This window comes from Anas acuta, chromosome 12 (genome assembly GCF_963932015.1).
Source record: "Anas acuta chromosome 12, bAnaAcu1.1, whole genome shotgun sequence".
NCBI classification, from domain to species: domain Eukaryota; kingdom Metazoa; phylum Chordata; class Aves; order Anseriformes; family Anatidae; genus Anas; species Anas acuta.
Genome location: NC_088990.1, coordinates 10,267,814 through 10,325,296, shown reverse-complemented (window position 1 = coordinate 10,325,296; position 57,483 = coordinate 10,267,814). Strand labels below are relative to the sequence as shown.

At 44.1% G+C, this 57,483-nt stretch overlaps 1 protein-coding gene and 1 long non-coding RNA gene across 3 annotated transcripts; one reads left to right on the top strand and one right to left on the bottom strand.

Annotated features, from left to right (window-relative positions):
• Positions 1-991: 991 nt before the first annotated feature.
• Positions 992-54,879, bottom strand: HOMER2 (homer scaffold protein 2). Its single transcript, XM_068695168.1, has 9 exons — positions 54,677-54,879; positions 33,543-33,699; positions 17,356-17,487; positions 11,583-11,675; positions 10,039-10,178; positions 8,364-8,520; positions 5,720-5,830; positions 2,610-2,690; positions 992-1,276 (listed from the first exon to the last, which is right to left on the bottom strand). Exons 1-9 carry the CDS (start codon positions 54,769-54,771, stop codon positions 1,088-1,090), a joined length of 1,155 nt encoding a protein of 384 aa, XP_068551269.1. The 5' UTR covers positions 54,772-54,879; the 3' UTR covers positions 992-1,087.
• On the top strand, positions 54,250-57,271 carry LOC137862791 (uncharacterized). Of its 2 annotated transcripts, none has more exons than XR_011100525.1 (2): positions 54,250-54,500; positions 56,786-57,271. It is a non-coding gene; the product is annotated as an uncharacterized lncRNA (long non-coding RNA). The 2 variants fall into 2 exon arrangements; XR_011100526.1 differs by lacking the exon at positions 54,250-54,500 and adding an exon at positions 54,926-55,136.
• Positions 57,272-57,483: the final 212 nt, after the last annotated feature.

Sequence of the window (57,483 nt, the reverse complement as noted above, 5' to 3'; positions counted from 1 at the left end):
CCCTATCCCCTGAGGGGAGAATGCAGAAATCATGGGAAAGAAAGACTTTGGGTTTCATGCAGTCATTACCTGCAAATCTCCTGGGCAGGAAGCTGTTTCTGAATAACACCCTTCCTACCAACTTTGTGACGCTTTTCACATCAATGTCTCCTGATCTGCCACTGTGGAAACTGAACAGCAGTGATCGAGGTGCACAGAGGTGCATGTGCCCTGCATACAAAGCAGCAGTACGACTCCTTCCAAAATAAATATCTGGTCCCAAGACACAGGTGTACATTTTTCAGATACACACAGTGACTGAACTATACAGGTTCAAAACTGAGGGCCAAAGAGAGATGCTATCTTGCTAAGCAAGGGAAGCTGTCCTCTCCTACTGGTTAAGATGCTTGCCTTGAAGTAAGAGCTGGAACTCATTTCTACACTGCCGACTTTGCATGGACCCAGGCAAGCACATGCTACCTGAATCGAAGGATACATGAAACCCTCCGGATTTTTTCTGCAAATCAGGCCTGACTGACATGGTCCCTAAAGATACTGGTATGTGTGTGAAGTGATTCACTTGACTGCAGCTCATCACAGGCACATTTTACCAGGTTGATTTACAAACTGCAGGAGCTCCATCTAATCTTCTCTCCGCTCCGCCAAGGAATAAAAGTGTATGTTGCTAGGAGCGCTGATAGTCCGGACAAGAAAAAGACTTGTTTTCTGTTTCTATGGTTGCAACAGCCCTTAAGAAAGATATAAATTTCCCTGCAACAACTAACTGCATATTCATTTTAAGGTAGATCTAGTTCCAGATTCCTGAGACAGAACCCTCTACCTGTTCCCAACCCCACAAAGCCGGAGCAGCAATATAGAAAGTTTCTATTCTCAACAGAATTCAGTGAGCAGCACGATTGGTTTGGAAAACAAATAAACAAACAAACAAAAAACAAAAACCCAAAATAACCCACAGCAAATTTTCAGCCTCTATGTACAAAAACAATGCAAACAGGTGGAACATTCTAGTTATATTTTGTAAAACACATGTTTGAGATCAACAAAACATCAAACATCCAGACGCTAGATTACAAAAATCTATTGCCATCTAGTTGTCAACCCCAAGTTTAGACAGTCCTTGTCGGAAATCGTGTAATTCATCTATTTTCCCGTCTAGTACATCTAAAAAATTCTTTAATTCAGTTTTAAGGTTGGTCTGCCTATGTTTGCTCTCTTCAACTTCTGTCCTTAGTGTTCTGACTTTCTCTTCAAGATCTTTGTTCTTATTCTCAGCATCCTTAAAGACAAAAAAGACAGTAAGATGAATCATAGAGAAGAATAATGAATAGCATTTAACAGAGTAAAGCAACAAATGGCACCAGATCAGAAAAGTTTGCTTCAACTTCTGCAAACTGATTAACACAAGCACCTCTGAAGCAACTGACAAGTGCTAGTCAGATTAAAGGGAAAAAAAGCCCACGCAGGAAAGGACACATTAAGTGGAAAAGATGCTTTGCATCAGATTTTGTCATTTGGTTGATATCTTAAAATTCAGCTGGATTTAAATCACACACTGTGCATATATTTCTGTCATTGCTACACTTGCAGAATTAGACACTGTGCCAGCAATTACATAGGGAATTATCTATGGTGGTTTAGCCTTCAAAGACAAGCTTTAGAAAACACTGCCCAAGGAATAATATTGCTTTATTCAGTATTTTGGGATTTAGTGGTACTTTTTTAAAGTTCTGCATCGCCTCTGTGTGAGCGCTCAGGCATGCTGTGGGGCAGCCCGGTAACACTTCCCTTGCTGCATTTTGCTCCTGCTCCTGAGCTGTCCTGCCTGTTCTCCATTTCACGAGTGTAGGCACATGCCTACTCTCCCCAAAAGCCAGAGGCATCATACTTTACCATGTTGAATCAAACCATCTGCAGCACCAGCCACCCCTCAGCAGCCTTCTGACTGACTTTATATCACTTGGATTGTTAGAGCGGTGGCATGATTGATTGGATGTGATTTCGTTCATGAGCCTGCTTATATGTGCCCTCCTTCCATGTATTAATTTATTGCACTTAAGCAAGCCCTGATTAATGAGCATAGGCCATGGCAAGCCCTGAGCCCTGCTGGGTGAGACCACCTCCAGCAGAGCAGCACTGATGGGACGGAGCCATGCAGCAGGCAAATGTGGCCTCCCAGGAACTTTGTCCCTGGTGGTACACAGATATGCTCATCTATGCTTCTTTCCTAAAAGCCTTCCCTGGTGCCACCAGGACGATTAGCTGCAGGTCTTGGTGTGCTGCTCAGCACAGGCAGCTGCTGGCAGCTTTGCCAGTGTGGATCAGTGGAAATATGGGATGGAGAATAGCCTAGAATCATCAGGAGAGAGATGTAACAAGAACCTGGGTGAACCAATCTGTGCAAACAGCAAGGCAAAGAAAGAGAGTTATTTATTTATTCCTTTGCTGGGAAAGGCATGGTGAATTTTGCAAGGAATTAGCATTTTTTGGTTTTGCAAAATGGAGCTCTTTGCCTTCAAATCTTGAAGTCTGAGCAGAGAAAAGCATGTAGCTATAAGGAAGAAAATAGATGAATCAAGTATATGATAATTAATTTCATTGCTAAACTGTACCTGTAATTGTTGAGATACAGATTCACATTCTGACATTAGCTGTGGTATAATTTCACCCTGCTTTCGGAGCTCTTCCAGTTCCTTTGAAAACATGAAAGAAAAATAATTAATGCAAGCTTCAATTTAAAACATAATGAAAATTTGAGAATATGAAAGGACTTTGCATATTTTATTGTACTCTGCACAGTATTTGGATGTAAAATAATCAAAATAGCATGTCTGCATTCAAAAACACATGCTAATTTTTTGCTAGAATACATTTTTTGCTGTATTTTTGACTTTGTTCTTCTACAACAGACAATGTAATCCAATATCTAGCATGAATGCCATTAATTATATTAATGAAATCTTAACCTAAAACACATATCCATGCAAAAGATACATTCAATAGGAGGGAAATCTGAAGTGCTGTAATGCTACAAGCAATTTATAGATGGTAGCAAAGAGCAAATTAGACATGAATTTTCAATGATATGTGGCAGCAAAAAAGACCAGCAAAATTATGAGCTGCATGTAGAGAGGCATCATTACAGAGCACAGCTGTGATGGGCTCTTCTCTGTCGCACAGAACTGAGTAACACCTCCCCAAATTTGTGTTCTGTTTGGGCATTGCTATCAAAATGGAGAGGACTAGCTGAAAGGGGTTCACGAAAAGAGCAACGTGACTTGAGAGGAGACTGTGTCTCTGGTGGAGTGCTGACTATGTTAACACCACAAATGAACACCACCGAAGTGAGTAGTAGGGAAAGACTAAGAAAGCCTGTGTATTTTGCAGGATTGTCAGAGTGAAAAGCACATTTGCAGGCTCAAGAGAAACTCTGTGCCTTGAAGAAAATGCAAGATTCTCCTGCAAAAACTCTGCCCACATGGGTCATGGTCTCAAGAGCAAATGCGGGTGTGTTGACACAGCACAGCAAAACCATTCCCCTCCTAAAGGCAGACTACTTGGCTATGAAATGTAATTTCTTTCCCAACAGGTGAACTTACAGCATGATACGAGTGTAACGATACAAAATTCATGCTCTTCCTCAGAGCCAGACAGTAATACTCTCGATACTTAGAGTGGTGTTATTAAAAGGATAGAGAAGGGCTATTTACTTGGGTAGGTAATGATAGAAGGGAGAATGATCTTAAACTAAAAGAGGAGAGATTTAGATTAGACATTAGGAAGAAATTCTTCACTGTAAGTCCAGGGAGGTCATTGGATCAGGTTTCCCAGAGAAGCTGAGGATGCCCCATCCCTAGAGGTGTTCAAGGCCAGGCTGGACGGGGCCTTGGCCAACCTGATCTAGTGGGTGGCATCCCTGCCTATTGTGGGGGGGGGGGTTGGAACTTGATGAGCTTTAACATCCCTTCCAACTCAAGCCATTCTATGATTGTATGTTTTGCCAAAAGCTGAATAAATTAGTTTCTTTTTGAGAAACTCTCTAATTCCAACTCTAAATGTTTTTATTTTTTCCTCCCAATTTTCCAGCATTAGTTTACATTCACATAAAAAGACACATCACTTAATACAATAGATTTTTTGTAAACTGCACTGAATAATTTGTTTAACTGATCTAAGAGTAATTATATCCAGGCAATATCCCAGCCACTGATATGGGGAAGGAAAATGTAATTTACTTTTTATTTTGAGATATATGTTCCCATGTGCATATATGTATGTGTGTGTGTATATATACACATAATACCTGGGAGCTCACGTTAAAATATAAATATACCATACTACATATACTATCATACTGTATATGTACTACATATAGTATGCATTTGCATATATATATATTATATATATGGTATATGGTATATAATATATATGTCTATACAAATATTTCAATAGATAGTTTTGCCCTGGCTCTCATGTCTTTACATCTCTCTCCTCATTTCCTACATGAAGAGAATATCAGCAGTTCTTCCCACACGGCAACATCCGTGAGCGGACTTCATGCTGGTTTGAATTGCAAACCATGAAAAGGTCACTTATGGGTGGTTTAGAACTAATCAAGAACCTGCTAATGTAAGTATGCAGTTGGAAAACAAGTTAATATATTGCCAGTGTAAATGGATGATAGGCTGTGATATTCACAAGTCAATTGATTTTCTGGTTCATTTGGTACCACATAAATGTGAATCTTGAGGAAAATGCTAGCAAATAAGGGTTATTATACATGCTATTACCACAGGAAGGCTGAGAAGAAAGCATGACATTTTCCTTTGAAATATGGTGCTGAAAACCATATTATATTTATAACAGTGCATCAAAATCCATCTCCCTAAACTATTTCCTTGTGCCATCTTAAAGCCCCTTAACAGTACTGCTTTTAAGAGCACCAGCTGAGATGCTGTAATGGCACATGGCAAACTTTACTGCACCTGCTGACAGCTTTTTCTCTTCAGCCAGCACAGAGCATTTGGTCACTGTAATGAAGGAAAAGACAAGGATCCCATTATTTTCCCCACTGTTCAGGGGCTCCAAGCCATCAACATCATTCTCCTTAGAAAAATGACCACCCTGTACATCAAAAATGACAAACTGAGGTACTCAAAATGAATCTGAATTTCTCACTCCTGGCATTAGTCTTGAGATCAGAGGGAGACCATAAAATGGCAAAGCTGAAGCATACGAGCCATCCGGGAAAAAAAATAAAATAAAAAGAAAAAGAAAAAGAAACGAGGATCTGTTACGCAAATGTCCAGTTGCTTTGTATAGGATGTCTTTTTAATAACAAGTCCCCCTGCTCCTGATGTCTGAGGGAACACAGTACACAGGCACCGGCAACCAAGACTGTTCTCAGTGGACATGTGTCTGGCTTGGGGCAACTCGTTTCACCACTCCAGCTCTTCTATTAGGAGTAACACACTGCATACAGCAACCACCAAAATAGTGTGCTGTCGCAGCACATAATGCATCATGAAACGAAGACCTGAGGAACTCCACCAAACTATTGCTGAAGAGTTCTCCCAGAAAATCTAGAAACCGGCAACACCCCAGACTTTGGGCTTTTTCTGGCTGTAGGTGGGTCAGTTCATAAATCCACATCCATAGTGAGAAGCAGACAGACCAACTCAAACTTTGAAATATATGCCCGCTCTGTTATCATGGCACTTACCAGCTCTTTGTCTTGAAGCTCTGTTTCCAGCTCCTGGAGACGTCTGCTCAGCTGTGCATTTCTCTCCTTCTCTTTATTTATTTCATTGCACTGCTCCTCCAGTTCTTCAATCTTTAAGAAATGTCAGACAACAGGTGAAATATTCAGTTTTCTGAAAGTCTGGGGCAGATCATGGCTGACATGAACAAGCATTGCTCCACTGAGCATAGGGAAGTGCAGACAAATTTAGCTGTCATGGATCTGTTTCCTAGATCATAGCACTTGATTACTGCAACAAAATCATCACTTCTTGCCTTAGAAAGAGTCCATGTACACATCCACGAGGGAGCCCTGGGGCTGTGTTTACTCTCTTGCACACAGTATCTCATATAATTACCCGAGGATGTGCAAAACACTGAGCTGCTAATGTAAGTGGGGCTGAGGATAAAATCTACACTTCATTTCTGTGAAACCAGCACAGGATGGTAACGGTGGGCTTTCTTAACGCAGCAAGGAGAAGAAATCTCTCCTGCACTCCCAGTTTTGCCTCCTATGGGGTTGCTTGTCATTCTGGCTGCAGTAAGAGGGACAGGGCATCCAACCCTCGCTGGCAGAACCAGCTGGGAGCAGTGTTTGTCCTGCTGCTCCCTCAGCCAGGGACCTGCTTTGCTCCTCCTGTGCTTCCCTTTCCCTCTCTCCAGACATCGCTCCTGGGAGCTGCACTTCCCACAGGCTGATGGACCAGCTCATTAAAGTGTGTATTTTAATTCTCAGCTTCACGCTGCTTTGGGATTATAACTTCACTCATTTGAAGGTAGAGCAATATGCAAAAAATGCTGACCCAGTTAATGAAGGGGAAGGAGCTTCCCAGGGCACTGCGGCGGGGCCGTGTGAGTGCCTGGTGAGGAGGAACCTATGTGGGGAAAGGCTGAGAAAAACCTCTCTGCATGCAGAAAGACAGTGTGTTGTACAAACAGTGCTGCTGCACAGTCTGGCTAGTCACCAGCGTGGTGACTTTGCATGAGTAGCAAGGTGGTGCTTTGATAATCTCTTCATATCTAGGCTACAGCTACTGAGAAGTGGCATATTTCCTTGGGTAATGTTGGTGAGGACAACTCTCTGCAACCATACAGAAAAATAAAAAGCTACACTGCAACATATGCTGTTTTCTTACAACATGCTGTTCCAGGCTTTCACTCCTTCCCTCCCAAAAAACAGCTGGACAGAGGAACCCAAATCTTCTAACAATTAATATTGTTTGTGTTACATCAGCTAACATAGCTCTGATTTGATCTCTGAATTACAAACTGTGCACACCTAAAACACACACTAATAGGCAGAGAACATATGCCTGAGGAAAAGGTTGCTTCGTGGGGAATTTCAGTGCTGACAGACAGCCCAGGTCACTGCTGAAATACTATTTGCAGCCTACTGACATACAAAAAGATACGAAATTCCTTCCTTGAAAGCAAACGCTAAGCAAACAAAAATCCTCAGCAGACTGATACAACCTGATCTCTACACCACGTCCCAGAGAGCCACATAAGCAGACAGGGAAAGGATGCAGCTTTTTCAAAGAAGTCAGAGATGGATAGCATGAAGTGATCCCTGCAAGTGATGCTCAAGGAAACCAAGCCCCCACCCGTGCTCAGGCTGGTGCCTTCACTATGTGGGGCTGACACCAGCTCCTGGCAGACAGCACGGTGTTATTGAGGAGCAGTGCCAGGGAATACTCTAAACTGCAGCTTTAGAAATCTAAACTTAAACTTCTCAGCTGTTCTCTGTTTCAGTTGATGCTCTCTCCTATTGTTACACTACTCAGAAATGTGCTCTATAATGGAGGGGAGCAGGCTTTTGCTGATGTCCTCTTGCAGGTTTCTGGACAAGATGTGCCCAGCATTAGCACCAAAGCACCAGGCTCTCAGCCCAGCCCTGGCTGCAACCTGATGCAGCAGCTCCTGTCCCTGCTGCCCACTGCCAGGCCTGGTGTTATTGCTGCGTGGTTCTCAGCTTGGCCTCACATGGGTAACCATGCCATGACCATGCCTTCTGCTCACTCACCCTGTGGCAGTATTGAAGCGAGCTTTGAAAGACACATGCAGCTGTAATCCTGCTTTTACCACGTCTATCACCCTGGCCAGCAACCCAGCTGACACCGAGTTGCCCAAGCCAAGAGGCTGGGAGCTCCATGTGACACAGCAGCACGTGTCCTCCTGCTGATCCCAGCCCCTTGAACTCCCCTGCCTGCTGCCTTAGCTCCCCCAGACCGCTTTCCTTTCAAAGACAGGGTCTGTCCCCCTCCCACATGAATAGACAAAGCAGCAGAAATGCTAGAGAAAGAGTAATGAAGGGAGTAACTAACCCAGAGAGATGTGCGTGCTCTGCCCCAGGTGAGACAAGGGGAGCACATAACAGTGTTCAAAGTGCCCTGGAGACAACTTTCCCAATTTCCTTTAAGGCTCTAACTACAGACACCTTCTCTCCAGAACAGACATCTGTATCCATGTCTTAAAACCCACACATTTGAACTTGATGGCTGCATCTAAGTGTTGGCACTATTTTTGGCTACTCCCATCAAACTGCTGCGCCTTGGCTTGCTGGCGCTGACAAAGAGCAGAGCACAAGGATGCCCTGGCACCCCTCGCAGCAGCCAGCACGGGGCTACCTTGCTCCTGAGCTGGTCGTTCTCCTCCTTGCAGGCTGAGAACTGCTTCTTCCAGTGCTCTATGCTGGCGGCCGACTCCTGCAGCGCCGTGGTCAGCCTGGCGTTGCTCTCCCTCAGCGTCTGCAGCTCCGTCTCCCACTTCTTTACGTTGGAGGAACTGGGAAGGACAGGACATCATTAGGTGCACTGAGCATTAATCCTGTGTTATTACTCTCTGCCTGTCTACAAACTCATCCACTGGTGGTGGTGCATGTTTGCTGACATAACATCAAAGCATCCTCAGATGTACGTAACTGCCTCTAGTATTACCCACGTAAGGAGAACATAAGCCTTGATTTGACTCCTGGCAATACAGAGGGATCCACCAACCTCAGCAGCAGAGACCTGTGCATCTGGAACAACAGTGCTGCAGCCCAAGCAGGCTGTCAGGCTCAGCCACCACCTGGGATCTCTACTGTCTGCAAGCAAGGGCTTTACCCTGGCTTTGAGCACGTTCCCTGCTGCCCTGTGGAGGTGAGAGCTGGGTCTTGTGGTGCTTCGACCACACTTGAGGCCTGGGTGTGTGGCAGCTCACAGCAGGGCATCACTACCTCTTGTCAAGCAGTGCTGGGATCCTTCAGCATGGGCCACGTCAGGGGGTGGACACCACATATAACTGCTTTGTTTATGCTCAGCCTTAAATAGAAAAGCGTTACACAATGCTGGAGAATGAAACTACTCATTCCCCACAGCTTCAAGCTACTGTGCAGAGCCAGAGATCCAGGAGTGAATGGAGGCTCTGAAAGTCCTCCCACACCAGCTGCTGCGTGTCTGTGGAGGCGTCTTCAGCAGGAAGAACGAGCAAGCCTTACGATTTCAAACAGGTTTGGTTGTTGAAATGTCCATAAAGCGATGATGTATTTTAAGTGTAATATGTGCAACCTTAGAGCAGGTCACTCTGTAAAGCTGCTCATGCCACTGCTGCCTTAGTTTTTAAAAGGCTTTATAAGAGTAACTCGATCCTGATGTATTTTCTTTCCATTCACACACAAGAGGCAGGCAAGGCAATAGGATCCCAGAAGAGCATTGCAATATTTTAATGTTACAGCTTTGCATATTCTGCCCCCTGTGCTTTCACTGTGGCAGCAAATTACTCTTCTCAGTATTTCCAATAATTTATCAAAGTAAATAGCAAAATATGTGACTTCAAGAGGCATTGTCTGCAGCTTCAGAAACATCCCCCTAAGACTGCTAAGCAGCCCAGTGAAACTATATTTTTCACTTCAACTTTTTAAGGTGGACCTCTTTCCCTTTAACAATTTTCCTGATCTACTTTCACTGAAGCAGACATAGCAAACTCAAAGAGGAAGAGCAGACTGTTTTCCCATGTTACCAGTAGTAATTGCTCGTAGGTGTCATTTCTGTAGCTCTAAAACTCTGCAAACAAAGGTGGAGTATGAGTTGGCATCACCAGAGTGGAAGAGATCTTATCTCATCATGAACCAGATCAGGAAAAATGTAAATATCTCCCAATCAGACACCAGGAGGTACTTACTAAAATCTGCTCATTCATTCTTTCTGCTGCATCATTTTAAATTAATGCAATTACATTTGAATAATTTCTGTTAATACCCTTAGCCATCAGATAATTACAGCATGCTATTTCGATGCAATTAAGGTATTAAAGGAACCTCACCTTTGGGCTAGAGCAATTTTTAGTTTATCATTCTCAGACTTGAGATGTGTCTCAGCAGGACCACCATGTGATGCCTTCTCATCATCTGTCCCATTCACACTAGATGCTCGAGTGGAAGATGGTGTTTCACGTCCAGATTCCTGCAGCACAACACCCAGATTAACAGGGGGCTTCTTTCTGCCTCCCACATCACCTAGGTTGCCTGGAGGCAGCACAACTTGCATACAATGGCTACATGCAACAGGAGGATGGTGTGCTTTCCTTTGTGTCAGCTAAAAAAGGGTCCTGCAGGTCAATGTGTCAGTGCAAGTAGGTATGAGTGCGCAGGACAGATAATGACCTCTGTAAGAACTGCAAAACTGTTCTCTTTAAACAGAATGAAAGAATGATAATGATGCAAAAAATAGAAGTTTCAAATGTTCAATAATAATAATAATAATACAAAATCTTGTATGTTTTAACTGAAATGTCTTGTGTTTTTTAAAGGGTTTTTGTTTGTTTGTGTTTTTTAAGATAATGAAACAATATGGTACCCCTGAAAGCACACAAAGACCAAACAAATATATACAAGATACTGCTACTCCAAATATTTTACTTTCACATACTGCTTGGTGCTGACCATGAATGCAGAACCAGCAGAGAACCATAAAGACCATGACCAAAGTCTGTAAAAAACACCAGTATCCAAAGTCAGCCTCTTAGAGCTGTACTTGGGGACCCCAGCAAGCAGGCTGGTTGCAGGAGTGAATATTCAACTTTTTTTTTTTTTTTCTAAACACACAGCTGAATTTCCTGAACAAAATTAATCTAACCTTTCTCCAAATACCAGCACAGGCCAAGTGCTCCCACTGAACCAGGGCTCATTCTTGGCTAATGCAGTGCTCATGAAATTACAGTAAATTGATTACAGAGAGACTAGGACAACACTCAATTTCCTCAGTTTGTAAGAAACCCAGCTCTCACTGGACACAGAGGCACTTGGCTTTATTGAGGTGGGCTGCCTAAAAATGTATATTATACAGATTGCAACATAAGCTTCTTCCAGCTACTCACTAAAGCACGGCCTGTTTCTGCACCACAGCTTTCAATTAATCACATCTAGGCAATGAAACACACAATGGCCATGAACAAGCCTCCGCACTGGCAAACTGAACTCCTACAAAAGTAGATTAGACATGACAAAAAGGAATGCCTCAATAAATCTTATTTATTGTCTGTTGCAGAACTATGCTGATGAGCTTTCTAGTGACCCAAACTACATGTATCAGTACAAATCGAAGGATGTACAGCTTCTGTTATTAAAAAAGTTATAACAGTTCAAGAACTGCAGGAAAAAAAATTACATTTAAATGAAGACAAAGAGCATGGATGGATGAAAAATATTCCTCTGACAATGTTAATGTCCAGCAGCTGACAATTACCTTTGGCAATCTTCATTTGATATACTCTCAGCTTGCTGCCAGAGGCTGGTACAGTCCATTAGAAAATTTAGCTTTAAATTATTTATCCTGTATCCATACAGGTATTAAAGATAAATTACAAACCTGGGAATGATTGCTTGAGGTCTCAATTTTCTCTTGAGATCTGTCTCTTGCTAGTTTGGCAGCCTCTTTCACTTCTTGGAATTTTTCTGCAAACTGGAAAAAGCATAAAAGATACTTATTAAAATGATTTACCATCTATTAAACTGTTCAGATTACTATCTTGATATGGTTCATAGCTCTCCAGAAGTGAACAACTAATTTTGATAATTTAAAATTTTTGGCAAGAAAAAGCATTTTAGTTCTTTGGCATGGAGGTACTTCCAAAAGGAACGGTAAAATTGTTTCTAAAAGAGGGACATCTCTGCAGCTCTGGGTGACCACAGTAAAATCCCACAGAGAAAAAGGAGCTATTGGTGCCCCTTGGTATGATGGGGTTTTTATTTCTTCCCCCTTGTTTGTTTCAGTCAGTTGATAGTTGAAAGGACATATGATTCCATACTTTCAAGTTTAGTATACAAGATCATGGAATCATATTTGGATAAAAAATTATTATCAGTCTTCTGTTCCTAAGAGCAAGTCAATTAAATTAAAGAATGCAAATGAGCTCACTCAGACTTACATTATATCCTTGAATAATTTGGGACACTTATAACAAGATTGTAAATAAAAGCCTGACAAATATCGCATTACATAGTCAAGGAATGGGAAGAATCATCCACTTACTATTCTCATTTTCTAACTTTTAGATTTACAGCTGGTATTTAGCATGCTCTCTCCCAGTAAAATACTGGGACTATAAAGACCGATAAAATCAATCTTCTCCAACTGATCTAAGAGAAATCATACATGCATGTGGAGGTACCTGTATTTTGTGCAGCACACAGAGAATGGAAATTTCCAACAAACACATATCATCCTTAAATCACACAAACAAGCACATCCTTAAAGCCAAGTGAAATTTCAGGTGTCACTTATGAAGAATTGTGGAGTACAGTCTGTAATGATGCTTATAAACGAAGGTGGAGCTCTTGAATCCAGCTGTCTTCTATACAACAGCTGGAATTGCATATGCAAGGTATTTAGTTGCTATCTGATGGCATGTGCAGTCCCTACACACACAAATGACTTGACTACATCTGTAGCTCCATAAAGATCATTAGGAACATCTACTTTACATTTTGGCTTTCCATGATTTAATTCCAACTTTACATAAAATATCTCCTACTGTGACAAAACAGCTATAGTGTACTGATTATTTCTAAAATACGGTGCCAACAGTAAGTTCTACACTTGGGTTTCTTGCAAATAGTAAAGAGCTGTTTTGAGTCTCTCCTTCACAATAAATCTTTATGGGCAAGTATGAAAAAATTATGAAGGTTCTTCATGGACTATATGAACTATGAAAAACAAACAAAAAGAATTGGAAGTGATCTATCAAAAAATTTTATTTGCAACTATCTTCATAAAGCACATGGGAGACTGCTGTGAAAAACAATGTGAGCCACGAAGACGAGGACAGTTTTACACAGTTCCATAATAAAAATTGTATATGGCTAAACAAAGCCAATCTTCAATATAAAACTGATGAAGTTCTCTTTGCACAATAGATTTCGGTCATGTCTCCAGTTTACCAACACGTGTCATTTAACACATCTGCTTTTAGAAACAAGCACCAGTAGGTGGGTTTTTCACCAACTCAAGAGACAGATCTTTGGCTTTAAGAGACAAAATATTACCCTTAATTCTTATCATTGTCATAACGTAAAGACTTCTGTAGCAGAATCTGCAGTGAAAGATGTCTCTGGTTTTTGTTTATCCCATATATTTGGAAGCAGTCCATAAAGAGTTCTGCTGCTGCTCCTTTTTTATTCCTAGCTAATTAATAACTGCTAGATTTTACTCACAGTTTATTTTTGAAAGCTACAGAGGATCACTTGGCTTGCTATGAAATTAAAGGCCTTCGCTTGATTATTCTGCTGAGCGCGGAAACACGATGGTGACAGCCCAAACTTGTGCAGCGTTACCAACACTAATTGCTACACTGACAGAGCAGATGTTCCGGAAACCACCAAGATCCTGAGGCTGTCTGTAAGGGGGATGGCAGGACCATGGTATCTGATCACTGGCAGAAATCAGAAAGATGCCATCCCTCCAGTAACTGACTTACTCTGCTGCAAATGCAAATAACTGGCAAGTAATTGATAGGAAAAAAAAAACGTGTCATTTGGCTTTGAGCTATCAAACCACTGCAACAACAGAGAGTGCTTTTAAAATGGGAAATCCTAGTTTAAAAAGAGAAATAGTCTTCTATTTTGTAAATGAAAACTTGATAAATGTGGTCTAAAGAGGCAACAGCATGTGTAAATACCCCAAACCAACTCCAGAAATCATCACTCTCCTCCTTTACATCTCTGCTCCCTTCACCTTCCCTTTCCTCCATCCTGTCCTTGGGCAGACAAAGACAGACCAGAGTAGGAGAAGCATCAGCCAAACACCACTTCAGTGGTCCATCGTGGCTACTGATGCATTTCCCATTGCCCTAGGAAGCTGAGGCCAAGCTGCAGAACGGATTTGCAGCTCCCAACACTTGCAAAGCCCTTCAGTCCAAGGACATGGCAGCACACGAGTGCTGGGTGATTAGGAGTCTTGGCCAAGGAAATTTAGTGGGGACTCAAAGATGCTACTGTGCATTGCACAGATTATTTAAAAGCTGTTCAAATCTGCAGCCAGCCTGTCACCTGGAGAAATATATATATAGAGAGAGACCTTCTTAGCATTTTATGCATTAAGAAGCATTATTTACGTGCGTGTAAATTTTAAGCTCCTGATCTGGCATTTATGTCTCCTCCTGACAAATCGTGGTGGTGTTGGACACGTGGAGCAGCTGCTCCCGCCCGCAGCAGTCCCATGCATATCTCAGTGCCAGGCAGACTGGCAGGGGACGAGAGCATTTGCTGCAGAAAGCAGCCGGGAGCTTGCTGCAGCACAGCAAGAGCACTGCCAGCATGGTTGGGTGGGGGGCGAGGGTGGGCTGCCTGTGTCCTGCTGGGCAAATACCGCACGCCACACGCATAAAACCCGCATGCATCAATCAAAATTTAAGGTCTGGTGCTTCCCAGAAGCCGTCTGCTGTTACTTTACGATGTGCAAAGTCCAAGTTTGCTGGGCTTCTCACCTGTATAAATCTCTGTCCCCATGCCCTTGGCCACCTCCAGCTCCTCAGATTATCATGTCTGTGCCAAAGCACCTTGACTGATAGCAGAAATTTTGCTTAACAGCTTGGTGTGCAAAACACATCGCTACTTTTACAGCATCAGCCCTGCCTCTTCATCACGGCCAGCCGCACCATTAATTCTGTTTTGATTCCTGCTTCAATTTTGGTGTAGCAACGTTTGAGTAATGTCCTGAGACCTTTTTGAGGCATGGGGCAGGAAGGGGGAAAGGTGCTGGAGGGAGGGAAAAGGACCCGGAGCAGGACATTAACTAAAAACACTGGGACTCTCCCGGTCAATGTGAATGGCAATTAGGTTACTAGGTCACTGAAAGCAGTTTTCATTAATGGCTCATGTTTAATTTGAGCTGCTCGTCCCTATAGGTATGGATTAATGCTTAAGTGTCTCCAGGGAGGCAAGGCATTAGAAAGAGGCATTATCTTTTATTAGGCCAGCCAATATGCTTGAAAGTGTAGAAGTTTTTAGGCATGCTAACCTCTTCTCATGTCTCATTACTATTCATTGTTTTCAGCAGATATCCTTCAGTTTTATTTACTTATTTATTTATTTTAAGCTAGGGATATTGATCTCTGGTTTAGAGGAGCTTCAGCATGTCCTCCTATCTCCTGGCTAAAAGCTTCAGTTATTTCCAGTAAAGCTGGCAAGCTTTTATTTGTATCTTTTATGAGTGTAATGACATCAGAATAAAATGAAACTTGATTTTACTATTCCCAATACACTTATACTTCTCTAATCTCTTCACCATCTCTGATCTTCTGTACTAATGGTTTAATAATTTAACTGAGGAGCACGATGATAAGGGATATCTTTGTCCCATTGCTTTGCATGGCAGTAATAAGACAGATTTTCTAACATTTTCCAGACAGACAACTGTCAGATTTTTTTTTTTTAATAGATCATTTTAAGCCATTTTCAGAAGTGCCCCTTAAGCCATCTCTCTTCAGTATTCTGGCCAGAAACAGTCTTTCTGCTGGTTTTGAAAGCTTTTCCTGCAAGTAGAAGGCTGTAGTATTGGCAATGGGTCCTTCAGCAGGTCACACTGTGCAAATAGAAGTGCAAATGGATCTGGAGGGGATCACAGATGCTCCTGAGGCCCCTGTGCCCACACAGTATGTTATTTGGATCTGCTCCTGTTTGCCCACATCGTACTGGCCAGTATCATGGCTGGTATTTCTAGCACCAGCATTAAACTTATTCTCAATGTGTCTTTGGACAGCGTTGGAGAATATGGCAAAATCTCGCATTAGCGTGCAAGGACCTCCAAAAGTGTTAATTCTTTCATTTGGATTGTATCATTGTATCACGCTTCTCTGTTACTCAAAACCAACTATTGGCCTACATCTACTTTAACCCTCCCATATTCCCATGCTGCTTATTCAGCTATTATAAATGCCTCTTTGTCATGGGAATGAAGAATATCCACAGGTGAACTGAGCACTACTCTACATTTGATTAAGTCTAAGAATCATAAATCATAACTGTCACCAACATCTCCTTTTTTATAAAGTTTTGCATGTGATTGATAGGCTGGCCTTAGCATCCCAGGATAGCAGATTATTGCCATGCCACCTTTATGGATGTCTCAAGTCCAAAATTAAAATAACATGTAAAGTAAACTATGCTTTGCATTTAAGAAACACTTGCAAAAAATAAATTAAAAAACATCCATTTATTTGGAAATTGCAAGAACTTGGTAAGATATTTTTAGAATAATAAAATCCTGTAGCAATTCAATTGATTAAAAGTCTTCCTTCAATTCCAGTGGCTTGCCTCTGTTATTTTAGACACTACAAAGTTCTCAGGCTTCCTTTTGAATCAAAGCACGCAAGAGGACAGCAGCATGAGAGACTGTGTACCATGCCCAAGGACACGATGTTTAGTTAACTGTTAAAACCTGGTGCCAAGTAGCCATGCTTCAAGTGTCAGCTATGTGCTAGATAAGTAATGCTTTTTTGTTGCACGAACAAAAAAACATCTCAGCCATTTGATGAGCACTTGGCAAGACCACTAATCTAATGACAGAGAGTGTATTTTGAACTGCTGGTTATTCATTACAAGAGGCAGCCCTACGCTTTCCAAGCCTGCTGCTGCAGCCAGTCCCTGCCCCAGAGCAGCACTGTGTTCATACCAAGGTCTGGGTGCAGCTCTGGGGGATGCAGCCACACTTGGGACCAACTCCCTGGCTGCTCATCCCCCAGCTCTGCCCACACGCAGGTGGTTCACTTTGCTTTTAGTGCCACTCTCTGCAGAAATGAGCAAATAGGCCAGGGAGATGGCACAAAATCCTTCAGAGCCAGATTGTTTCTGCAAACATCTGGAAACACAAATGCTTTCAGCCACGCTGAGCGAGAGATCAAGATCACCACAGCAGTACTGTTGTCAGTGATCCAATTTAATTTATGGTTTTGACCATGAAGTTTGCTTATGTACAGCCTGCTTCTGTACATACAGACACTAGAAAAATATAGGAAATAGTCAACTTCCATGAAGGAAAAGGACATGCAGAAACATCCAGTCTGGAAGAGGTGAGATGGATGCATGCAATTCTTCACTCTCAGCAAACAAGACAGCCTGTGCGGAAATTCCCCGTGCCCCGTTACCTTGGTCAGCTGCTGCTCGGAGGGAAAGCCCAAACCAAACACAGTATTTGCTCTGCTGTCCGCCCACTGGCCGAACTTCTGTGATGTTTTAGTAAAGGTCATGTTGGGTGTGATTGTGCTGTTTATGATCACCTGTTTAGAAACAGATCAAAAAAGGATTAAAAAGCAGAAGCCACATCGGAAATGTATATCCTAGCAACAACATCATTCACAGCAATTAGCAGGCTGACTTGGGAAATTGCTGCATTCCAAAGAATTTTTACCAAAACAGTTTCATATATTGTCTTACTGGATGTAAGAATTTGGATATTTTCTTGTCTTCTTTTTCCAGAGTACCATCGTGGTCCTGCAGTTGAACACCACTGAACACAAAGTAATAGCAGGGGCAGGAGGTATAAAACCACCCTGGTAGAAATGCAGATTCAAAATCCACTTTTTTTCAGCATTTCAAAGCTGGAGTCTCAGTGTGGAAGCGCACAGCCACTGCCACTGCCTGGCCAGGCACCAAGCCTGGTGTCCACCAGCAGCGCCTGCCTCAGAACTGGAGATATTTCTGCATTTCCCCATCTGGCCTCAGGCCGCCACATGTAGGATGCCAGACACATGTGGGAAACAGAAAAAAAAAAAATCAAGACAAGGAGAAACTGATAGCTTAACAATGAGCTTAACTTGGGAGGGTTGTAAAGTGCGTCACCAACAATGCATATACAGTTTCAAATGTGGGCGTCTTCAAGATAAATATTCTGTCACTTTTACCCAGGTTAACTAATATCTGGTTCAGCAGCCTTGAAAGCAGCACTGGATCTTGTAATTAAAGAAATAGCCAACAGGAGGGAGGCCACTGGGACAAGGTCTCTCAGGAACTGAGCAGAAAAAGCATAAAATGTAATCGTACAAAAAGGAATGAGATATATGCCAATTCATTAACAAAAATCTTAACTTTATTTTCCAGATACATCATTAGATGAGTCTAGAGACTCCTTCCCTTGGAAATGAATTCCTGTGCAATGTTCTTCCTCCTAGCAGAACACAAGCTTTCTTTGGTACTGCACACCATCATTTCCAATATGCAAATTATGCAGTAATTAAGCCAAAACTGTGGGACAGTTTAATTAACATGATCAGGAAGTATCCTGGCAACATCATTTACTATGTATTCTGAGCATTTTTTTTTCTTAAGCTGTCTCTTACATTTAGCAAAAAGTGTGAATTAAATTTATCAGAGAAAGAGCATTCCTTGCCTCCATCCCCTCCTTAACTCTGACCCCTGTGCAGATGCTTTTATTTTCTCCCTTAGAACTTGCTCACCTTCAGTGGTTCCCCCTGCTTTGCACCACCGCTTTCCCACAAACATCCTGCCACGAGCACAGGTAATGCCTTTCATGCAAAACGAGTCGCTTCAGACCAAGTTCAAAAGCAGTGTGAAAACATTGTTGCTGAAAGCTTTACCACGAAGATCAAAGCAGAGCAGGGCCAGGTGGCTGATGCTCCTGAAGTAGTAGGGTGGTGGGTTTTTTTGTTTTGTTTTGTTTTTTTTATGGGAAGAATCAGGATGAGAAGGGAGAGAGATGATACTTCAACCAGCGCTGGTTGACACATACTGTATAAAAATGAGCTTTTGGAGACAAAACCTGTTTTTGGGTGGCTGTCTCATAGGTGGAGGCATAAAGAAAGCTGCCCAGATGTGCTCTGTTCTAGCTGAGTCACACAGCAGAAATGCAGCCAATATAAAATCTAAGCGCAATTGCAGAGATTTAAATTAAAAGAAAATCAAAGCTGTCAAAGACTTTATGTATGGTTTTGACAATTCAAAGGAAGGATGATGATAGGAGGACTGTATGATACAATGAGTCACAAGAAAGGGAGGGAAAGCTACCACCAACCCAGAAAAATCAGGATGTTTTCCCAAAACTTTAAACAAAATGCAATATGTATACTCAAAAATCTAACGTCAGAGAGGTGAACTACTTAAACATGCTTGGTTTCTTCAGTTACTGAATTTATTTTAGAAGCTCTAAAATACCCAGAAAATTCAAGTGATAAAAGGTATTATTTCAGTCCTTCTGTGCCTATCAAATTAGCCATCTTTGTGAAAAAAAGTAATAAAATAACCCCTCTTATTGAAAGGCAAGAGTGTCCTCCATGAGAAACAGCCTCTGAGAACAGCATCATCCTTCCATGCCTCCTAAAATAATAATTCAGTAAATTCAAATAGAAAAAACACACCGAAGAGATCACTTAGACCACAGTCCAATATTATTGATAATTATGATAAGAAGAATAAAGAAGCCTGCAAATTGTAAATGGTAAAACATCTTATTGAGCACAGAGATGAAGCACATTAGCTTAGTACCTTAGAGGTTAATTTTTTTCTGCAGCCAGCGCAGAATCCAGGAAAAGGTTGTGGTGATCACACACCTTCAAGAAACTGACAGTTCATCTGTTAAATTTATAATAAGCTGCAATTAGCGAAACTGCTTGGAAGCCAGCTCTACCTTTTTTTCAAACCCTCTCTGTCAGTCAGGCACTCCAGACATCCTGCGCTCCCACAGACAAGTGAAAACCTAAGGAAAAGTTTAAGGAGATTAACTCAGAGCTACATGGGAACAGTCCAGAGAAGGGGGACACTGCACTTGGCCACCTGGTCCTCCTCCCCGTCCTCACCCTGTCACCCTTGCAGGAAGATGCTGTCACACTGGACTCAGTTCCTCACCTGTAAACCTGCTAATCTCTCAAGAGCAGAGGCTACGTTTGCTAGCAAGCAATCACCATGGTTGGGCTAAGAAGAAAGAAAGGTGGCAACCAGTGTTGGTATTTCAAAGAAAAAGGGTTGCTTGTGATCCTGCCAGGTATTGCAGCCTGTCCCCTGCCCCACAGCTGGCTCAACCCTAGCTACATGAAATCTGAAAGAAAACGCTCCTGACCACTCCTCCCTATACCCAGGACAACGTTTCCAGTCTGGGGAGGAGGTGGGGAGGTGTCTGTGGCCATCACACCAAGGGTGCTCAACAACAGCAGGAAAGTCTCCTTTTTGGATGGAAGGATGGGCCAGAGTTTTTGACTTTCAAAGGAAGAAGGAGCTGAGAGGAATAGCAGAGGAGGGCAAGGGCACTGTCTGAAAGCTGCTCCTGGCAGAAGCCCCCAGGCTCCTGTCCACCCCTACCTGCAATCCATTACCATAATCCACTCATCAGTTCAAATGTGCTCTTATGAGACAGGTTTGTGGTTGGTCCTCATTCCTATAACATATGACGGAATTCCAGCTGTATCAGAAAACTGCATGAACTTGTGGACTTTCATCCAGGGCAATGGATGCAAAAGCCAAGCAGCTCTCTAATCAACTGCAGTGCAGTCCCTGAAGTGGTTAAAGAGTTCTCCCTACAGACAAAGGCAAAGGGGAGCATAATATAATAAGCACCTCACAGAATAATAAACTCATTCATCACACTGACTGCGTTGTCTACATGTGGTTAAAAAAAAATCTGCCTATGCTCTCATCTAGATGCCAGCGTATCAGATGGCAAACACTCCTGATATGTCTGCACGAGCCAAATAAAATCTCATACTAATTTCACTTCCTTTGGGAGAAAAACAATCCTGACAGATCTAAATTTTTATTTGAAGATGACACTGAAGAATTTTCACAGTACAAGGTAGTGCTACATCAACCAGCAATGACTCCAGACGTTTAGGAACACACTGGGCATATTCATCAGATAACAGCCATGCAAATAAGCTGGCGGAGAGCAGAACCCTCAGAGGCTGTAACAGACCCATCTTGCTGCCTTCCCACAGAGAGAAACTGCCAAATAAATCAAGCAGAGAGGTCACATGATGACCTGTGCAGAAGAAAAATTGTTATTGGCAGCTCACACCGCTCATACCCTATGAGCAGTGTACGTATACACAGCCGCCTTTTATTTTACGGGAAGCCTCGAGTAATTAAAGGGTCCCTTCCTATACTCCCCGTGTCACGACACCTCACTCATGATTATTCTGGGGCAACAGTGCCAGGTTAGGAATTATTCTGGAATTTCCCCTTTAAAATCACATCACCAGTTATTCTGAAGTAACCTCACCTCCAGAAAAGCCCTGAGGCTCAAGATCATAGTATCTACTCATTAAGAAGTCACTACATTAAAACCTCCCCGTTTCATTTTCACACCTCTCAATGTATGCTTTCCAGTTTGCAGCCCTTGTGAAATTTAATTTCCCCAACCCACCAGGTTGCTAATCTTCAGTAAAGATGTATCTCAGTCTAAAAACAGAATTAAGAGGGAAGGAAACTGCCAGTCCTCTGGCTACAGCGATCACAGGCTCAGCAGGTTCTTCCAGCTCACCAAGTTCACAGGAATCAGAAGTGCTCCTGACCCCGGATTTGAAGACGAGACGGGGTGGATTTGCTGAGAAATTCTCCCTCTATCCCAAACATTTAGCAACTCCTTTGTAGAATGTATCCACCTACATTTCCATGATTTGCACTATCCTTCGCTATCGACCGTGCTTTGTGTCTCTGCCAACAGACTTACATGCAATGCCTTTTCACCAACGTATTACTGGCCTATGGAGGCAGAAACTGCACATTACACATGAGTGAAATCACACCATGAGGAAGGTGCTAACCTGTGTGGCGTTTAGAGCTCTTTGTCTCCTTCCAAATTAAAAAATAAATAAAAGTAACCTGCAGTCTGTAGCAGCACCTGCACATTGGATTGCATAAGTAAAGTGCTTAGCTGTGACCCTGTGATGTCAGATCGTCTCCAGTCCCACAAAGCTAGCACACACATATGCACTGTTAACTGAGACAGCTCCACTAAAAGGAAAATAGCGTCCCCAGCTCGGTCTACCAGAGGGGATCGGGAGAGGCACAAAGACACACTCATAGCAAGAACTTGGGACGGAAGAAAGAACAGCCTTTGGCCAAAACAGTGAACCTGTAACACAGGAGGATTAAGTATGGTTGTTTTACAAATCAGGGCCAGCAGATATGATGAAATGTCTCTCCCCACCCTATTTGCTAAGTCTTTGTAGAAGGTCCTTAAACAAAAAAAAAAAGCATGGGAAAACAGAAAGCAGCATCTTAAGTAGATTGGAAGCAATCATAAGCATGTTAAAAAGACCACTGAAATTCTCAGTGTTTCTGTTCCTCCTGCTCCACTGCATCACTTGGACATGACTGGGGGGCCTGGAGCTGCCAGGATATCCACTGCCAGCCTCGCCAGCCTCTTGCTCCAGCCACTGAGCACTGTACCCCCACAGTGCTGGCAAGCCAGGCCAGCTGCTGCTTTTCAAGAATTTCTGTTCTACCCGGTTAACCAGGATGCAAGTATTTCACCCACCCATGGCTTTCAAGCTTCCATAACTGTGCAGTGCTAAGGGGGCAGGAGTGGAAGGGGAAGTGCAGTGATCCCCACACACCATGCGAGCAGAAGGATGCCAGGGCTCCTCAGAAGCCAAAGAGGACTTGCTGCAGTCCAAAGCATTTCCTTTTCAGCCCAAGCTCCCTCTACAGAGAGGAGATTCACATTTTGTGAGTAACACCTCTCACGTGCTGCTGCTGCTGCTTGCTCTGCATGGAAAAGGGCCATTTCTACAGCTGAATTTAGATTTTTTTTCCCCCTAGAGATCCACCTTCCATCCCCAGCATAATCCATTTTTAACCCCAGAAGGCAACAAATCAAACAAAAAACATGCATGACTTGGATGTGGAAGTAGCTTTTGGCCTCTTTTATGAAAAGAGATGTAAAAATACCTTCCCCCCCAGATAAAAAGACTAATAACTGTTTTTCCTCTATTAAAATATTTCTGTTGTAAAGTCCTCACCAAGAACCTGTCTAAATGCAACAAAAGTGGGTTCACAGTGATGTGAATTCTATTAAGCAAATCTCCTGCTACACCTACTCCATTGTGCTCTTTTTCTTCCTGAGGTAATTAACATCTCTGCAGAGTTGGTTTCCCACCTCCTCCACCCAGTCTAAATCTCTAAAATCTCCTATTTTTGCTTTGACATCTGACTAGAATTTCTCTTCCTTTTCGGCACAGCACACACATCCACCCACCCGGCTCAGAGCACCAGCAGCTGTTTCATGAAGCAAAGCTACAGCGAGGCTTTTCAGACCCTCTGCTCTGGAACAAATTGTTACCCAGGAATTTCATGCAATGCTTAATAAAATGTACAGACAAATATGCTTGTGTGTTATTTTCACATGAGAAAAAAGATTTCTAACCTATCAGAGATTGGAGAAGAACACAGTGGAGATCTTTTTTTTTTTTTTTTCCTGGTGACTACAAATAGGGTAGGGGAGAAGGCTGCATTATCTACAGTTAGGTACAACAAAAAATACATAGTTATATCATGTTCATGCTTTTGAGGATTTAATAAAGCATCTAGCCTTTGTGCAGAGTATAACCGAATGCCTACATGAAGCATTTAAGCACACATCCTTATCTGCATCCTTGAAACTGCCTCACAACATCCTCCTGTGATTCTCTTCAGCCTGAAGGCCCCTGTGCAGAGGTCAGAAATGTCTTGTCCCAGGATCCCAAATTGTCCTAGTGCTTATGTGTCACAACAGCACTTGCAAAAGGTAGGAGTAGTTAAAGATGCAGAAACTGAATGAGTCAGACAAAGAAAAGATGACCAATGCTACTTAAAGACGGGGCTGAGGTGATGTTTGGGAAGGAGAAGCCAGCAGCCTGGAGCAGGGACGTAGGACATGAGCAGTATGACACAGGAAGAATGACAAGTCCATGGCCAAGTGGAATCCTTAAAAATGCCTCTGTTCTGATTAGTAACCTACACACCCCAACGAGCAGTCAGCAATGACGTAGTTTACTACTGCCTTGTGTCCCTTGGCACAATGAATGACCAAGAAGAACAGGTACATTGTTCTTGGGAGAGGACAGGGTCTACTTGGCATCTTCTAAAGCACACAAAAGCGGTCACAGTTAGATGACAGTCTGACACGGGCAATCAGGCCTGGCAACACTTAGGAACAACACGCTAACCTAACTAACATATGCAGTAGCCATGAGACAATGTAAAATAAAAACCCTTCTGCATCCTCAGAGATGGCTCATCGCTTATTTTGCTGTTAGAAAATAAAGGTAGGTGGAGGTTATCTGGGGCTTGTGAGATCATTTTGTTCACTCCTCAGGGAGAACCAGCTTTGGATGTCATTTAGTTTTTAGTGGCTGACAGTCTTTTACACAATTCCTTGTTTTCCATCTAACAACTGTGTTGCCATTGGATGCAACCCCACAATCCAGAATCAAGGAAGAAGCAGTATGTGTTTTGGTTGCTGTTGTTGTTTGCTTCATTGTCATTTATTTATTTATTTATATTTTTGGAGCTAGGAAAATATTACATTGAATTATGTTTGATGCTTAAATTTTAAGAATACACAATGCAGTGTAGTTTATTTATAAACTCCATCTGGCATGACTTGATTAGCACGTCTGATACGTTAACTCTCAGAGTGGGGATTTCCAAGCATTATATACCTCTGGCACTACAGCAGGGGGTAGAAGGGAACAAATAATTGATGCAGCTGCTTCATTGGACAAGCAATCCTCAGAGCTTCATAAAGCACAGCTTATAGAAATCATCCTTTATTACTTTCAGTAGCTGAACTTAAAAAAATAATAATAAGAGGGAGTAAAAGTCTCATATTAGTCAACCAACAGCTAACAAGTGCTGCATTAATTGCAATTCTTGACAGAAGTCCCTAATATAACGCAGAGGAGGCAGAGCTTCTTGTAACAAATCAAGCAAGGTCCTTCTGGGATGAAGCTGAGGAAAGCTCAAGGGGACAGAACATGTGCTCAGCTCACCCCCAGGCACCAACCCCCTCAGCATTGCTTCTGGAGGAGAAAAGCAGCACACTGCAAAGCCTGCACCCAAGGTGAGCACTACCATGCTCCCTGAGTTTTGGTGAGCAAGTATGAAAGGTTTTATGAGGTAAAAACTCACATTTCCCCAAGGTTTTGCTCCGTATATCTAATGAAACCAAAAAGGTAAGGGAAAGCTTCTGCAAACCCTACGATGTTGTGCCTGTGTTGACGATCTCGCTAAAAATCTTGATTTTTTTTTCCGTCAATTTTCACCTAATTACAGTCATGGATTATTTTCTCCAAAAACTTGTTACAGATTCTTCAAAAGCTCTATGAAGGACTGTGACCTGAAACAGAGCTTTTCCAAGAAATTTTATGGAGAGGTTATAAAAAGGGAAAAACAGCCCAGTCAGAAGTTTCCCCGTTTGCTGGTGCAGCAAGAAATCCGCTAGCATGGATTTTTAACTTTTACTTTTTAAAGAGTAATAAATTGTGTTTATGAGAAGGTTTCCACAGCACTGATGCTGCGATTCAGTTGTGTGTGCTCTCTCCACAGGGCTGGTGGCACATGCATGCACTGTAGAGGCAAGGAGGAAAATCAGCCAGATAGGATCAAGCAGCGGCAGATGTGCTTCCATTCTTATGTCAAAGGTACAGCTGTTGCCAGCACTGTGTTATCTGTTCTCCTCAGCTTACTAACTGGCTTCTGAAGGATTTCCTTCCAGAAATAATCCAGACAATGAGCAGAGGATTTTTCACATTTCAAATGTAATAACTTGGAAAGAGATTAATAGAGAAACATCGAAGCGATACAAGTTGCACAGCTCCAACCAAAACACACCTTCAGCAGGCGCTCAGGACTTGTGGCTGATGCAGTCTCAGGGGACCCACCACATTTCCTGGTATTTACTTTGCTCCATTTCCCAGCTTCTGACAAGCTCTCTTTCACTCACAGCCCCAGGTCTTGTTTGCACAAACATTTTTAATGCTTCCCTCCGTTCCCAGCTCATCTCCACTGGTATTAGCAATTCGGAAATAACTGCTGCAGTTAAGCCTTAACAGCACTTTCTTTTTTTTTTTTTTCCCCTCACTCAAGGACCTGTCTGCACAAGCGCACCCAACGTTACCAGCTCTACCTATCCAAACCAGTCCTGGCAACCGCTAAAAATTCTTCTGCAGACACAACTGCAGGCAAAGTACTGTCTTACCAGTTATGAAACCCTGCACCTCCCCTCAGCCTGAATTTCTGAATATTTGATATCACCTTAAGCAAATAAAGGATGATGCAAGTGGGTAGCCCCATGCTTGGCTGACAGCTCTGCTTCTCCCTTATGCTGTATTTCCTCACCACCAAACTTCAAAGAAAATATTCTCAAGTTACTTTAACGTCTAGAGAGAAACACAAACATAAGTAGCTTAGTCAAGAGGGGTACACTACAAACACAGACAACACAAATATTTAAAGATCGCTGGGGGCTGTCATTTTACCTTCATTTCATTCACTCTTATTTCAAAGAAGTCTTTAAGAAGAATATGAGCTCTTGGTTTATACAACAGAAGGACCCACTGCACACCTCCGTGTGCTGGCTGCACATAGCTATTTATCTTCAGTTTTAAATGTGCATTTTGTTTTCTATTCACACGCTGCATCTACCAGCTTAGTGACTCACTGCCTGACTGATTATCAGAGGCATTTTCCTGGTGTCACCCCAAAATTCACATTTCTCTCGGATACTCCACAGGCTGAGCAAGTTGTGCCTCGTGTTTGGTGGCAAGTTTCCCTTAAACTCAGAGTCCCTCCTGAAGCCCTTCACTGCGATGCTACAAATCTGGAAGTTATGCTCACCACAACTCTACAACATCTTTAAATGAAATTGGGAAATAGATGTTAAAACCAGCACAGCAAAATACAAATTATTTACTGTGAATAGTTTCGCTGAGTGAAAGAGACCACAGCTGGGGTTAGACTGGTGCGTTATGACCCAGGGTGGGACAGATGCTCTCCTGCTCTTAATCTGCTCATCACACAAAACCAAAGAAAACTTTGCTACAAAACCAGCAGCTGCCTCTCAGAGAGCAGCCCCATCCAGCCTCATTATTTACAGCAACAACAAGCCCAAAAGGGATGGTGAGAAGCAGCTAGAGACTGTTCAGGCATCTCTTCCAAAGTACTTTGTGTGGTGCAGTTGGTGCTGGGAGGTGTCTGGGAGACAAATATTAACCTCCAGCTTCTGCTCGGAAATCTGAAGTGGGAAAAGCCCCACGGCAGCTGCCCTACCAGGCAAACTGATCGGATGGCAGTGGATTAAATGGCATCAAATCATTTTAAAGGCTCTACTCTGGATTTGCAGAAGTTTAATATGTACACACAGGTATGATTATAGTTGTAGTCTCAATGGTAAAGTACTTGTCTGTATTATATTTACATATTTATAAAGATCATAAAGCCACAACTGATGTTTTCACTTACTCGTCATCTCACTAGCAGAAAAGCAGTGAGATGTTTATTATAATATACAAACTGTGCACACTGGAAGACAGAATTATGCATTACAATTGTTTGTGTTTTCATATTTCAAAAGATGTTATTCTCTTTTATGTGGGGGTTAATTAGTTCCATTGTTGGAAGTACTCTGTTATGGCTCCAGGATCATCTCCAGCACTAATAATCATGTTGAAATTAGTTGCAATAGTTCATGATATACTTAGCATACTATGATAGGGATAAAGAGAAGATGAAAGCAACCAAATACACCCACTTTTCTGTATTATAGTACTGAGCTAGTTCAGTACTGGAAATCTCTTGGCACGTGAAGCTTTCTGGATCAGGATCACTGCATCACTCAGAGCTCCAGAGTTCACAGCCCATTCTCCTCTCCTCCACCTTACCCCAGCACAGTGTCTTTCCTGAGCTGGGATGCACCTTTGGGGCTCCTCAGACAGTAACAAGTGTCACACATTGCCCTCTTGATGAAAGGGCCTTTTCATGTTGGTTTTCAGTGTCAGAAGTAGAAGTAGGATGGAGCTCATGACCCCCATTTTGTGGTGAGCAATCCTTCTGGGACAAGCAGAAAAGAAGCCTAGAAGAAGTGGCGTGAAGGGCAAGAAGAGCACAGCAGAAAAAGTTTTGAAAGAAAGAAATATCCAGCTCAGCTACTCAGCACTGAAAAAAGCCCTGTGAAGATGGAATAAGAAGTATTTTCTGCTAATTTAACCAGATTTTACCAGCAGGGGCTCTCCGGCAGTGACAGCCCTACCAGTACTACCGCCAGCAGGGCAAGGAGCGCAGCCTCTTGGCATTTCGGCAGGCACCAGGCAGCTGGCCTGACCCCGGGCAGCACACAAAACGAGTGACAGGCAGTGACAGTGTGTAAAACTAGGGCAGGCAAAACGGGAAATAAAAGGATCTCCGTCCCTTTGACAAAACACATATTTGCTCACACACACCTTTCAAAATCGTAATGTTTAATTTAGGATTTCTTTATGAGCTTTGAAAGAGGCAGAGGGAACACTTCACTTTCTGAGGTCACTTTTAACATTCTTTTACCTCCCTTTATCTCTGGCTACCCAAGGCAGTAAAACACCCCCTGATCGTTTCAGTACCAAATTACACAACTCATTATCTGCTTACAATGGAGCCAAGCACTGTGAAGGCTGCAGAAGTGCTGGGAGGTCCCATGCTCGCCCTGCCACAGCCCTGGATGCCCCTGCCTGCTGCTCGGCTCCTGCCAGCTCACCCAGCACGGGACCAGCGAACCTACCACTCTGAATGCAATTCAGCCCCTGTCAGAGTTGTTCCTACCACTCTTCCTTGCGAATCACATCCCTGAGGTCTTAGAGGCACAGTTAAAGGCTACCGTGGCAGTGCAGCGCTGTTGCACAGCACAAGTTGCCAGAAGCCTGCTTTTAATTCAGTGCCAACTTTGTAATATCTAAATTACTCGTTAGTTTTTTCCTGAGAAAGAGTTGATATTGGTTTAATGGCTGAACTTACGTCAATGAAAGAAAAAAAAAAAACACACACACACGAAAACTAGCCAAATGAAGGAATTTCATCCATGTTACTATACCCCGCAATTTTTTCTCCCTGTGAAGGAAAGCTCCTTAAATTGAAGAGTCACCTTTTGGCAAAGTACCCTAGAATATTTTTAACAACTCTGACTTAAAATAATTTAATTTCCACAGGCAAAGGAAATTATTTGTTCTGAATCTCTGTACAGAACTGGTAGAATTCAGAATTTCCTATAAATGTACAGAGGATGCCTGCCTCCATTCGCGAGTACAGAAAAAACATGGTCATGAGGCTGGGGGGAGCAGCTATTACACTGGGTACCAATTAGGACTGCTACAGGAACTGAGACAGCCAGAAATATACCAAATATTAATGGATTTACACATCATTCATTCCTTCTGGCCCAAATACCAGCTACCAAAAGCTGCTGGGGCTCTGCCCCTCTACGCTTCACTCTGCTCTCCAAAACACACCGGCCGTTCTTGGCAGGATGTGCCCTTATAGATCCTAACGTAAGGGCGTATGTTCCTCTTAACACCCAAACAGCTTCACCATACCGTATAATGCACTATATTCAATTTGGGAAACAGTATATGAACATTGATTGGCAAAATTTGGCCCGTATTTGTATTCTTACTGACTACAATTTACTTCAGAAATAGATCCACTGATTTTGCTTTCCCAGCACAGCAATTTTTCTTATTCTCTCTTCAATACTTTAGCACAATTATGTCTGACTTAGTGGCTGATCTTTAATATTCAAGGTAATCATTAGGTAATAAATTCTTTAAAATCATCTAGCAACTGGGAATGAGTGTCAGTCGACCTTTTTTTTTTTTTTTCTCTGGAACACAAAGCCCTTCTTTCTGTATCATGTATTTACCAAAACTACTTTTGCAATCTATTAGTCTTCTGACCCCAATCTTGACTTTTTTTCTGGCCATCTGACTAAACATCCCATAGAAACAAGTTCAGACTGGCATCTGAGATGACTCTTCCTGCCTCAGTTTTCTTTGTTGCAGCTGTCTCAAAATGTCCCACTATCAAGTTTATTGCTGGATATTAAGTTTTAAAGATAGCTATGTGTTCCTTATTAACAACTTATTTTTCAAAATATAAAAACAGTGCTGTTGCAATCCTAGGTTTTACAGGCATATAAATTTAGAACATTTGAAAATGAGGGCAGAAGCTTGTTTCTGAGGTGCAACAGGGTTATACTTCTTACTCAAATTCTATACAGAAACAAGTTTCATATCCTCTCCCTCATCTATTTGGCTTGGATAATTCTTATTTCCAATTCATAACAAATAAAAAACAAACAGATCCACCGGTCAGAACACTGCCATGCATTATTCCACAGGATGACAGAGGATATCGGCCTGTGCAATTTCCATGCTTTCAAACTTCCTTTTCACCTCTAAAAAGCTGCATAATGTAGGTCACTTTTAATGAGGAGCCTTGCACGTGGCTTCCCCCACATGCTACAGAGCATCCAGGCACTTCTGAGTTCATGTTCTCCCTGTATCATAGCCATAGTTTGTCATTTTTTCAACAGGTTTGACTTTTGCCCACAATGCTGTGGACTTTCATATGGTAAAGTCTCTTGGCTGTCTCATTAACTCCAGATCAGTGTGTGCCCTTGCATTTTACTGTATCATTCCCTCCAGCACTCATTATGCTACAGTTTATACAGCCTCTGGCTGGAAACTTCTTAAAACATCATGATGAAATTACTTTCTCGACAGCATACAAGTCAATTATAATGTAATTAAAAGATACACTAATCTATTCCCTTGTTTGGTAACGGTATCTTGGTTAACATCATCCAGAGCATGCGTTTATCCTATCTGTGAAATCTTTTGCTATAAATTGTAATCTACTGTCCACAGCACCTGTTTTTCTGTAGAAGATGTAAGAATTATAAAACCCATTCTCTCCCAGCCTTGGAACCAGAGGGGAATTAAAGTGGTACAAGCTATTATGAATCCTGGGTTGCCGCTTTTCCATGCTTGACTCCCCAAGCATTTCAGTGTTTTTTTTTTGTCACCACACACAAAGCACAGCCTACCAGGTTGGCAAAGCCTCAGAAGGGTGCTCAGCACGCCTTTGGTGCACGCCATGCAGCCTGCCCTGTGCTCTGTAGGACAGTAAAGGTTTCGGCAGCCCCATCTTATTCTGCACACCTGCAACTCAACACAGTGCCCAGGGTAACACTCTGAATGCCTGAAGCTTATGTGACTGAGTAAGAACAATGGTTAAGTTAAGTGCCCAATATTCTTAATCATTTTAAAGTATTTTTATCGTCGCTAACTAAGTCAACATAAGGTTAAAAAAGAATCCAGTATCTGCATCTGAGTTGGATTTAAATGAGATTTCTCCTCAATCCAGTGTGCATCACACGTGTTTGTCCCACACTGTTAGAACAGCCACTTTGCAGCCAAGACAAGGATGGAGAGTTGTAAGAGATACATGTCCTTCATCTCCACCTTCCCTCCAGGCCCAAGTCCCTCCTTTCACTTGAGTTTCAGCTTTTTGTCATTAAAAGAGGGATAATTTTGCCCGCAGCGATGCTAATCTGCCTGATACTTGCCAACACACGAAGACTCTATTCTAATAAGTAAGATGAATGGAAAGCAGGACAAAGCCAACCAGCACTGCCTATATTCTTCCTCACAGTCCTACCAGGCTTCATTTTGGACTAGAAAAGTAGGTCACAATGCTAAGCAATAGTTGTTTGAGGGGAAAAAAGCAACTTCTATCATTAGCTGGGTACAAACACCGTCCTTTTTCCATATCAGTACTCTTAAACAGACAGGTCAGGTAATGGGACTCTCCAGAGGCAAGCGTGGAGGCACCATTTCTTCTCGACCTGCTCCTTAATCAGCAAAGGTTCGATACAATACGAATAATTCATGTGGTGAGTGATTGATTCTCGCTCGCAAAGCCACAGGAGAGAATTTTAATGGGAAAGGCTTACTGCCTCCTGAGGTAAATGCGACCGGGGGGACTGGTTCCTTCTTGGTGTCTTTTGGGCTGATGAAGGAGCGGAGCTTGGATGCCCTGCAGCACTGTGCAGGACCCTCTGGCTGAGGGCATGCACTGTCCTGAGCCCCCCCACTCCAACACATACAGCAATAATTGCTTGCTTTTTGTTAATCACTCTTAACACACATCCATGACCCCAGCAGCTTGCACAGGGCTGGGCGCTCCCCAGCAAACCAGGGGCTTTCTGGAGCTGAGCACGCCGGCACTGACAGCGTAACGATGGCAATGTATTCGTGCTGTACCTATCTCAATGGAACATCACCATCAATTTCAACAGGCGGTTTGGCTGATTTATAAGCCAATATATAACCAAATGCAGCACAGGGGATGTTTGGAAAAACAAGCATGTGAAGTAGGCATGACAGATATAAGCGGTTTATTGAGGGATGATTTCTGAGGTAGCTCTCTCCCAGGACAGTGACATTTTAAGCACCCTCGTTTGAACAGCAACACAGATGAGCAGGCTGTAAACATGTCTCATTTTTCTGTGTTTTGTGCTTTGGCTGAAATGACAGAAATGACCAATGATTTCTGTGCAAGAGTGAAATGTTTTACCTCACACGTCTGCAGTCTGCTAGGGGAAAGTGGTCACCTTACAAGTTAGTTTGGAGGGACGAATCAGAGGGAGAAGGTGATAAAGGTATTAAAATGGTTGTCTGAGCAACCCACTCAACCCAAGTGACCAGGATTCTTGCAGGAAATACTTCAGCACACTGTTTGGGGATGCAAAACAAAATAAGAGAAAAAGCATGGGCAGCAGGGAATGTCTACATGCCTAATTTGTCACCCAATGCTGATGAACTCCAGTGCAAAAGCAGTAGAATATTAAGTGCTAACCTGTAAACATTTCAACCATGCAAAAGGGAATACGCAGTTGGCATTTAAATCAAAAGCTCTTGTCTGCACATATCTGTCTCCTTGTTCCCTTTAAAAAGAACATTTTTTCACCAAAAAGGCCACAGTGTTATCTACCTAGCACAGGTGGTGTGTTTAGATACTGTGCTACAGACAAAATTTTGGCAGTTAAAGCTCTTGGCTCATTAGGACTAAAGTCAAACTAGTCGGTGATAAAATCCTGTCTAGGTCAATTCATTTTGGAAAAATCACTTTTAAGTTGCTCTGTGTTTTTTCAGTTGTCACTACAACTGTCCACGATGGTTTATATAAAAAAAAAAAAAAGTGAACATTTATGAACTTATGTGTTCAATGCCGCCCATCTATGTCTATCGCCAGCCAGGGCTGACTGCCACGATCCTCTCCACACAGTAAACACGCCGGGGTACCATCAGCCTCCTACCTTGGCTCCATCCACACTGATAATCCGATAGCTGTTTCTCGTGCTGTCATAGAAGTAGGAAACAGTTACAGCCTGCTTGCTTGCGGGGACCCAGTTCTTCTTCGTGCTGGGGTCAATTTGGAAGACATGGGCTCTGGTGGTGAAGATGGGCTGTTCTCTGGAATAGGGAGGGACAGGAGAAATGGATGCATGAGTCTGTGGAAGATGAAATGTCCCGGAAGCCCAGACCTGACCAGGCAGTGCAAGGCCAATTTTTCCTCCTCTTGTTACACTGACTGTGTAACCCACTTTTTCCTCCAAACACTTATTTCCAGGAAAGGATGCTTACATGCACACTTTCTTTCCCCATCCACACATTTTCCTAAGCACCACAAACCCCACACGGCCAGCTTTCCTCCTGCTGCTCCTTGCTGTGAGCTGTGGTCCTGCTTAGAGCCAGGACTGCTCTGTGGAGGCACCAACGATGCTACCAAAACAAAGGCACAGTGCCATTCCTGAAGTACTAATGCCTCTATCCTGAGAACGGCACCATAGTGGATGTGCCTGAAAAATTCATCAGATGCAAATGCAGTTAATCTGCCTGGGGAGTAAGGGGGGGGGAAGAAACAGGCCCATGGCCCTGCCAGTGCAAGGGGCCGTGTGCCAGGGCTGAGGTAAGGCCCCTGGCACCCCAGCCCTAACCAGCACCGCTCTTCAAAAACATTTTGTGACCAGTGTGACCCTGAACACATGGCAATGCAAACTGCGTGTAGGAGCGGAGAGGATGCAGGACTGAAAGAACAAGAACTTGGTGATACACACCAAGCCATCCAGATCAGAATTAAGACTTACTCAAAGGCTGTAAAACTAAACTCACCTCAAGGTATTACCTTTAATCCAAGTTTAGAAAAAGTAAACTGCAAATAAAGCCACGTCGTGTTTATATAAATGTATATGGTATATATTTTTATGCTTTTTGTTCTTAAAAGCTACAGTATATAATGGTATATATAAAGTGTACCACTTGATATTTTCTTATCACATACAAAATATTTTATCATTAATAGAATTCTGACAATATTCAAAAACAACTGTACTGCAATAGAGTCCATTATTAACTCCCACAAATATTTACCTCATGTAAACCAAGAAGGCTGCCATGCTGAATTTTGCACAAAGCAAATGAAGATCGGTATGTGAAAGGCCAGAAGATCTCTCTCACAAGTCATTCTTTCATATCGATGTAAATAATTCTCTTCTGTTATTCTCAGTCCCATCATTTTTGAACTATATTTTTATTAATTTCTATAATCTTCAGCTCCTTTTAAATCCACCTCTACATTTTTTAGAATATAAGAAGTTGAGTTCTGTATGTGGGAACCGTACAAAACACCATGCACAATCTTGATCACTATACTTTAAATAAAATTGAGGGAAGCAATTCATAAACATTGCACAGATGAAGCAATGTAACTGCAGAGCTAGCTCAGGAAGGCTGGTGTGATCTTGCAAAGCCCCACAATGCCTCAGAAGGGAGGAAATGAAATATTTTTTTTTCTTTGCAAGACATATGCAAGGCTTTACATTTTTCAGGGGCTGCCATGCATGCTTCTAGATAGACAGCTGTGCCAAACTCTGTAAAATACTTATATGAAATATATTTAAATTACAAGGGGACTGTCATGTTACAGCTGTGCAGGAGCACCTTTTACTTCAGCTGAGGAGCTGAAGTAACACGGGAAATCTGCCTCTTGTTTCCCACACTACTGTCACTGCAGTCTGTAGCTGGGAGAAAAGCAGGGCCAGGGCTCCATAGTATGTTTTAGATACTTCTATCACACATTACACAGGGTTAGCAAGGGAGGTTTCCCCCAAGCTACTTACTGTTTTAGTCTAAAAAATATGTACATTCTCCGAGTGAAGAATAATTTTGAATTTATTTAGCCTTCTACTTAACTCTGTATTTGTAGTGGATTTATTATCAATTGTTTTTGCTAATGGGAATATGACCTATATATCACAGCCTAAACTTTCAAAAGTTTCAGACTTTTCCTTCATGAAAGCCCAACTTGCAAACAACTTTATATACACATTTCTGTTAATTCATCTTAACAATACCAGAAAATACTGCTAAAATTATGCCTGGGCTCTCTGAAGCAGCAGCAGTAACCATATAAAGTAAATCTGGAGATAACAAATGCAAAATGAAGGGAACAACTATCTATCTCCATTCCTTCAGGAGTCTTGTAGCAGCTACTGCTGGCAGCGAGGGCTTTATACATGCATTTGAGTGGGTAAATTAATGGATAATAACATTCAGGACTTGAGATAGCCATCTATCCAGTCATTTGTTGCTGTCATTAAAAGCTAAAGACAAAAGCCAACTATATTTCTAATCCTTATGATTATTCAACAACGACAAAGGCTTCCCCTTGCACCATGCCGTCAGTGAAGCCAGCAGCCAGTGAAGAGCACACAGGCAACTATAAAACTTCAATTTTCCAAAGAAACAGTGAATTAGCCTTTTTTTTTTTTCTTCCCCTAAACTACACCATGGCCTTGGAGACCTCCAGACTGATGCTTTATTCCATCAATGCCTCACTGCATTACTTGCAAACTTTGACATTCAGGAAATCAATTCCATGACTAAGGAATGACTTTGTTTTCCACAGTTTCTTTCCTTTTCACTTTAGCTAAGATTTATCAGGTTTTATGCTAAAAATGGCTGGTATGCTAGCTTGAAATGTTGGCAATGTCATTTGGTGTGTGAGCCCGTAACCTGGTCGTGATGTGAAAGTGCAGGTGAGAAGCACTGGCTCTGCCAGGCAGCCAAAATGTGAGTTGTAAATCAAAAAACAAAGAGAATTTATGAATGTTTAAAATCTCATGAATTTTAACCGAATCTGTTAATGATCAATCAAATACATTTCTCTTTAGAAAAAATCTATTTAGAAATCTATTTGACAGTAATATCCAGTGTTTCGAGCAAAGCAGCTTGAAATCTAGCAAATGGAAACCTAAATTATAGTTAATGGTTCTTTGTTTAATAACACAGATTAAGACAGAGAACACACTTTGATAAACTTTATTATTACACATGGCTGGCATGTTTTATAAATATGATAATAATTTTCAAGCCACGGTTTTATCGATTTTAGTTGACTTTTCATTTCCATCCTTGTGTTATGTGAGACAACCCTCACACAATAAGCAATCATTCTCCATTAATGAAGGAATATGTCACTAACCTTTTCACAGGAATTAGAAAAGCAAAAACTAAGGCTCTAAAGCTAACTAACTTCATCCACAGCTGTGTGAGGTCCAGTGCCACATTCTGTTAACATATAACCATGCCAAATTTTACGAGTGTGTGACGGGCTCCTTTAAATACATCTTCATATAGCTGACATCTGGTGGAGGATGCACGTGCCTCCAGACCGTGCAGCAGAGTAGAGTTTTTGGAACGTGGTGCTTCCCGCTACGGGCCACTTTCGTGCATGTACTGAGCTTTACACCGCCTGACAGATCTGCAGTGATTTGCTACAATGAGCATTAGATAATGAGCATCTTTCAAGGAAGAAGAAAAGTAGGTACAAAGATAAAATGCTGTGTTGCAACATGCCCCCCATCACTGCAACTGATCATGATACAAAAACATATATTTGTTAAATGCAGCCAGAGGAACATGGTGCCTTCAGTCCCAAACAAACCTGAACCAATCCATCCTGCACCCTGAGAGCAGCAAGCTCTCCACTCACTCCCCCACAGCCTCAGAAGTCTCCAAGTGCCTCCCAAATGTACACAGAGTTACAGCCGCATCATCACATATTATCGGCACACAGAATTTGTCTTTGCTCAAAACACAGAGGGGCCCAGCCATCCTCCAGGCAGTCTTTCCAGGCAGTGGAAAAACACACGAATTAGTTTCTCAGTGCTGGTGCTTTGTCCTTGCTCAAACTGCTAACCTCACCGCAGGTGCTCAAGTTGGCATGAGTACATCCTCCTTATATGCCATGAGCAGCCCAAGGCCCCTGTATACTGCATGCTCTGTGTCCATCACTGCAGGGTCAGCAACCAGAAGCACCCTGCCAGCAGGGGACAGGGACCCACCCTCTGGTGTCCCCAGTGTGAGGTCCTGAGAGTCTTCTGAGCAAGGTGCATGGGCAGGGCACCTCTTCCTTCACGTAAATATAGTAATAGCATGTGGAGGGGGGATATTTTTGCTTTATTTTTAATAAAGCTGTTTACGCACCTCTGCAAGACTCAGCTGTCCAAAAACTAACCAGTGCTGCCATGCTCTCCATGCAAAAGCAGCCAGGATTTTCAGGCATGCATTGTCACCGTTAGGTAATGCCGCACAGAACTGGGCAGAGGCAAAAGCTAAGCATGGATGTTTTACAGATGTGATAGCAGCAAACCAGCATTATGAAACGAGGCAGCTCACTACCTTCCCAAATTGGCATGTGCTAATTAATTCGGGTCAGTCAAATCTCATCAGATGCAACACACAAGTCCGGGTGCCGGCTGCCAGCACATATAGCCATCAGGAGCAGAGAGCCTGCTCCGACGTGCAAGACTGCAAAATCGGTAGCATGGAGCAAGCAGGTGGTAATGGCTCCATTTTACACCTGAGGAAGCAGCCATAAAGAGCGAGATGGCATCCCGGGATAACAGAGCCAGTAGCAAGCCTGGAAATAAAATTAAATCGCCTCATTTCCTCTCCGCAGCTTTGCTATTGCTAACATCAGAGGGTGGTTTGGTAGCAGATCTCTCTCCCTGGGAAGTTTTTGACTACATGAGTGGAAAAAGCGAAATCAATAGTGGAATATTCACCACTCAACAAAAGCTACTATTGTAAAAACCAACAGTCTTCGTATACCAGAGGGATGCTGCCAGTGGCTTTAACAACAGCTCCCACACAATTCAGAGGCTGGGGGTGGCAGGATACCTGCCTTGCAAACTGGGTCTGCTCCTTGGTGGGACACTTTCCTGCACCTGGTCAGCTCCTGTTGGTCCTGAAATGCAAACACACCTTCAAACACAGCAACTTCCATCGCAGAAATTACTTGGAAGGACGGAGCAGCAACCCTGAGCAGAACAGGCCAGGCAGTGTCAGGACAGAGAGAAAATCGGAGTATCTGTTGTGTACAGTGGATGGGAGAACTGGCCCAGAGTGACAGGCAGGGCTAGCAGGGGACAGCTGCACTCAGCTTTGGCTCTGCAAGCGCATTTTTCAGTGCTATGGGACCCAAGTCCTGCACCTCCGGCAGTGCCGAGCCGCAGGACAGGCTGCGGTCACTTACAGTGCAGACAGAGCAATTCTTGGAAAAACAGGCTATTAGGACAGAAATTACACTGCCCCCCAAAACAAAAGGAAAGAACAAGAAAAAAAAATATTTACAAATATATAAATTTACCCCAAGTCCTTCTTTTCAATCCTCCAGTTGCTGAAATCCCTGGTCTGTGGGCAGACCTCTCTCTCTCCCCATGACTGCGATGACAAAGTTGCAGCAGTGCTAACCAAGGGCAAGGTTGTGCAACTTATTCAAATGACTACAGACATAACTCTCTAGAGCCCACTTTATGCTAGATTTGATATCTTTGCACCTGCAGAAATGTACTAAATTCATGCAAAAAAAAAAAAAAAAAAGACATCTTTTTAGCTCCTTTCATTTACAGGCATTATTATTTCAACAGACAATGTAATTAACAGAAGTGCTTCTTACATTTGTAGGCAACATAATAGTTCCAGTTACTTAGACAAAAAAATAAGAAAAAAAATTAGCTAGCTAAAGAGGAATTTTCTGTCAAAAGTACAGATGTTAATTAAACTCATTTTTGGTTCACAGCTGAGTAAGTCCAAAAGAATAAGTCTTCAGGACAAAAGCTCTCAGTGTGAAAGTCACTGTAACATCTGGGAGCTCTCACAATGCCATTATGCCTTTATGAAGTCAATACATAAATGAAAAGGCTTATCTTGGGCAGTGGAAAAGCTCACACTTAACTTTTGGGCTATCTCCAGATGGTTATTCACCTTTTAAGACACTCTGTGAATAAACACACACAGAGGATAAAAGCTGAAAAGACCCTGAACTACTCCACTATAGGTAAGATTATTCTGAAAATAAAAAACAAGTTCAGGCATGTGTGAAACTGGTCCTGCTACTCTGGTTATTTCACAGATCCTTCTTGAGAAGGCACTGAAAGAGGTTCCATAAATTTGCACCCCTGGAAATGTTTACACAGCCTCCTGTGTACATAGGGATAAATTCAAAGCTAATAAAACTGGGAAAAAATGGAAATAACAGTACTCTGTTTATCCCCTTTGCCAGGATAGACACAAACTCTCCTAGGTTTGTTGACAAATAAGGCTGTGTCAGCACATAAACAGGCCCCCAGAAGCCTTCTCATTTCTCTGGATAGGTTAAAATTACATCTTTGGGGCTCACCTCAACCCCAACAGCATCAATGCCGTTAGCAGAGCCTCCCCGATAGCACAGCACTTGCCTTGTAGCATTTCAGTAAGAGATTTCGATCATAAACTGGAAGTATAAAACTTGGAGTGGAGAGGCCACGTTTGTAGGAGGGGGGAGGCAGACTGGCCCCCACCTCACCCTGATGCCAGCATCTCCCACCCGGGCAGGACACACCCGTTAGTGCCTTAAAGCTCACAGAGCCACGTGTGTGCACTACAACTGCTCCAGCTGAGGAGGATGAAGCCAGCTCACTGCAGACGTGCCCTAACGCCAAGTTCCTTGAGCAGCACCTCAAAACGACAGCCAGCATCCCCCGGCCTTGCATTATGCAGCCGCTATGGATTGGCACCCCTCTCGTGTTACTGTGGTGAGAAATTACCAAGGAGGAGAAAACAATGCAGACAATGCTGGAGGAAGAGTAATTTATTTTGCATTTGTAAGCCAGCAGGAAAATCCCTCAGTCTCTATTATTATTATTATTAATCCTTTAGAAGATGCCTTCTACGTTGCAGAAGGTCAGGGATATTTTGAGGTTGTGTGTGTTATTTGGTGCCCATTTAAAAAATAAAGAGGTTAAATATCAGAGGATATACAATCAAAATGTTTTGTACCTACAAACACAACAGTGGAGTGAAAGACCATGCATGTCTTTGTGCATGCAAACCCACTGCCACCAGCAGGGCAGCATCTTCGTGCTCAGGACATTTTCCTTTCCCACATCACAAGAATTTAAATGGCAGATGAGGTTATCTGCGCACAAATCCAAAAAAGTTGATTTTAATCAGCAGCATAATCAAAGCCTATTGCAAAATAATGTGATTGAACTCCCCATTATCTTACACACCACAGCAGCAAGCAGATCCTTGGAGGAGAGCTCTTCCGTGCTCTAATCCACATGTGTAATTATTGATATCCTTTCCCATCCTCTATTCAAACGCTCTCCCTCGAGGCTTTTCTTCCCAGTTAAACTTGGAGAGGGCAGGGGGAGCCTATCAGCTCTGTTTAAAGACCAAGCTGGATAACTCTGATCTGCTGCCTGAAGGGGCAAATAAGAAATTCCACCAAGCGTAACACCAGCAGAAAATGATAAGGCTTTGCTTGTCCGGGGCTGGGTGCAGGCCCTGTGCTGGGTACACACTGTGACTGGAGCAGCTGCCAAAGCACCGGGGAAGTGCAGAGGACACTCGTGGCCAGGTGCTTTGTTGGAGGACACGAAAAAGGTGCCTTGGGTGGTTTAATACAGGGATTCACACCTTTATTGAAGTTGAAGCATGTAAAAATTAAAGGCAATTAACGAATAAGCAATTTGGTCTATAAAGGATTAGGAAGATGCAAACCTGTGCCCACACAGGGCCTTGGGTGCGTGTTTCAGCTTGCCCATGCTGGGAACAGCAGCAGGCTGGCAACAGCGCTGCCCTGCTCAACTAGGTCTGTCGTTACAGCCTCCTCCCAGATTAAGCCATTCAGGAGAGAAAAACAAAATCACCAAATGCAGTCAGGGACACCAAAGACTGCATGTGAGAAGTGGAAAAGCCAGGTCTGAGTGCATCCACCATGCTCAGCCTGGAAAGGGAAGGCGCTGGACACCAGCAAGTGCTGCCAAAGCGAGTGTCGTTCTCCACTCAGTGCTGGTTAAATTGGGCTACATGGAGAAAAGCAGGCTTCCTTTCTCTGGGAATTTCAATAGTAAAATGTCAACAATCATAACGTTTTGGCTGCTGCTGGCATGCAACAGCACCTCTCTAAAAAGCAGAGGAACATACTTCTTAAAGGTAGTGCATTTGCCTTAGAGATCACTGAATGGCATATTTTATCTGCTTCAAGTTAAAAATACAAAAGGAATTGAAACATTTAGAAACTAATATTATTCACTGATAATTTTAATCTTTACCAATTCAAAGCTATCTGTTGCCACCAGATTTACAGTACAGATCTCAGGAGTGTACACTTATTTGTTGACATAAAAAAATAGCACAAAACTGAAGATCCTCTGGAAATCTCCTGAGCGCCAGAGAGGAAAAAGTACTAAATCTGAACACCAGAACCAGCAAGTTGCACATGAGAAACAGCATCTATAAAACAAAACAAAAAAAAAAGACATCCTCCAAAGAACACATTAGCAAAACCACAAAACTAAACCCCTACAACCTTCTAATTCTGCAGTGGAGCACACTACACACATTTGTGGGTAATACTGCGAGAAGATCCTCCCAGAAATTCCTGAACCCAACAGCCACCTGTTTGAGATCCCCACAGTTCCATTCCCTTATCTCCGAAGCCCCGGACACTTTGGATTTCTGGGTGCCACTGCCCCAGGCCTCATGGGCTATGTGAGGATTTAATTCCATCAACAGCATTCTTCCAGTGATCGCGTGATGCAGGTTACATTACTACAGGTTATGATGCGAAAAATGTGAAAAATGGCATTCTTATGTCAGCAGAGTCTCAGAAATTAGCATGGGCTGGCTGGCAGTCTGTAGAACAAACAAAGCCCAGCACATGTTCTTGTTACGAACTAACAGGCCAAGATGTGTCGGGGTAATATGTAAACCAAATCAGTTGTTCAAGGCTGGTTTTGGATGTGCATAGGCCTTTACAAATTAACCCAAGGTTCGAAGAGGCCAACCATTCTGCGTGGCCAAGCCATGCCACAGCCAGGGCTGTGCTTCCGGGAGAGTGAGAAGTCGGACCCCTCACAGTGCCAGAGCATTTGTGGTTTAAAAATAAGAAAGCCTTGACCTGATTGCAGAATTTATTCCCTCTGCTGAGAAGCCATCTTCTCACTTTTTGGGAGGTGAACAAGAACCATTGGAAGAATAACACCTGCTGCCATGTATGATACTACTGATCATGCTTCTTATGTTGCTAACATTTAGCTTTTCCTAAGTTAATACAACAAGAAAGCACTTAATAGCAATTTTTTTCCCTGTTGACATACTCTGTCCTCTTGGTATTTCTTGACTGAAAGACTGCAAATGAACCTGGCTTTGTCTTATTAAAATAAAGGCCTACTGGACAGAAAAATCAAATCAGTACCTCCAGAAATTAAGGCATACCATTTCTCATTTACATCAGTGCAGAGTTCTTTACCTTTCTGTCAGGGGTGAAGGACACGGCTGAATGATGCTTTTTTTTCCATCTCATTTATGTATTGATTGTAATAAGGGCAGACAGGTAGGCCTATACAAGCGCTGATTCTGTCAGCAACCAAAGTTGCCAGGACTGTGAATATTGTCACTTATGGATTGATAAATGGACTACATGGACTAATTGCATTTCAGCCTCTCTGGACAGATGGCAAATCTTGCAGCCATATGGCAATTATTTCCACTGCACCAAAAGCATATTAACACTTACCAAAATGTTTAAAGGAATGAGATAATCTTTTTTTTTTTTTCCCATGAACTGGGACAAAAACAACTGGCTCGGAAGGGCTGGTGCTTAGGGTCAGGCTCCCTCCCAGGGTTCCCACTCGGCACAGGCTGGATGCCGGCGGGCATCACGCTGTTATTGATGAAACCACCCGGGTGCACCGGGTCCCAGACAGATACAGCACTGCTGCTACAGCCAGAGAATAACATGCCTCACTGCAGCTGTTCGGCATCGCCCTTGTGTAGTTGCCACTATTTGCTGCTTGATATTCCAGCTGCCCTGAGAGTTGGCGGCAGTGGTATGTGTACTTACTTTTCCTAGTCTTTCTCTCTCTAGTCTAAAACACACTGGAGTTATTTTCCTTACAGTTTTCAAGGCAGCCACCTGGCCCAAGCAGATGCAGAGGACAGCCCCACGTATGGCAGCAGGGTCTCTGCAGGAAGACCATACATTCACTGCATTCATTCACCTGCCCCCATATCTGCTCCCAAGAGAGGAACCAGGTTGGAGAGGGCAGCACCACGCTCCAGCAATGCTGTGAAACCACCCTGACCGGCCGGATCACAAGCAGAGGCTCATCCCGCTCAGTGCCAGCCAGATAAGCCATGGCTAAGTTTGGCAGTGCCACTTCAGCACAAAGCCTGGAGCTCATCACATTTACCAAAGGCAAACAAAGCACTCCACGGATGATACGTCAGGCCGACACGCATCCCCGATGACACAACCTGCTTACGGCCATGTCCTTTATTAATACTTCTGCTGTAGAGCTTTGAACTTTTATAGGATTTAAGTGGTGGCGAATTCACCCTTCAAAACCACCGGAGAGTGCATGCAGGAGAGCCGATCCTCTCTGTTTTAAGTTACTGCTTATTTATACCAAACAAATGTGAGCAAAATCAGCTCAATAAATTCTAGATGGGCTTTTTATGCCAGAATAATAAGCCATAGTGAACAATTCCAATGATTTATTTTTTCTTCATTTTCAGAATAGAACCCTAAACATTTGTTTTAAAATAGGATTAAAAATCATCTCTTGTATTACACAGCAATTTGTTTCAAGTGTGCTCTCCCGGTATGAGACTCCTTGCTAGTGGAGGCAGACGCCTCCCTTGCTGGAATAGACAAAGTGCACGCACCAGCTTCCCGGTTGCCTTAAGTAAATTATAGCAAGTCAAGAGCTGGGAACTGTGCTCTTCATAGACCCTGTGGTCTAAAATTAGTGCCTGGTGTTAGCATGCAGCATGGATCAACTGCTCACACAGCCGCTGCAGATAAGGTGCCAATTGGTGAGAAATTCTTACTAGGCTTTTTGCACGTTCACACTTTAGCACCCCAGGAATTCGATCGATTTGTCTCATCAGGCCTCTATTACAGATCTCTAAACACTGTTTTCTCTTAGGAAGCTTTACTACCCTTAAGCAGCAGCCAAAAAAATAAAACATTTCAATTGCTCATTTCTCCCTAGACAAGCAACTGGCTGCCTTTATTTCCACGTGCTCCCCCTAGCAAAACGCTGCTGCCCCACTAGGCTGGGCTGTGCCCCACAGGGAGCCAGATTGCAGCCTCACCATAGAGCAAGGACAGACGGAAGGAGATGGAGACAGAGATGGAAGGGAGGACAAGAAACTTACATCTGGGGTGCAAAGCACAGACCAGCCTGCTTAAATCCCAGAAATCAGTCATTCTTTTAGGGAATACAAGGCAACGCTGAGCCAACCAAGCCGTGCCCAGCCGCCGTGAGCCTGTTCTCTCCTCCAGCCAATAATTCAGAGGACATTCAATAATGGAGCTGACGAGCATAAACTCTTTCCAGTACAACCCCGTGTCATCTATGCTAATCTAACAGTTATTTGAAAGGGCACTGTAAATCAGTGCAACGCTGCTTTTACATTTCGTGGGAGAAGCCTCCCAGAGTAGCACTATCTCGCTGTACCTCCTAAGGACAATGGTGCCAATTCATAAGGCGGAAAGGAAAGATCAAACAGGGAATGCAAAGTGGATTAGATATTTTGATTCTGTTCCAAACTCTAATACTCTAATTTGAAGCTTAAAATATAAGAACTTTGGCAATTCCTCCCCCACAGAATTTGAAATGCTAATTTCTAAGTCAATGGAGAGAAGTTCTTGCAAGCAGATCTAAACAACGCACACGCAGGGTTACTGCTTGGAGCCCAAAAATTCAGAGCAGACCTTCTCTACAGAGGGAAAAGCAGGTGACCAGAGCCACAGGAGAGGTGGTTACCCCGGGCATCATGAGGGGCTCAGCACAGCCTAAGAGGGTTGCAAAACCTTCCGCAAAACCACGGGTGTTGCAGAGAAGCCTGGGGAGGACAAGCGGGGTGAGAGAGCCTGGTGGGAGCATGGGGCTGGGTACTGCTAATGAAGTCCTTGAGAGCTGATGCATCTCCGTGCTGTGTACTTCTGAGGGCCTCAAAAACCAGCTGCTCAGAACCGCCTGCGTCTGGGGAACGTCTCTGAGCAGCGCAATGTGAAGGGGGCTGTGCAAAACTTTAAAGCTGTTATTTGTCCTTCGGATCTCTCAAAAGAGAAAGGGTTTTACATTATGCACAAAAACCCATTTGCCTGCTCTGAAGCACAGAGGAAGGTGGAAGAGGCACCGACAGAAGGCTGACGGAGGATGCACGGACCCGGGCAGACTTTGGATGTGCACAGGAGGCCCGTCCCTCTGCCCACCCCCGGACCACTTCCCTGAACCAGCAGCTCCTGTCCCAGAGCACGCAGCGTGACCCTTTCCCACAGCTATTGTGGTTTTCTTGTGCCTGATATAAGAGATCGAAGCTTTTAACTGAATTGCCTTGAATTTGGGTGGGTGTAATGAAGTGTCAAGTCCCTGTTCTCAGCCAAGCCAGTTTCTGTTTGTCTTGAAAAAGACCATAAACCAAATTAGTCTTTTTATGTATTAGTGTTTTCAGAAGATCCCTTAAATACAAGCTTATGAAGACCACCTCTATAAATGCACAACAGAAACAGGGCTGTCTCCTGTAATGGACTATATACAAGTGACAGACAGCTGTCAAGCAGGCAAGATAAAATAATCATGAAGGGAGAGCTCTCGTTCACCTATGTGCCATAACATTTAAGGCAGCTAAATCTCCTTTATTGTCCCACGAAAGAACAAATTTCTCCCTCTTCCAGCTGGAAGAGGGGATTAGTATGACAATCATTGGATTATACGTGTACATAAATAGTGTCCAAAGATGCTTTTATCTCCTATACACCCAAGGGCAGCTGTTGATCTCCCCTGTGAGCTACTTGGGGCTGCCTCTTCCACGTGGAAGCTTCCTGGCAGGTCTGGGAGTGTTTTGGCCTTCTGGTGACAGGGGTTTGGCATACATGGAGGAGTAAGTGGGGGCACCTCTTTACCCCTCTCCTGGAGGTGCAGCATGTAGGCACATCCCTGTTAGACAGGGGAGAACACCAAGGCAGGGGGGGACAGACAGAGCAGGCAGATGTAAATCGATGTATAACTAACATGAGGTGCCTAAGCTGTAGCCAGCTTTGCACTAGTGCCTGAGCTACCTACCAGAACAGCGCTCCTGCCTCCTCTCTGGGCATCACTATCAGCGATAGGGACAGTAATCGGGTGTCCCACTCCTGCATTTCCCTACGCACCTTGCAGGCAGCACGGCGGCCCCTGTGCAGCCCTGGGCTCTGGTGGGTGAGATGTTGCACGGCTCAGCTCAGAGCATCTCTCCCCTCCCCCCTTATTTATTTATTTTTTTTTCAAATGCTCTTATTGACAGTTTTCAATATCACAAAACAGATCACATGTTCCCACTTAAACAACTGCAGGGAGACATTTTAGATGTGCACAACAGATTTATAGTGGGAAGCCTGAATACAAAATCCCAATAAAACAGGCAACAATAAAGCATTGCTGTTGCAGACTATAGAGCAACTCACCAAAAGCAAAGAACTTGACTCAGTCACTGCAATGCAATTAATACAAAGGAGAGAGCGTGCATCTTGGTTGAAGCACAACATTTCCAGAAGGAAAAGCCTTTCTGAATACTCCCAGCTCTGGCTACAATACCTGTCCCTCTTCCAAGGCAGGAACAAGCAGTAATGAATACTGAAATTAAGATGCTCACACCTCCACAAGATGAAATTAATGTTTCTGAGTCTTGCAAGACTTAAATTTCATATTTTTTCCCCCAAATACAGTGTTCCATATCTGTTGAGGATCTACCGCTAAGCGTGAAACAGAGGCAAACAACAAATATTTACACAGTCGGCACTTATACACACCATTTCACAGTCCTCAAGGAAGGATCCTCAGCGCAACTAGAAGCAGCTTCAGGAAAAAAAATATTGTACAATCTGGCTACATATTCTTGAATGTATTCCAGTGAGGCCTTTGCTGTCTCGCTGCATTGATGTACTAAACCTGGTCTGATAAGAATGCAGTGGCAGGACTCCTATTATTATTATAATGCAAATCCTAACGGGAAGCAACATCTAGCAGCTCCAGAGGGCTCTCTCAGGCCCCTCGATGTGTAGGCAGAGGAGTGCAACTTCTACAGAAAATTTCTTTCTGAATTGCAGGGTTCGAGTTCCTAAATCCTGTAGGCTGTGGTGAGAATTCCAGACGGAAATAAAACAGTTTGTCACTTCAGAAATTCTTACAATCTTGCATTTTGATAAGCTGCATCAAATAAATAACATCAGACTGGCGTGTGGGGGAGGCAGGAAAGGAGGATGAGTTGCCACAGAAGGGAACAGGCTTTGCACAGTAACCAGCAGCCACTTCTGCTCACACCTCCACTGCCAGGCCCTCTTTCCCCTGTGTCAAATCTGCTCTCTTCTCCATGATAAAGCCACAGTTGTTTTGCAGCTAAAGCTCCTAGCCTTGCCAGCCTTCACCATGAAGCCCACAAATCCTACAACACCTACACAGCAGAGCCTACTGCTCCCATATGAGTCATTAAGCAGGCTGTCCCGCTTAGTGATGTCATCCAGCAACACCAATTCTTTTTTAAACAAATCCTAAAACGCCCAGAGCATCAATTATTTAAAGTATTTCCTTCATTTTAATCCTGACCCCAGTGGCAGAATTACCATTACGAAGCATTTGCCAGTGATGCAAGAGGGCCCGATAGCCCCTAATAGCTGCTACGTCAGTAGGAGCGAGCAGCCAGCCACTCGTGTCACGCATGAGCTAAGCACAGAGCATCCAAGCCAGCAGCATTGGGCAAATCTTTCTCCTACCAGCAGGCAGAGAGCAGCTAGGATGCGTCATCAAAAATATAATCAAAGATCAACTGCATCATCCAATCTCATCTTGTACATTTTGCATGAGTAGCTGTTACACAAGCCCTCCTCACGCCGTCCCTAACCTGCACCGGGTGATGTGTGGTTGTGGCGCAGCAGTAACCTCCCCTGATGTTAATGGCCTATTCCCTACCTAATTGCTCTTGCCATTAAAAGTGCTTCTTTAATGCTCAAGCTTAAATGCTTCCTGTCTTTGTTTGAAGGCAGTGCCCTTGCCTTGCCACATTCTGAGATTTAATAACAGGATTGTCAGCTATTTACAGCACAGAGCTGAATTATTGGGAGAAACTTTGCTGAAATACGTTCCCCTAAGCACATTTACATCCTAAAGAGCCACCACCAAAGCACAGTATAAATAAGCCGCGTGCTGTATTTGCAGCACACAAAGGTGATGGACAGCATTCAAGGTGAAAGCAGGCAGGGATCTGACCACAGAGCAAGCTTCAGCACCAAAGACCTTCCCACTCAGCAAACTCCCTATCAAAAAGTCAACAGGAAAACCAACAGCTGATTCAAAATGCTTCTGCTTCCTTAAATATAGTTTCAGGGGTGAGGCTATTTATTGTAGGCACTGCATTAATACAGCCAAAAGAATGAATAAAAGGCAATGCAGAAAGTCACGCTGCCAAACCAGGCTGATGCCCTTGCTCTCAGGTTCTCAGCAAACTCATTGCTCCTCTCTGCCCCTTTCAGTCACACTGGGAATGTGCTTAAACAATTTAAGACAATTTGTCAGACCTTGAACCAGTTAAAACTGCTTTCAGTTTAAAGGAACTGAACATCAAATAACTTCTTAACATTTCAAATGATGCTTTTGTTACCAGGAGACCTACTCACCATCCTCTATTCAAATAGGAAGAGGGGCTTGAGGGACATCCCAACTTTGGGGAGGATATTTTATTTATAAGCTTCTTCTCAAGTGACAATCAAATTAACAGCAGTAATTAATTTGTCTAGTAGCTGAGAGAAACTTGACTACGATCACTCTCTCAGCATTAAGTTTTCTTTTTGTTCACCCCTTCTTCAACATTGACTACCTGAGCAAATTTTGGGGAAATTTGCACCAGGGCACTTGAACCAGTTGTGGTACTGGTGGATTTTTCCTATTGTAGCTTGCTGAAGTTATCTCTAAACCCACTGTTTATCTCTCATGGCAGTCATTCATTCATCATTTCTTCCTGCTCCTCTATTAGCTTGTTTTGCAATTTCTCCCAATTTCTCATTTTCCTTAGCTCTTACTCACCCATGGGATTTTTGCCCTAATTCAGTTATGTGCATTTATCTGCAGCATTACAAGCTCCCCACATAATTGTGGATAAAGGGACAAGGGCTTTCACCTGATGAAACCTGAGTGAAATGCTCCAACATTTCAGGTTTGCTCTCACCTGAACACACACCAGCCCTGAGTGCACACAAAGCCTTATCACAGCCTATCTACTTTGTCTCCACCCCAGGTCTCCCAGCTCCCTGCCTCTCCAACCTTATTAAAATTCTGTTAAACTTGTTAAAGGAGCTACAGAGAACAGGTTTTATAAATGCCATTGAGGTCAACTGAGTTCTCCCATCCATTTCAGTGAACTTAAGATAAAGCTCCAGAACTTAAAGCTCTCTGGACCTGACTTTTCCACTGGATTTTGTACAAACACCTTGATCTGCACACAGAGATGCTGCATTCCCCAAATCAGAACAGCAGCCGTTTATACCCACTCTGCAAAAAAAATGGGAATAGCTACATAAGGAATAGACGTGGTGAAGAACCAAGCATCCCCAGGCAGCTGCCTCGAAAATCCCAAGACTGACAGCCTTAGCGTCTGTTGGGTCTCGGTCTCTTTCCTTGAATACCATCACCAGGTGGATGCTGCCTGGTGTAATCTACCCCCCTGAGCTATGCTAGGATTTGAACTGAAGCTACAGACCATAAAACGCCCTAAAATAGTCCCACAGCACCAACTGGGCTGCCTGCCTTGCCCCAGCCCTGTCTGAAGGACAATGGCTTTGTGGTGGCCTTACGATGGCATCCAGGTGCTGTTGCTTTGGGAGTGCAGTGCTGTGGCTGCTCAGGCACATCCAGCACCATCCCTCCCTTCCCTGGGGACAGATGGCTTGGCCAAACTTTGGAGGGAGGCAGCGCGAGACTCCCGTGGATCCCAGCAGGAGCTGGATGAAGGCCAAGGTGAGTTTCCTCTGCAACACGCCATTCCCCGCTACGGAGCGTCTTAGGCGAAGCTTATCACCATGGTATCTAAAGTACTGCTGGTACCGGGAAAGGCCAGCTTGAACAGCATCCAAAATTAATGCCTTCCCATAACACTAATTTCATCACATCTTTTGCCTCCATCACCTTTTTCTGTCCTCGTCCTCCCTTTTGTCTTTTGCTCCCCGGACGGCTGCAGCCATCCGTCGGCCGATGGACACTGCTGCTGCTAACAGCAGAAGGGAAAAGTGCAAGGCAGTCTTCCCTGGTGCTCTTAAATGTCACTGCATAATAAAAGCATTACATACGACTACTCTCAGAAATATAGGCCCCCAACCGTACCTTTTCATGATAAATACTACAGGAGGGGCAGAGTTTTGCTCATGGGTCCAGAAGTCTCCTTAAGATGAGGTTACTTCATCGCTGGAGCCAGGCTTGGAAACTCACCTTCTCCATCTTCCTGGGGGTGGGGGGGGGCCCCAGTCCACCTGGGGCAGGCAGAGGCACCTACTGGGTAGGGGGCTGCCAGCCAGCCAGCGCCAGCAGACCACGTTAGCTCCCGTAGAAGCAGCACAGAGAAGCAGCTCTCACCAGCCACAAGAAATGTGTGCTAATTCATCATTAACCTATATAGCACGCACATATACATACACAGTCATACGGCTTTTACATCGGCACGCAGCTTTCCGCGGTAATTTCTAACAGTCGGAGGCCTGATTTTCATTTGATGTGATTTATAAAAACTGATTTGAAACTCAAATTTATTGCTAGAGAATATTTAAATTAGTGGAATTTTAATCCAACAGATAATATAAATAACAGCTTCAGCAGCAGTGATTTCCACATCTAATCCAAACTGGGTACTTGTCACATGCCTCATAACAAGAAATATTTTGTCACTGACAGATAAGGAAATACCAAGACACTAAAGAAACAAAAATAGTAAAAGAATGTAAGCACAGAGGAAGAAGCTAGCCAATACCTCCTTAAAATCATCTAATAACTAAGACTGAGGCATCTTTCTAACTGGAAAGTTAGCTTATACTGCTTAAATTGAGGTCAATTGAATCAGATGCTGGCTATTAGATTAGTATGCACAGCTCACAGAAATCGGAGCCCTAGACAAGCTTGCCATTTTCTTGGGTTTGTTTGTAACACCAAGACACAAATCAAGCAATTTTCAGACAAAATAAAGCCTCCGCAATGGGAAATTTGTTGTTACATTGTGGTTATTTAAATAGCTAAAGTTTAATCCCTGGTACTGTTGAGGTAAGGACAGTTGCCAGATGTGTTGAGTGGAAGAAAGTGGTGATTTAGAAAGTTTTTTTCTACAAAGTAAACATTTGTACAGTGGGAGCTCAAACAATGGCTTGACCCAAAGACAATGGTTTTCGGTCAGCAGGAACCTTCGCACTGACTTTAATGAGAACTGAGGCAGATTTTTTTTTTTTGCTTAAACACCTTTTTTTTTTTTAAAAAAAAAAAAAAAAAAAAAAAAAAGCATTGTTTCCACATCCCCTGAATTACATGCATTTATTTTTTCAAACATGTCAATGACTTTTGTAAAACTTGACACTACCTTGCTGCCTACTAAGTTGAACTAAACCAACAGTTTAAATAGCTCAGCTCACAGCTAATAAGCAATTTAAATAGCTTTGCTGAGCTCAAGTAGCTATATCAGGTTTCATAGCACCATCAGTCACTGCCAAATCCATAGGCAGCATTTAAATGAATCATTAGCAATGGTCACCCCCCAAAAAAAAAATCGTTTAAGTGCTACGAATCAAGTTATTGTCGCAATTTCAGTGAGAACCTGCCTATGTGACACCAGAGCGTGCCCAGGAAGCAAATCCTGCTGGAATTCCTGGGACAAAATCTGCTCCTTCCGATACAGAAGGCTGGGCACTGTGTTCCCATCTCAGAGTGCGTCACGGGGACAGGTGAGTACAAAGGCTCCCATTTCACAGAAGGCAAGGCTGAAGCACACCCAGGTAAAGGATTTGCCAGCGGAGGTGGAGCAGGGAGGACACGAGGGGTGGCTCCTGCGTTAGGTGTGCTGAGCCCCTGCTGCAGTAACCTGCACGGGCAGACTTTGATGTTTTTTATGTCAGAAAGGTGGATGGCGAGATAACAACAGGAAACACTTACAAAACACATATCCAGCAAACACCTCGCCTGCACTGCGTACAGAGCGTACGAGTGTGTACAACCCACACTGAAACCCCAGGAATGAATGGTGTCGGGAGCTTGATCTTCCTCCCCAGCACCAGTGTCAGGCAGAAACGACTCAATCGAAGCCAAATGTGTTACATCGGGATATGGAACCGGACCGGCAAACGTGCCTCATACCTATGCAGGTGCCATGGAGCAGGGCAGCACAGACAGGGGTGCAGCCATGAGCACACCTGGGGCACTCCAGAGCCCCAGGCCCTGGGAAGCTCTGTGGGCAGAGCAGCACCACGCTGAGCCAAGGGCCAGGGCATCGCTGCCACCTGCCCCTGTGACTCCCTCCATGCCACAGCCAAACTTCACAGCTGCACTCATCCACCGGCACAGAGCCAGATCAAACAACAACGATAAAACTATTTGTTTTTTTAGAGACACCCGGGTAAAAAGGATTGGGATGAGTTACCCTGGGCTGGATGTTTCTGTCCAGCCTGGGCTCAGAGTGGCCATACTGCTCCAGCCAGGCGTTGATGTTTCCTTCCACAACCCAAAGCTATAACGCTACCTCTGCTATTTCCAGTGGAACTTTATATAATGAAGAAGAGCCCCTCGTAATCCTGAAGTAAAACATCAGGAGACACTCTTCGGATCTTATTTCTCCCCTCTGCCCCTGCACTCCTATTCAGAACTGCTGGGTATCCGATTCAGGCACATGCGTGGCATTTTAATTCATTATTTATCCACACTGTCTCAAATGGTAGCACTTTGACAATAATCAACGCATCTCGAGTGGGAGGCTGCACAGCTGGGAGCAGCATGAGGATGCCCAGAAAGCGGAGAACGGTTCCTTGCCACAGGGGGGTGAGGAGAGGCAAGGAAAAGGTGGAAGGGACCGCAATAGGATAAAAATAAAGCAAATTAACCGTGTGGGTTTGGAATCCCCCAAGACATTCTGGTCGAGAGGACGGGTCTCTAACCCGCATGCAGTTCCAGCCCAGAGCACCACGTTAACCTCCCCTCCCTACCGTTCAGTTCACGACCTGCCCTAACGCCGGCAATCGGTTTTTGCCCCCTATTAAACTTGGAGGCTGGGAACGAGGCAGGGCTGATTTTCGGAAAGCTCAGGCTCAATTCCCCGGGAGGAAAAAGGGTTGGGGTGCGTGTGCGGGGCGGCTTTGCCCACACCGCCGCACGGCTCCCACCGTCCGGGCGAGTTGGCGGCGGCCCCCCCCCGGCGGGGAGCCCCGGCAGAGCCCAGCACGACCCCAGCGCACCCACGGAGCCCCCGGGGCCGGCAGCGCTGCCCCCGCCGGGCCCCCCCGGCTCTGCCCGGGACCCCCCAGCTCTGCCTGTGGCCACCAGCAGCGTGCCCGAGCTGGGCTTGCATTGATTTATTTCTCTATTTTTTTTTAATTTTTCCCCTCTGCCGCGCTCCCACCCCCGCCGGCGCGGCTCGGGTGGGCGCCCCCCGGCCGGGCGGTAAGTGCTTAATGAATTAATTGCCTTAACGAACCGCCGCCTCCCTGCTCGGCGGCGACCGGGGCGCACCTGCGGAGGGACCGGGGCTGGGGGGCGAGCACCCCCGCGTGGAGCCGAGGGGTGCCGGGGGAGGGGGGCGGGACGCGAGAGGGGCGCTGGGGGCCCGGCGGACTCACCCCATGTCTCGGCACCTCTCGGCCGGGGCGGCGGCACCCCCGGGCGGCTCCCCGCGCTCGGCGGCCGGCGGCGGCCGCGTCCCCACTTCGCACATGCGGCCGCCCCGATCCCGATCCCGATCCCGCTCCCGGCTGGCTGCGGCTGCACGGCGGCAGCAGGCGGCGGCGAGGCGTCCTGCTCCTCCCGCTCCTCCTCCTCCTCCTCCTCCTCCTCCTTCTGCCACCGCCTCCCTCCCCCCTTACATAACCTCCCTCCCGGGCGGCGGCGGCACCGAGCAGCCTCCCGCCGCCCCCTCGCTGCTGCCTGGAGGGGGGGAGCACCCCCGGGACCCCCCCAAGCCCGGGACCCCTCCAACTCTACGCCACCGGGCATGGGCAGGCGGCGGTGGAGGGGGTGGATGGAGTGGAGGAAGCCCCCGAGGGCTTCTCGGTGCCCACCCCCGTGGATAAGGGGACGGGGGTGGGTGGGTTTGGGGTGGGGGGTGACCGGCCGGGGGGGGTCGGGGTGGTGAGAAAAGTTTGGGGGAAGTACCCGGGGGGGTCCCGAGCACCGGCTGTGCTGTCCCGGTGCCGGGAGCTGCAGCTGCTGGGGGGGGAAGGGGGGGACACACAGCTGGGGGGCACCTTTGCGCTCTTTTCATCCATTTCGCCAGGGAAGCGAAGAAAAAATGCCACTCCCCCCCTTTCCTGCTCCGCCGCCCCGTGTGATTTTATGGGGATAAATTGGGATAGTTCCTACCCACCGAGGGCAAAATGGCATCCCCGTGGGAGAGCCGTGTCCTGGCTGCCCCACTGCCAGGGTGACTCTGCCGTGGGACCAGCACAGGGCACAAATCATACAAAATCATACAAAATCATACAAAAGCCACGGCCCCGCTCGTGCCGGTTGCAGGACAGTTCCACACAGACACTGCTGTTCTGTGCTGGGGACAAGGTGCCTCATCCACACATCAGGGAGGATTTTAACTTCTCCCACACAAAGTTATAATTAATACCCTGCCATTGAGAGGGATTATTTTCATCTTTCTATTATCTCGCGTAGATTTATCCTTTCTTTCACAGAAAGTTTGGAAGCTGTGGGGCAGGCTTTAGGTTTGCATGCTTTAACCTTGTGCGCAGTCACCGGGATTATCCCCAGGATCAGGTGGAGATCCCATGGGGACCATCAGGGAAGGAAAACCTCACCAGCAACCTAACGTCTTCCAGCTACAGACCACAGAGCTGCTTCCCTCTCTGACAGACAACTGTTGGATGTCTCCTGACGTCTGGAACACCAAAACAGAATCTCAATCCTATACACTCAAAGTTGATGCAGTAGGGAAAAAGAACAGGGTGAATACATTTGTGAAGCCACCCAGCTGTTTCCCCGGGCTGTGGGGTGGCACCTCTCCAGCATACCTGTGCTTTTTGCAAGTTACAATGGGAAGGGGACCTCGATCCCTGCCTAATCCCTGCAGTCTGAAGACCTCACGTGTCCGGCTCTGCCCGCTGAGTTTCCCCTGGATAGTCATGGGAGAAGTGATAATCCTTCCGTGTCCATGATGGTCTGTAGCATTGAATGTTGCTTTGATAAAACCGCTTCCATGGGGAAATGGCGAGGACTGGCTTTCTCCAAGGGGAGAAAATAGCAGCCAGGCAATCTTGTGGAAAAAACTCCCACCAGAAATCAGATGAGTTTGTCTCACTGGTTTGCACCATTTACTTCATTTTGCTAAATTCCATCTACCATTCATGAGAGAGAAGTTGTCTTAGTGTTCTCTGGCTTATTAGATCATTTTGGTGAGCATCAGAAAACTGTGTGTTATGAACCAGCACTGTGTGGGACTTAGAAATATCTGATGGAATTGGACCAAGATGGAGTAATGCACTTACTGCATGTTTCCTGATAAGCTGGAAACTGGAAATTGGAACTGAAGCTTCTTAGCGTTTTCTAATGTTTTAGTCTTTTCCAATCCTGCATTGAAGTGTATTTTCATCCCCAGCTACAAAAAAGGGTTAAGCTTATGGAAGCATATCTGGCTGTGAAATGAACATGACATGATAGTTTGTATATTGCTTTTGTTCTTAAGGTCTTGTCCACCTGTAAACATTGATTTATTCTCTTTTCAGATCCATATTCTGGAAGATACAGAGTTGTGGACCCATCTTCTCAAGGACCCTAAGCTATTTTGTCTAGTAGAGAGTTAACCCCAGCATTCTGCATATATTTGGGTTTCTCAAAGCACACTTTCTTCTGAAATTCTCTCTGTTGTCCCAAACGGATGAGAGACTCTCCTTTACGAAGTGTGGCACACTGGTGTGTTCCTGTGGCTGCCAAACAGAGGATGAAGTCTTGTCGCCAGCTGAAGTCAATTGCAAAAATCCCATGGATCTGGATGAGGCCCGGGTCTCGTGCAAAACGTTTAACGTTATCAGTAATGGATAAAGTGATTGCTCTATGGCCGATTCCATCCTAACTCCTCCACTGCTACAAAGAGTCCTACGTTGTGTATAGTTCCCATTGATTTGTCTGATTTTTGTATGATGTAGTTTTCCATTTTCTTAGAGTATTTTGAGATCTCTGTAAATGAGAACTATAAATATGCTATCAAAATTAATTAGTTCTTAAGCTTTCATATGCAACATGATATTTCACTTCCGATTTGCCTCCAGTGCAGGATGTGTACACGATGTAATTCCGTCCTCATTTCGCATTCACAAGTGTGCTCTTATTGCTGTGCCATGGTTCAGGAAGACTCCAAGTACTGAAGGCGCAGGATCCCTCAGTACGATTCAAGCTGAGCAATAAATAGGTCCCAATTCTGTAA

Bases quoted from the DNA above. Each gene is read 5' to 3' on its own strand.
- HOMER2 (XM_068695168.1), bottom strand. From the start codon at position 54,771: ATGTGCGAAGTGGGGACGCGGCCGCCGCCGGCCGCCGAGCGCGGGGAG. The intron at 17,488-33,542 runs GTAGGAGGCTGA...GTTTCTAAACAG, and splicing joins TCAGTGTGGATGGAGCCAAG to GTGATCATAAACAGCACAAT. The intron at 8,521-10,038 runs GTGAGGTTCCTT...TGTCCTTCCCAG, and splicing joins AAAATTGCTCTAGCCCAAAG to TTCCTCCAACGTAAAGAAGT.